The following is a 72,089-nucleotide window of genomic DNA, read 5'->3' on the forward strand; positions in this document are numbered from 1 at the left end:
ATTATTATTATTATTATTATTATTTATTTATTTATTTATTTATTTTTCTTTTTTGATATCTTTTCTAATTTGCCGTCGCATTGTTAACCTTTAGCAGCCACCTTGACAATTGTCGGTAGCCACTCTAATAACTGGCCTAATTCTGGTAGCTAAAGTTCCACAAAATCTCAAAATTTCTAGAATTTTAATCTTCATTTGGCTCTATAAATAAAGCCACAAAGTGAACAACAAAAAAGGGAAAAGCCATCCAAAAAAGACCTTAAAAAAATGAAACTTAAAAAGGAAGAAAGGCTTTGTTGAACAAAAAAAAAAAATCTTTTTGTCAAAACCAAAACAAAAAAAATCAAATACCACAAACACCTACGAATCCACAGCCCCTGGAACTGGGGACTAATAGTTCTAAAAACATAAACCATAAAATAAAAAAAAAAAAATTTTAGTCGAATCTTCCAAGCCTAATTTGCATTGTTTGGAGCCAATTTTTGCAAAATCAAGCTCAGATCTGTATTGAAGGGGTTAAAAGGAATCGATAGGAGTTTTTTAGAGGTTTTTTAACAATTGATAATGGTGGCCAACTATGGTGACCGACGAATGACACGGCATATTGACACCGGATTTTAGGAGTAATGGCAGTTGGCTAGGGTTTAGAGGGAGAGTTTGAGAAAGAAAGAAGTTAGAAAGAGAGGGAATGACCTGACCTGGGGTTTGTGCATCCAACTCGCTCCCATGATAACTTTGATTAGTCCATTTGAACTGGTGTTGGGCTACCACAAACTGCAAACCACTTGTTGAATCGCCATTAAATCGCTGTTTTGATCAGTATTGACTAAGGGTATTTTAGGTATTTTTATCATAATTTTTTTATTTTCATTTTTTCTACTCAATTTTTATATTTTTCTATTATTTAATTATTTATATTTTTGTTATTTTTTTATAAACTTTTGATGGAAAAATAAAATAAATGGTAGAAAATATATAATAGTTTTAATTGACATTAATTTAAAATAATTGCTAAAGAATAAATTTAGGAAAATTTAAATTCTTAATTTTCTCTTAAATAATTTTAAAATAATAAATTGAAATAATGAAAATATAAAAAATAATGAAAAATAACTAAAATATGGTAAAAAAAAATAAAATTACAAGTGGTGATTTTTTTAAAAATATTTACGCAAAAGAATTTTCTAAAATATTCTAAATGTGTTAGAAATATTTTATAAATTTTCAAGCATAAAAAGAAATAAAAAAACATTATTAATAGAAATGAAATTATAAGTGGTAATTTTTTCATACAAAGAAAATTTCTAAAATATTTTAAAAGTGTTGAAAATATTTTAGAATTTTTATAAAAATAATAAGACTAACAATAATATTCATTTTGAATAAATAGAAAGAATTAAATAAATACGAAATAATAATAATAATAATAATAATAATAATAATAATAATAATAATAATAATAATAATAAGTGGTGATTCTTAAAAAAATATTTTTTCAAGAATTTTGTCAAAAATGTTGATAAGATTATTTGAAAATATTTTAAATAAAAATTAATAAATAGAAAATACTTAAATTGTCAAAATAAATAAAATTTTACAAGACGAAAAGTCACAAGTAGTGACTTTATCAAAATTTCTTAGGCAAAGTATTTTTCTCAAAATAGTTCGAAACTGTTAGAAATATTTTGAGAGTTTAACCAATAAAACTTTTATCTCAATCATAAAATAAACAATAAATAAATATTACAAGGTAAATTAAAATTTTCATTGATAAAAAAATTAAGAGGAAATCGCAAGTGATGATCTTTCTCAAAATTTTTAAAATCATACCATAAGTGTCAATATAAGGAAATCATAATTTACTAAAAAAAATTAAAATAAATCCAATGATGGAGTCTCTTCAACGAAATAAGTGATTTTTTTTAATACTCTTGAGGTAAGAAAATTTCTTAAGTTATGCCGAAAGTATAAAAAATAACTTAGAAAATTTTTAATATGCAAATAATAAAAATAAAAAATAAAAATGATAAAGTAATAAGTAAAAGACTATTTGAACAAGACTAATTTAGGACCATATAAGATTAATTGGTACTTTCTTTGAACGGCCGTTATAGGGGTGCTATAACCTTTCCCACACATAACTATACTCCTGAACACAACCTTAAATTCACAGATCAAAAGATAGGATTGGTGGTCAATCGCATCTCAACAAAAAAAATTGGTGATGACTTTTGACTTTTTTACGTCTGGTGATCGATCCCTAAACCGAAACGTTATAATAGTTTAGTGACTCCATTGAAGATTTAAAGAGTCAAACCAAAAATTGATTTTAAAATGATCCTAGGTCTTGGTTGAATAGTATAGTTTTCTTTATTCATTCATTTTATTGATTCATTTGACTGACTTCTCATTTATTTGTTTATTTATTTCTCTAAAAAGAATTTAAAAATATATTATGTTACACATTGCACATGCATATTATAACTTGAGCTCTAGACCCAGGCTTTGTCCTTCTTAGAAAGGGGTAGAATACCTATGCTCTCATGAGGTGTTAACTTTCGCAATGGCTAGTGAAATACTTTTATATAAATTGAATGCTTTTCGTTTATAGCTTGTCATGGGTGAGGATCGAAATGCCTTACTACTCTAGCATGGATGACAGTGAGGAACAATTTGGAAACCTTTAGCATGTTATCCTGCCTTAGCATATACATGACCTAGGAAGCCTACCTTAAGATAGAGCCATGATCACCAATAATTTAGAATTATCCTAAACACATAGAGACACATGAAGGAACAAGCCGTGATTGTTTAAACGTCTTATTATTTATCTCATGCATCATTACATTTTTATAACAGGGAGTTGTTTGCCACATATCAGTTTTGACAAAATGAATCTTGGTTACATCCATGAAAAGCTTAGAGTAGTTTTAATTCACATCGGCCTAACATGGTGCTTTAAAAATCATATAAGAATATATACAAAGTAAAGAAAAAGATTGTTTATTGATAGATTATGTGTCCATTTTTCACAAAAAGGTTCATCTTAATTTGAAGAAAAATGACCTTTCCAATTTAGCTTTGATTTGGGAATAATGGAACAGCATTATACGAGAAAAATTTTAGGAGAGATATGAAGCCTTAGCATTACTTCTCTTGGTAAAGGTGGATGAATAGCTTATTAGAGCCATGACGTGGTTTTGGGATCCTTCATATAAATGCTTCATGTTCAATGAAGTGGATATAGTACCCATAATTAAAGAGTATTTCACATTGCTTCACCTATACCCTTCATGTCATGATAAAGTTTATCTATGAAACAAAAGAATAGGCTATTGTAAAAAGCTTGCTATGATGATGAAAATCAATGTGGAAGAGGTGGACAAACATGTTAAAGGAAAATGAGAGAATGTATATATTCCTTAGGATTTCTTACAAAGTCACATCATCAAAACTATAGATGATAAGTGACGTATAACTTTATTTGCTTTAGCTTTTATAGGCTAGTGGTGTTCCCAAAAGGACTTGGATATATAGACATTGTAGTGGTGGATTTCTTAGAGCAAATAGAGAACAATGTTAATTTGACACCACTTATACTGGTAAAAACCATCAGATCCTTGAATTTTTTTCAACAAAAAAGAAATGGCCATTTTATAAGGTGCATACAACTCTTATATGCGTGGATGAAGAGTCACTTTGAAGCCAAAGAAGATAAATTCCATAAATCTTATATCGCCTCTAGCATTCTTTTGATGGAATTTTGTGAAATCAAATGGCCGAAATTGAACTTTGAGAAATAGTGGATATCCTATTTATGAATTTTGAGAAGCCAACAAGTGGTGTGAAGGGTGCCCTGGATGCCATATGATTCAGGACTTCATAGCTGTAGAGACAAACCTTAGGTTCCACTTTTAAGCTTCTAGGGTGTTGCCAGTTATGCTCCACTAATGGTACTGAGACAGTTTAAATATCAACAGTTTGTTCAATGATACATGGACTTAATTAGTGAGGCTTTACATACGATGAATCATATTCCATAAAGATGGTAAGTGAGATTGTCCAGGCATGGAAACAAGCAAAAAGAATGATTGAGGTAGGCATACCAACAAGATCATCCTAAAATATTCTGTATGGCGCACTAGGTGGGCTAAAGATGTTGTGATTTTAGATGAAGCTAATTCAAGTAGCTTATCTAGTCCAGTTTCTCCAAAGCCTCGAGATTTATTGCTAGAAGTAGAAATTGGAAAGTGAAAATTGGAAGAAGAAAAAGAACAATTGAAACATAAAAACAAAAAGCTTAAAAAAAAAATGGAGAAAAGTATGCAGTAGTAAGAAAAAAAAATTCAACAGATTAATTAGGATAGAGATGGATGGAAGAATTTATTTGTTGATTTAAATAAAGCACATTCATCTACCACTTCTGAACTAGCTCGACTTTTAAAAAAGAATGAATAGTTGCAAGCAAAAATACAAGAAAAGGAATATGTATTCTAAAAAATTCAAACATATAAATTGATGCTTCAGAAGGTTGGTAATGAGGTTAGAGCTCAAGTTTCCATTCTAGAAGAAGAATGCCAAGAATACCTTCATAGAGGAGAATAGTGGAAGAACGTATACATGGCAAAACAAGAACATTTGAAGCACTTGTTTGAACAGATTGGTATGGCTTCACATAAGGCTATAGAAATGGAGTACAAGGTTAAAGAATTAAAGATAAGAGTACAACCAATTGGGACACACGGCCTGAATCTGCTAAACTTTTTTGATGAGGCACATGATCAATATCAGCAGATAAAGAAGTTCCTTTGATAGGTAGCAGACTTTGAGCTTTTATAGATATAACTTTGGATAAGTAATAAGAACTATTTGTTATTAATTAATGTGTGACAAATTCTCCTTAATGCATCATTTTATTTATTTTTGTCTATTTTCTATTCATGCATTCATTCATACACTTATTTGAATAAACATCAAAATATAATATCTTAATTCACAATAATAGTGATAATAGAGGATCAAGAATAGCTCATCCACCAAAAATTTTAATTTAACCTACTCATCATTCATACAATACCAAGGCTTAAACAAGAATCATGGAACAAGAACAAGTTAATCGGATGGATAAGATTGAAAAAGCATAAGATAAGATAAAAAAGCAATTTAATATGGTGATGGAAATGATGAGAAAGATGGATAAAGAAAATGAAGTGGTTAGAGAAGAAGTTGATTAAGAAGCTCACCAATAAAAGATGATAAAGATCTTTCATATCCGTCGAGTTTTACTCCACATCGAGCTCAGACCTTTCAAAGAGCACAACCATAAGCAACACTATTTATTAGAGGGTACCTTTATGTCTATCCTAGTATATCTATAACAATTGGACCTACCCAATTTTAGGGGCAAGCTGTTCCTACTTCAAGAATGAAATCTTCATATTCGATTCAAGTACTAGATTTGGATGATCCTAATGAGATAGAAAGGCTAGGACTGCTAGCATATAAGATAATGAAAGACTTAAGTTCCCAGCAAAAGATAAAATTGTTAGAAAAAAAACTTAAAGTTACAAAAAGAATGGATTTTTATGACTCTATAGAAGCGGTTGAGCTTTGTTTGGTTCTAGATATGGTCATCCCACCTAAATTCAAAGTCCTGAAGTTTAAAAAGTATGTTGAGACTAAATGTCTTTTGACCCATGTGACCATGTATTGCCAAAAAATGGCTTTGTATGCTTACTATAAAAAATTACTGATGCACATATTATAGGATAGCCTTACAAGTTTTACAGTTAAATGGTATGTTTAATTAGATAAAACTCATATTCATTCTTGAAAATAGCTTATGAAAGAATTTTTTTACTCAATACTGGTATGTTATAGATATAACTCTAGATCGTTTATCTCTAAAAAACATGAAAAAGAAAGCAACTGAGAGCTTTAAAGAATATACGTAAAGGTGAAGAGATGTGGTTGCATAGGTACAGCTTCTCTTTACTAAAAAGGAACAATTGTCCTGTTTATCAATACCCTGAAAAGCACTATGTTATGAAAGATTGATAAAAATGCAACCAATAATTTTACAGACATGGTGATCTTAGGCAAGATTATTAAGAATGTCATAAAAAATGGCAAACTTGATGCAGGAGAAGCAAGTGGTGCAAAGAGAGGGGGAGCACTAAAAAAAAAAAAGAAAATGAAGCTTTAGTAGTGACCTATATGGGACAACAAATAAGAGGTTTCACTCTTACCCCATACCAATGTACCAAACCCATTACTTTTACATAAATAATGTGACATCATCCCTTATCTTTATTAGCCAGTCTAACAATTAGCTTATCCACCTCTTTTTCAGTCATATTTTCAAACACCATTTATATGTACAACTATCCAACTAAACCATTATACCAGAATAGAGACCCAACCAAGGTGTGGTCCAAAATCCTTTAGAAATATTCAAGAAAAAGTTATTGTTAACCCTATCCCATGACATACACCAACCTATTCCCTCAGCTTATGAAGAATCATTTATTAGTATCTGTTCTTTAAGAACCATTGAAAGATCCATATCCCAAATGGTGAGAACCAAATGCACATTATGATTATCATTATGGAAATACAAGCCATTTTATAGAGAACTACATGCTTTAAAGCGTAAGATGCAAGAGCTAATCAAGGAATGAGTGTTAAACTTTGATACCAACCAACGATAGGCCTTATATATTAATGAAAATCTTTTACCAAATCATACTAGACCAACAATAGATGCTTTGACTAATGGTCAAGAATGCTATGTTAAAAAGAGGATAAATGAAGTCAAAACTCTGATGGCTAAAGTTTTTAAAGTTTCAATCAAGGCTGATATGCTAAAACCAATAGAGCCTTAAAATTGCCATGAGATGATAGGCCATAGTATCGAGGCAATTTTAATATCTCTTGATAGATATTATTATCTCATCATAGTTAGATTAAATTTCAATTACTTAAATAATGTGGCTGAATACAAAGCTTGTCTTATGGGTTTGCAAGCATTAATTGAAAAGAATATTAAAGTGTTAGATGTATTTGGAGATTTAGCTATGGTTATATATAAGTTACAAGAAGAGTGGGAAATAAGAGACTCGAAGTTGATTCCATACCATGAACATATCTTTAAACTGGTTAACAATTTGAAAAAATTCAATTTGAGCATCTACTTAGAGAAGAGAACCAAATTGCTGATGCATGGCTACTTTGGCTACAATGATCAAAATAGATGTGAATATTGAGATCCAAACCATTAAGTTAGAGGTGAAAAAACCAACACATTACTCAAAAATTGAAGAAAAAGTTGATAGGAAGCTATGATATCGTGATATTCTTCAATACATCAAAAGTCAGTAATACATGCATCATGTAATAGAAAATGATAAAAAGATCTTAAAAGGTTGGCTATAAGTTTTTTCATTGATGGGGATATCCTTTATAAACAAAGTCGAGATCAAGTACTTTTAAGATGTGTAGATGCAGTTAAAGCAAAGATGATTCTTGAAAAAGTACATGATAAGATTTGTAAGGTACATACAAATGGTCAAATGATGGCTAGACAAATTATGAGGGCTGGCTATTATTGGTTGACAATGAAAAATGACTGTATTGATTATGCTAAAAGATGTCATAAGTGTCAAATTTATGCTGATAAGATTCACACTTTTCCATTAGCTTTACATGTTTTAGCACCTTCATGGCCATTCTTTATGTGGGGCATGGATATCATTGGTCTTATCACCCCGAAAGTTTCAAATGGATATAGATTCATTTTTGTGATAATTGATTATTTTATGAAATAGGTAAAAGCTACATCGTATGCTAGCGTAACTTGATCGGTGATATATAAGTTCATAAAAAGGGAAATAATATACAGATATGGACTTATAAAGAGGATTATTTTTTACAATGCCAAAAACTTGAATAGCAAAATGATGAAAGAAGTGTACACTTAGTTCAAGATCCATCATCATAATTTGACACCATATCGTCCGAAGATGAATAGGGCGGTAGAGGCTACAAATAAAAAGATCAAGAGAATCTTGAAAAAATGAATGATACTTATAAAGATTGACAGAAAAAGTTACCTTTTGTCTTGTATGCTTACAGAACATCAATCAGAACCCCTATTAGGGCCACCCTATTTTCATTGGTCTGTGGATGGAAACTATGCTAGTAGTTGAAGTGAAAATTCTCTCATTAAGAGTTCTAATGGAAGTTAGATTAAAAATAGCTGAATGGGGTTGAAAATCACTACAAATAGCTAAACCTTATTGAATAGAAAAAACTAATAGCACTTTGCCATTGACAACTATATCAAAAGAGACTGATGAGAGCAAATGATAAGAAAATTCACCAATGTTGCTTTCGAGAAGAAGATTTAGTGTTGAAAAGGATCTTTCCAAATGAACATGACATTGAGAAAAATGGACACCAAATTGGAAATGTCCATATGTGGTAAAGATAGCTTTTTCTAGTAGGGCATTGATTTTGGCAAAAATAGACAATAATGATTTACCTAATTTGATAAACTCGGATACTATAAAACAATACTTTGCTTGAAAAAAAAAGAAAGAGAGAAAAATAGACATATCTAAGTTGAAAACTTAAAAAGGTGGCTTGGATATAAAGGAGAGACAGCATCATGAGATGATATCACAACACAGGGGCAAATGTGGTTTGCCGAGCTCTAAAAGATCAAGGATGTCATCTAATTGTGTTTTGAAAAAAGAATCTAGGAACAACTTGTTCATGATTATCTTGTAATCATTCTTTGGGATGCTTTTGTTCCCTCATAAACTCTTTTATTAATACACTTTGATGAAATGTGTTCCCTCTTCTTTGAAAAATAAAATATATCCATTCTTTTATCTCATTTACTATCCTTGTCCACCCTACAAATAAATAAGAGAAATGTGTGATGCATTTTATTTGACTTAAGTTTAAAATGACAAAAAAATTAACCAATAATATGGAAGATCCCAATATTACTTTTTAAAAGTTAATAAAAGGAGGTAAAAAATGACAAGAAATGCATGACAAGACATTGATTTATAAAAAGAAGAAAAAGTATTGTTGAAAAAAATGTGATAATTAGATGTCAAGGATAAGTTGGTTTAATGGCAATTGTTGAAAATTTTGGTGACCAAAGTAGAAAAGGTAAGAGATTCTAAGAACCTTATACCACAATTTGAAGTGAACAATTTGTTTGCATTACATGCATTTCATTTAAAACATTTGGTACATGCATCCATGAAAGGTTAAGATCATAAGTTATAGTAAGAACAAAGATTTTTCTTTCCCTAAATAGATTTTTGGCCTTTGAAAAAGGAGAATGATCCAATAAAAGGCTTTAATCCTTAAAAGAGAGGAATTACCTTTTTCAAAGATGATATTTCAGTTTCAAGAATATTTTAAATTTTTGATAGTTGTGGAGCCTCTTTTTAAGGAGCTTTTTAAAGTTATTGAGCCTATGCTTAGAGAATTATTCATTATCAAGATTTATAAGTCCTCGGGGTAGAATATTTCAAATTTTCAAAAGTCATTAACCTTTTACTTAAATGAGCATTTTAAATTTTTAAAAATTGTCAAGCCTCTCCTTATATGAGCTTTTTAAATTTTTAAAAGTCATTAAGCCTCTACTTAGAAGAGTCTTTTAAACTTTCAAAAGTTGTTGAGCCTCTACTTAGATGAGCCTTTTAAATTTTCAAAATTGATGAGCCTTTACTTAGAGAAGTCTTTTAAACTTTTAAAAGTTATTGAGCCTCTACTTAGAGGAGCCTTTTAAATCTTCAAAAGTTATCAAGCTTTACTTAGATGAGCCTTTTAAATTTTCAAAAGTCATGGAGCTGTTCTTAGAAGAGCTTTTTAAATTATGAAAAGTCACTAAGCATTTATTTACAGGAGCCTTTTAAATTTTTAAAATTGTTGAGCCTCTACTTAGGTGAATCTTTTAAACTTTCAAAAGTTATCAAGCCTTTACTCAAAAATACCTTTTAAATTTTCAAATTTGTTGAGCCTTTACTCAAAGGAACCTTTTAAATTTACAAAATTGTTGAACCTCTATTTAGAGAAGTATTTTAAATTTTCAAAAGTTATTGAATCTCTAGTCAGATGAGCCTTTTAAATTTACAAAATTGTTAAAAATCTACTTAGAGCAGTTCTTTAAATTTTCAAAAGTTATAAAGCCTCTGCTTAGATGAACCATTCAAATTTTTAAAATAAAAAATAAAAAAAAATTTAATGAACTTTTGCTCGAAGGAGTAAAAAAAAACACAAAAAAAGAGAAAAATATTATGTTTAATGTTTTATCTTTTATATGTGTTTGCTTGAACAAATTGGTTATTTTTTTATCTTTGCTTTATTTTTGATTCTCATAAATAGGCAAAGAGGGACAGTTGTAGATACCTATTTTTTCAAGTATCTGCTAATCTAAATGTTATTGTTGTTGTTGTTGTTATTATTATTATTATTTTTTGGTATCTTTTTCTATTTGTCACCTCACTGCTAGCCGTCGGCAACCACTTTGACAATGGCCGATAACCATTCTGATAGTTGGTCTAATTTTAGGTAACCAAAGTTTCACAAAATCCTTGATTTTTTGATATTTAAATCTTCATTTGGCTCTATAAATAGGCCACAAAATGAACAAAAAAGAAGGGAAAAGCTAAAAAAACCCTAAAATAACCTAGAAAAGGAGAAACCTTGCAAAAAAAAAATGCACTACCCAACAAAAAACCAAAAAAAAATCTTTTTGTCAAAATCGAAACAAAAAAAAAGCAAACACCACAAACACCTAAGAATCCATAGCCCATGAAAATGGAGACCAATAGCTCCAAAAACATAAACCACAATGTTTAAAAAAAAATCATTTTGACTGAATCTTCCAGGCCTGATTTGTGTTGTTTGGAGCCATTTCTCACAAAACTAGGCTTAGAATTGTGTTAAGGGGGTTGAAAAATTGATAGGAGTTTTTTAGAGATTTTTCAGCAACTAACAACTGTGACCAACAATGGCAACCAATAAACATCACAATGCATCGATGTTGGATTCTAGGAGTAATGACGTTCAGTTGTGGTTTAAAGAGAAAGAGTCTGAGAAAGAGAAAAAAGTTAGAGCAAAGAATAAGAAGAAAGAAAATGAAATAAAAAAAAGGGTTTTTATAGCAAAAAAAAAAAAAAAAACAAAAAGCAAAACAATGCCGTTTAAAGGAGAAAGAAAGAAAAAAAAAATCAAATGATGTCATTTTGCTAAAAAGATCTGTATGCTAACCGGTGACCAAACTCGAGGTTTGTGCATCTAACCCGTTCTCCTACTGACTTTGATAGGTCCATTTGAATTGGTGTTGGACTACCACAAATCGGGAACCATCTGTTGAACCACCACTGAATCGTTAGTTTGACCAATATTGACTAGGGTATTTTAGGTATTTTTATCATAATTTTTTTTATTTTTTATTTTTTTGCTTATTTATTATATATTTTTATTATTTTATTATTTATTATTTTTTTTTATTTTTGCATAAACTTTTGATAAAAAAACAAAATAAATGGTAGAAAATATATAATAGTTTTACTTGAAATTAATTTAAAATAATTACTAAAGAATAAATTTTGAAAAATTCAAAATTTTAATTTTCTCTTAAATAATTTTAAAATAATAAAATGAAATAATTAAAATTAAAATTTTAATAAACATAATAAAGAAAAATATAAATAAAACAATATTGAAAAATAAATAAAATATGAGAAAATAAAAAATAAAATTACAAGTGGTAATTTTGTTAAAAATATTTACACAAAGGAATTTTCTAAAATATTCTAAAAATATTAGAAGTATTTTAAAAATTTTCGAGCATAAAAAAAAACATTATTAATAAAAATGAAATTATAAGTGGCAATTTTTTCAAACAAAGAAAATTTCTAAAATATTTCAAAAGTATTAAAAGTATTTTAGAATTTTTTATAAAAAAATAATAATAACAATAATATTCATTTCGAATAAATAGCAAGAATTAAATAAATACAAAATAATAATAATAATAATAATAATAATAATAATAATAATAATAATAATAATAATAATAATATCATAAGTGGTGATTCTTAAAAAAAAAATTTCAAAATTTAACCAAAAGTGTTGGTAAGATTATTTGAAAATCTTTGTAATAAAAATTAATAAAATATAAAATACTTAAATTGTAAAATAAATATAATTTTATAAGAATAAAAGTCATGAGTAGTGACTTTATTAAAATTTCTTAGGCAAAGTATTTTTCTCAAAATAGTCCAAAAGTGTTGAAAACATTTTGAGAGTTTAACCAATAAAACTTTTATCTTAATCATAAAATAAATAATAAATAAATATTACAAAGTAAATTAAAATTTTTATCGATAATAAAATTAAGAAGGAATCACAAGTGGTGATTTTCCTTCAAATTTTAAAATCATACTATAAGTGTCGGTAAAAAAGAAATCATAATCTACTTAAAAAATATTAAAATAAATCCAACGACGAAGTTTCTTCAACAAAATAAATGATTTTTTTGAATACTCTTGATGTGAGAAAATTTTTTAAGTTATACCGAAAGTATTAGAAATAACTTAGAAAATTTTCAATATTCAAATAATAAAAATAAAAAATAAAAATGATAAAGTAATAAGCAAAAGACTATTTGAACAAGACCAATTTAGGATCATATAAGATTAATCGGTATCGTCTTCTGATGGCCGTTGTAGGGGTGTTATAAACTTCCCTACATGTAATCGTACTCTTGAACATAACCTCAAATTCGTAGACTAAAAGATAGGATTGGTAACTAATTGCACCTCAACAAAAAAGATTGGTGATGACTCTTGACTTTTTTACATTTAGTGATTGAGTTCCTGAACTGATACGTTATGATAATTTGCACTATAGGATTGTAGATCCAAATTTTCATTTTGAATTTGTTGCATTTCTAGATTTTGAAATTAGTTTCAATTTTTCATGATTCCAACCTTTCCTTGTGATTTTTCTTGTGTAAGGTCACTTCAATTGTGTTTTGATTTATGTTCCACTATTGTTTTTACATTCAAGATTCTATTTAGATTAATTTCATGAAGGATTAGATGTGCATTTCATTTGGAAGTTAAGAGTTCGTTAGGTTTTAGTTAAGAGGTAGTTTTGATTATGTGCAAGTTTCTTGTTTTGAACTCTTACCTACTTTTTGGTTGTTGTTTATCTTCCTAATTTATGTTCAATAGTTTAGATTTACTTTTCAATGATGTTAGAATTAATTCAATGTAATTTAACTACTATTTTTCTTAAGTTTTCAAGTATGCGTTCCTTGTATTTGTTAATCTTGTTTTTGATTACGTGCCCTTCTATTCTTTGTTTTTACTACCTTATTGAAGCTAGCTTAGTAATGTTTCTTATAATAGAATGAATTAACTTTTGATAGAGTGTGGCAATAATAGCTACTTACCTGGACTTCTTAGCTAATTTTCATTGGAACGATATCTTGACTTTGGTCACTATTTTTATTTGAATGACAAAAATCACCAATCAACATTATCATTTATTTATTCATTATCATTTCCATTCATGACAAATATAATGCAATTATACATTTCCTCAATTTATTCTAGAAGATGCAAGAATGAGAGAGAAAAAGGCATATTGAAAGAAAGGGATACTTAATACAAGAAAGAGTCTAGTAAAGAATAAATAGGCAAAGGAACAAATTCAAAGCATATCACTAGGATAAGTGTTTGAATGATATAACCATGTCCAAATAATGAGTATTTAGATAATTTTTAACATTTATCCAGAATTTTTAAAAAACTCATTCCATTGAATTTTCAAATCATTTTGAGCTCATTGAATCTTACCCTAGTTTAGCAAGACTTTCTACCAAACTACTTTTTTTGTTTTCAATTCAAAATTTTTTTACCCAAATTGCCCTTTCAAGTTTTTAGTTTGTGTTTTCCTTTTTTCTTTTTTCTTTTTTTTTTTTTTTTCATTTTTCACATTTTTTTATTTTTTTTCTTTTCTTCTTCTTATTTATTTTCACTTAATCCATTATTGATATCTCTCATACATTTTAAATCAAACTCTAGAATATGAGAACAAATTAAAATCTCATTATTCCTTACTAGCATGCTTTAGCTCAGTATATGATTATTCAATTCAAGTATTCACATTTAATCAAAATGGACTTCTAAGGCATATAACGTAGGCTATGGTGAGGGGTCATGAAAAAATGGATAAAATAAGCTCAAAACATATGTTAGGTTCAAACAAAAGGATTATTTCTCATCATGCAAAGTGACTTGGCACTTTGCCTTAATCTTTGTTATTTCATTTTTCATTTGCACGTTCCATCTTTTCTTATTCAATATTCACTTACAAAATGAATTTTTTTGTACCTTGCCCCTCATGTCATTTTGGCATTTGCTTTTCTTTTCATATAAGGGTTTTTTTTGTTTTTTACTTATTATATTTGAGACCTTTTATGACTTTTTGCTTTTTTTTTTCAAAATAGGTCATTTCCTAAAATTTGCCCCCTAACATAGTTAGTGATATTTGGTTGAGGTTCTTTTAAAAAGACATAAAAAGCTTAAAAGGGGTAGCAATAAATGATTTCATATTTATGAATAGTAAAAGAAAAATTTTCATTTTTCACATCAAATATGAATTATTTCTTTAAAAACCATCTCTTGAATGAAAATAGATTGGTGGATGCTTTCAAGATAGGTCTATTTTCTTTTTTCATGAATGATATCTACTTTTTTTTACACAACTTGCTTTTTTTGCTTAAATAATCTCCACGAATCAAGCTCATCAATATTAATGAGTTTCCTAAATTAAATTTCAAAATTATTGTTATCATTATTTAAACATTCATCATTTAGAATTTGAGAATGGGAATAAAAAAGGATATGGGAAATATTAAAGCATAGAATATAGTTTGAATGGAAGAGAAAATATAATGAGATGCATAATACTTGCCTTTTTTATTAAAATGATAAAAAATAAAATCTTATTATATAAAAGAAATTCTAACATTACTCTACAAGAAATTCTAAAATGACAAATAGCTTCCAACCAACCTTAACTTTCTTACCAAAATTATGCCCTTTTTTTGTGATCGGACAAAGGACTAACATTCAACCCCTCTAATTCATCGAAGCTTACCAAGCCTGCATAGATCAAATTTTGCACCTTATGCTTGAAAGCAGGATAATTTTCTATAAAATGACCCACGTTCCCTTTATAATAATCACACATGGCATTAGCGTCATACATTTGGGATAGAGTGGTTTCAATGGTTCCAAATATATTAGAGATACACTACAATAGTTAAGGGTTTTAGTGACAAATTTTTTGTGACCATAAGCAATTTCGTAACAAATATTAGGTTTATTGTGACAAAATTTTTGTGTGACATTATTGTCATAAGTAATTGTGACGCATTGTTATTTGGTCACTATTATAATAGTAATTGTGATAGTTTAAGTTTCTTTACAATTAAATCATCACTATAATAATATTTTTTGACTTAAAATAAATTGTCACTAATAAGATATAAAAATTGGTGCCACTTGATTTTTGGAAGGAAATAATACACTAATGACAACATGTAAAGTGGTAACTATTTTTTAACATTACTGTGACAACAAAATTTATTTGTCATTTCATAATTTACTATTTGTTATAACAAATTTTGTCACAATTAATTATAACAAATTAATATAAACTACATCTCATCACAATAATTCATTTACTATTGTGACAATTGAAATTGTCATTATTGTGAAAATTATAATGACTACAAACTAATTTGTCACTATTTATATTGACCAAATTAAAAAATTAATTTTTATTGCAATAATAATTTGTATATGAACAAATGTATTTTTTATTACAATAACAATTATAGTGACTAGAAACTAGTTGTTGCCTAATTGATTTTTTAAAATATTTTATATAAAATTTTTGTCATATTCATAATTCCTTTTCACAATCATTGCCTAATTAATTGTTTTAAATTTTTATGCAATGATAAAAAAATTGTTATGAAATCTTTAAAATTTTCATTATAAGTATGATGTGACCATATACATTATCACTAAAATTTCATTGTCATTATAAGTTTTACTGACTAAATTGTAAGCTTTTAGTGACCATTTTCATTATCGCTAAAATTTCATTTTCTTTTAGTGATACGAGGTTATTCTTAACTAGTTTCGAGAATAGCTTAGTATATGTTATGGAGATAAGATAAATGTGAACTTTCCCTTGGTTATTCTTAAATTTTCTCAAACCACTTACTTGATTGTCAAGCCTTGAAATTGGTATAGTGATAGAACTAGGCCCATATGCAAGTGTTTGAAAGATTCGTTGGTAAGTGAGTGCCTGAGCTAGTTGTGGAACAGGTTGGTAAAGGGCTTGTGCAATACCATTAATTGTAGGGTAGTAAGTAGGATAAATCGATTGTGGAAACAGAGCAAAACTTTTGAGCTATTGCCTTTCTAAACTCACAACTTGGGCTTCAATTTTTTTCCTTTTGGGCATCCCACCTTTTTTTGTATTGTGATCTCTCTTTCCTTAAGCTTGCCATTCTTGATGGCATTTTCAATAATCTCCCATGAGATCCTCATGTCAAAAAAATGCTTTGTTGCATTCTCTATCATTTTATCATAGTAAGGTGCCTTTAGAGTATTGATAAATAGTATCATGATCTCTTTCTTAATTAGAAGTGGTTGAACTTAAGCAATCATGCCCTCTATCTTTAGGCATATTTTTTAAATGATTTTGTCATCTTCTTCTTTATGCTCTATAAAGAAAGGCGATCAGGAGTCAAGTTTATGATTTGGCACTATTGTGCAATGAATGCTCGAACAAGTTCTTTCCATAAAGTAATGCAAGTTTTGTCTAGCTGGATATACCACCTAGCAATAGAGCTAGTAAGGTTATCTTGAAAAATATAGATCAACAACTGTTCATCAGTAGTATAAGCGACCATATTTTGAAATTACATAGTGACATGAGTCACTAAAAACTTAGTACTATCACATTTCTCAAACTCCGAGACTTTGAATTTTGATGGGATAACTACATAAAAAACCCAGCATAGTTTGACCGTATTCACAGAGCCATAAAAATCTATCCCTTCGATAACTCCCAACATCTCTTCCAATAGGTTTATCTTTTATTCAGGTTTTGAGTCTTTTAATGTCTCGACTTCCTTTAGCTTTAGCTTTTTTTTCTTCTTTGGATCATCTAGGCTAGGGAATTGAACTGATTCAACTATTTTTTCTATGAAGATAGGATTAATGAAGCTTTGAAACTACCCATGAGTTGATACAGACAACATCTTAAGATAAATATATCTTGCAAGACACGTAAATTGTTGTGAAAAAATTTCTTGAAAGAATTAGGCCTAGTATGGGCCATGCTTAAGAGATTGTAAAATGTCAATGACGTCTTATGATGGATGATCTTGGGGACTAGCATTTTATTCCATAGTTTTCCCTTGTTCAAGTTGTTTAAAGCTTTTAGAATTTTTATTTAACTTTCCCTTAAGCTGTTCTTGGGCCCTTTTTATTTTTTTAAAGTGGTTTATGTTCTCTTACTCCATGCGTCTAACTTAGGCCCTGATATTACACTAATGGTGAGTGGGTTGAATAGAATTCTTGGATGGTTGATCTATTTTTGAACCCTATGTACCACAAGCAGCATGTTTATGTTACCAAGTGCTTATGCAAAAAAGTTTTCAAGATTATCCTAACTTGCTTAAGATTCCTATATGCAATGAATGAATGCATGCCTTGAATGCCTGAAACATAACAAATTATGGTGCATAAACAAATGAATGTATGCATACTAATGTATAAAGGGATAAATGAATGCATATACTAATATTTGCCACAATATGATGCATGGGTGAATGCATATGTTAATGATGTTGTATTAAAGTTTGACATATAACAACTTAACAATAAATAAGTGATCAAATAAAATTTCTCAATATTTCATAAGGTTGATACAAATGAAGCTAAAAAAGTTCGTTCATACGTCCTAACTAGGGTTACATTCTAATAATGGATAAACATGGCTCTAACTTAAGGTTGGCTTATTATGTTTTATTACATGTGGTTTGGGTTCACAATCTAATAGTTCTCAACTTATTTCTCACATCCTTGTCCATCATAAACTAGTATGACACTCTAATCTTCACCTATAATAAGGTACAAACGAAAATAGTTTTATTTGAATGAGAGTATTTTGCTAAATTATTCGAAGACATAAAATCTCACAAAAAAGTATGTACTTTACTCTTTCTTAAGGAATATAGCTCGGGTGTAAAGCTCATGTTATGAAATGCAAATAAATGACGGACTATTACATGTTGACAATAAATAAAATATAAGAGAAAAAAAACTTTTAAAGAAAATAAAACTTATTAAGTTAAGCTTGGATAATATGAATTCATTTACTTGTCTAACTCTTAGCTATCCCTAATAAAATCACTAAATTGTTATAATGTATAGGTCTATAAATCTATTGCTAGATATAAACTTAGAAGTCGCTATCAATCTTTTTTATTTAAGTGTGATTGGTCACTTAATTAAATCTATCTCATTTTAAAGAGATGTTTCAATATTAACTTATGGATTTTTAAAAGGTTAATTATAGTCTACAAAATCAAAATTAGGTTTGAGAGTACAATTATGTGTAAAAAAAATTATAACACCCTTACAACCATCTAAAAGATGATACCAATTGATTTCATATTATCCAAAGCCTTAAAAGATTTTACCAAATAATTTAATATTAGAAAGTGTCCTTAAATTATTCTAATATATTGTTAATAATTTTAGGTCATTCTCTCATCTCAAAAGTATTCAAGGAGACTATTTATCACGCTTAATGAAGCTTCATCGTTTGGATTCATTTAATTTTTATACAAAAACCTTTATTTGTGACAAATAGGATTTTTGAAAATTTTGATGTTGAAATTTTTTTATAAATTTTCTAATATATTGGTAAAATTTAAAAAAAATTTCTCACTTAAGAATTTACAAAAAAAAAAAGTTATTTGCAACGTTTTTAGTAATTCTATTATTAAATATTCAAAATTGATTTTCATTATCAAAAAATTTTGTCTACAATAAAATATCCTACCTTATGTTGGTAGGATTTTATTTCTCAAAACTCATTTTTAAAAATTCAATCTTTCAATATGTCAGAAGATTTTATTTTTATTTTCTTTAAATTTTATTTTTTAAAAATTATTTTTTTTAAATTTTGAAACCTCCTAATATCTTAGTAAGATTTTATTTTGTCTTTATTTTTTTATTTAAATAAAACCTTTTTATTTAAATAAATATAAAAAATACAAAAATTAAAAAAAAAATTTAAATTTACTTTCGGCTCGACTCAATGGCTCGGTGCGGCTTGAAGACGGTTTCACTTGTAGCTTGGCTTGGAGTCAGCACAACTTGGTTCACTATTCTTTAGGCAAAACGAAGTAGTTTTGCTCAAGCTATAAACTGCCCAAAAAAATCAAAATGCGTTCATTCCCTCTTCTTCACTCTCTCTCTCTTCAAAAGTCTCTCTAAACTTTCTCTCCCTGCGATTTTCGACCACCACTGTCAGTTATGGTGACACCGCCGGCTGTCGTCGGTCGACCATCGTTGAAGCCCAAAATTCACCACGAACCCCCTTTCGGCCTCTTCGTCTCGGATATAGGGTCAGATTCTTGAAAATCGTCCCCTAATGTCTCAGATCTGCCACCAAAGCCGCGACCTAAAACCCTCTAGAACGTTGGCCTCCACCACTCGAATTGATTAGGTATTTCAGTATGTTCTTCACCTTTTCGTGCTTTTCTCGTTCATGGGTCTCGATCTGTGAAAGTTCACCTGTTGTCGTTGGCCACCTTAGTTGCTGCTGTTTAAAACTCCGTAAAACACCAGTTCGGCCTTCTTAACAACTTGGTGAACTTGGACTTTAAATAATCTTCTCTAATATTCCGTGATTTGTTTTCCTGCTATGAGTTTATTACGGTCTTGTCTTTTTTAATTGCTTCTCTCTATATGAACTGGTTTTCGGCTTAATTGTGTCTGGGTTTTTCATTTTTTGTGTAATGGCTTGGTTATGCTTATTGCTAGGTTTGGTAGTACACTAGTTGTTAGGTTTCTGTGGCAAGAGTGGTGATGGAATTGATGTTGACAAGGGTTTGAGAATATTGGTCTTGGCTAGCTGTTTGGGAAGATAATTTTGGGTTTTAGACTTCAATGGCAGGTGATAATCGCGGGATGGTGTGCGACAGTCGAGGGATGGTGGCAACAGTATAGTCGAATGTGGGGTGATGAGATGAAAACAGATATGACTGTCGATGGTTTTTTGGCAAAGAATCAACTTCTAATTGCAATGAGAATTGAAGCTGTTATCTTCTCTAATGGATTCTTCCACCCCCCTTTAATGTGCTTTACTGTGCTGATTAAATAAGCCTCCAAGTCTCAATCGAATTCAAGATAAAAAAATGGATTCCATCCCAAGGGACTTTCCTACGTTATCTCTTATAATTTCAAATTTCATCCCAAAAACTTTATTTTTAGAGCAATTTTGATCCAAATTCAAACACCGTAACTTATCATTTCAATTTTTTTATCATTTTCGAAAAAGTGATAATAGCAGCAAAATAAAACAATTACAAAATAGCGAATGGGCTTAGTTTGAGTTCAAAATCCAAGCTAAGCTCAAACTTCCAATGGTAAATTTAAAGCCAAACAGGTTAGTTTAAAGCTTAATCAAAATCTTAAAGTTTAAGCTATTGTGAATGAATATCTCGACACTAACTTGAGATTCAGGAACATTTCAAATGACTCCTATTAAAAATATATATATATATATATTTATATGGTGTTTACAATGCTTGAATATCACGCTATTCAAAATTTAAGCTCAATTAAAAAAAAAAAGAATTCATGATCACTACTCAAGGTCACTTAATTTTAATTGTATAGGTACATATAAACCAACCTGATGTTTTAATTGCTTGATAGTTAATATACATCAGCTTAAGTTCATCTCTTCATCATAACTTGAAATCCTTCATTAATTCATTAATTCATTAATTCCACCGTAATTTAAAAAAAAAAAAAATCCTGTGAGCTGCGAAACCTTTTGCAGTAAGTAAGTCCTATTTTTGTCTCTTCCTGCTTGTTGGATTTGCAGGGATTGGGGGCTGGATCTGGCAATCTGTTCCGAAAAACATAAATAATTGGTGTTGGTTTTTTATTTTTGTCACAATGTTGAAAAAAGGCCCACTTGGGAATTTTCTATATTCTAGTTTAGTATTATAAACTAAGCAATACAATGTTGGTGTTAACTGCATGGTGTGGTATGGCGTGAAACTTCACTCATCATATGACTGCATGTGTATCTCTGTCTTGTCTTAACTTCCAATTTTAAGATTTTGCACTCTTCTCTTCTCTATGCATTATCACTCCAAGCGTGCAATTTTTCCCCTCTGATCACCCTCCTGCAATTCTCATCCTTTTCTACAATTCTCCACTTCAAACACATCCACCCCCACCCCAAAGTTTTTTTTTTTTTTAACAAATGAATAATTATAGTCAATAAATTAATGTGGAAAGAGAGAGGAAAAAGCAAAAGGGCATTGGTCTTCCAATGAGTGGAAATGGGATTCTTGGGTCTTTATTTAGGCTTTCTCTTGCACCGAGAAATGGGAATCCATTCTAATCGTCAAAGATGACAACCAACAAGAAAAGAAAAAGAAGGAAGGAAAAAAAAAGGTGTAAATATATGAATAAAGGGGATGGAGCAACCTTGAAGCAACCCCCAAAAAAATGGAACGTTCTTCAAAGGCATTTCGAAGTTATGGCTTCTTTCTGATATCTCTAGCTTTTTGTCTCCCGGTTTGCTTCTATCTATTTTAAAAGGCAAAACCCTGCATTCATTCACCCAAATCGGATTATTTTAACATCTAGGATTAAGAGAGTGACCCATTTGATTAGCAACAAAAGAAAAAAAAATTAAAAAGAAAGACGCTATTTTTAAGAAGAATCCTATGGTGTGTAGGATGAATTCCAGCGAGAAAGGATAAGAAAACTAGGGAATATTAGCAGAAGATGCGACAAAGTAATTATTTCATGCTAGCTACCGTTTTAAAAGTTAGTATAAATTTAGTTAATTTGGGCATTAATTCAAGAAATCGATCGCCCATTTGCTTATTGAAGGACCGCTGCTTCGGATTCCATTAAGATTTCGGAATTCATAATTAAGTATTGAGCTTCTTTGAAGTTAATGCCCAAAGGAATATGGGGTAAAAAATTTCAGTGCATGAACAAGTAGTTTAATTTACCGTCTATGTGTGGAGTTTACAATAAGATAACACTATATATACGTCTCAAATTTTATGATATTTATTCATATTTGTACCTTCTTTAATTCTTTAAAGTAATTGTTTCAAAAGATAGTTGTACATATATAAAGTTCATTTGGATGAACGGTAATGTTAATTTTGATAAGATTAAAACAAAAATAATAAAAAAATTAAATATTATGTCAATAAAATTAAAATTAATGATGAAATAAATATTTTAATACAATCATAATAATATTGATTGTTAACACAAAATCTATTAGAAAAAAATGAGCAGGAGTAGTTCTATTTTTTTTTTTTAACATAATTGAAACTTTGTAATTGTAATTTTAGTTTAGAGAGTTGTATCATCTTCATTTGGATGCACGATAATATTGATTTCGACAAGATTAAAATAAAAATAATAAGAAAACTGAGTTTTCTGTCAGTGAAATTAAAATTAATAATAAAAAATATATTTTAATACAATCATAATAATATCAATTGTTAACACAAAATCTATTAGAAAATAACGAGCAGGAGTAGTTCTATTCTTTTTTTAATATAATTGAAACTATGTAATTGTATTTTTTTGTTTAGAGAGTTCTGTCATCATCATTTAATTTAAAAGGCAAAATTTTCTGATAGTTGCATTAAGAACTTGAAATTGAAAGAGTTAAAACTTGTGGTAACTTCATAGTCAAACAATAAATTAGGGAAAAGCTGCGTTTGGAGAAATTTGATGATTACTTCGTAAATGAGAGATTTTAATATTACAAACATACATTTCTAAAATAATTTGAAAATTTTAAGGGTAAATTTCATTTAGGCTTTCTTTTGGCTGTCCAAACATTCTCCTCTCTTTGCAGCTGTTGGAGTTTCATCTACCACTGGGCGCATTTCTTCTGAACAGAAGTTCAACCAAGTAAGCCCAAAGGAGGAACCCTCATCGAGTTCTTCATGGACGACTGAGAGACAACCTAGTAATTTTAATGGAGTTATGTCAGATGGTCAATCTCAGTCATTAGATTCAACAAATCAGAATGAGAAATGTAGGGAGAGCTCTGTTAATCGGCCAAGTATCCCATAAGTAAAATGCAAAGAAATGGGTCATGCAGCTGAATATCGCTCAGTCTCTCAGGCTTCTTATGCTGGTCTGTCTGCTCCAAGAACTTCTAGGATGGAGATAAATAAATAAAGGCAATAAGTTGAAAGCTGCAAATGCGGCAGCTATCCATTTGAGGCCTGGAATATATGAAAGAACATCTCAATATCCATCGTCAGTTTCCAATAACGCAAAGAATATGATTTCTGTTGAAGGTACGCATGAAGCCAAACAAATCTTTGTAATTAGGCTTCCATTGGTAATATGAAGCTTCTTAATTCACATTCCACTGATGCAGTCTCTTTAGTTTCTTTTGTTGGCAGTCTTTCAATTTTTTAGCTTCAGCATGATATTGAAGGGCCGGTGAAATGCTTTCAAAATAAGGCTGTTAACAAAATATCAAATAGATGACAAACTGAAGTACTTCTTGTCCTATGAAATTGAAAAGTTTGAGATAAATTATCTATTCTTCCTACTAATAAATTTTTGCTGAATTCTGCTCAAAATCGAAGGATCTTGATGAAATTTACTCAAATTTTAATTATATTACTAGACTGAAGGAATATAATCCTTTACCAGAAAAAAAAAAGGTACATAGCCTATGAATTTATGAAAATGACCATAGAATTTGAAGGCGAACTATATATCTATAATCAGAATAGAATGACCGTAAAATGATTGAACTAAATTATTAGATTTCATTATTACAACCGTATAACCAACGTGCTTAATTGATAATAACTCCAAAATATGGATATATTCGAAAAGGCTATAAACATAATGGGGCGTTTAAACAGTCTTAATAATTGGATTGTCACCCAATTATTGAGATTTTGCAGCCTAATTATCAATACAATTTGGGGACCACTTATCAAATAATTAGCACTCATCAATTTACACATATAATTGGTTTATATCCTCTATAAACCCCCTCCCCCCCCCCCCCCCCCCCCAAAAAAAAAAAAAAAAAAAAAAACTTTTTGCACTCTTGGACCAGGTCTTGCCCCAAATTCACCCGAAGCTAGGATCCCAACCATCAGTTGCATTAAAAAAAAAAAATTCTAAGAGCAATTGAGATCTGGCCCCCGGTATAGCTCCCTTTGCATTGCAGTAGCAGTTGTGAATGCAACATCAATATTATCTATTCTAATAGTAGCTCCTTGAAAAGTGGAAAAAAAGAAACTAGCTCCATGTGGGTTCCAAGCACTAAAAGCATTGGTCAAAGCAGTTAATGAACTGGTATCTAAAATTTCAAAAGTAAGTGCATTTGAGAGTCTTGTTGGAATCCTTTATCTCACTTAAAAATGACCATACATTTGATGGTTTGGTCTTTAGAGTTAGACCATTTGTCTTGTGTTCCCATTTACTTTGGGTTGAGACATTTAGATTGAAACAGGGCAAAGGGACCAACATTTTTGTATTATATTAAGGAACAAAACAGGTTTAAGAAGCTTTTTATGACTTTTCTCTCTCTCTCTTTCTCTTAAAGATGTACAATTAGATCTTTTAAATGATCGCTTTAGAACTAAGCACTAAGCAAGCCATAACATTTGTGCATACTGCAAAAGCAGCAGAAAATGAAATGCATGTTCAGATGTGTATGGCTTATTCCATGGACTGTGTTATAAAAGTTCTTAAAAAAAAATGGTCCCACTACACGAGTCAATGGCATGGACATTAGAGACAATTTTAGTTATAGGCCCACAACACCAACGAAACATGATTTAATGAATTTTAGTAACCATTGGTCCTTAAAACACATTTTCTTAAATCCTTATCTGGTTTGGATTTTTGTGAGCCTCAAAGTTTCTTAATTGAAGACCATGGATACTTTACCTGCAGCTGGTCTACTCTGTAACCACCCACCTTTTGTCTTGTTTGCATGAGAAATTAAGAAATTAAGACCCATCAGATGAGTTCACTTTAGCCAAAATTCAACACATACCATCTTCCTCATTTGACTTCCATCAATTCTAATCAATTAAAAAACCCTTTAAAAATTACAACTCTCCAGACTTTGGAGTACTCTAATTCATACAATTTTTACTGTCTTACTGATAGTCTCTTACCCCTTTCTACTTGCAAACAGAAAATTAACCCAAAGCTGTCCAGGAGTTACGAACTCGCCTGCCATGAGATAAAAGTTGCTTCCATGGTAGATTACCAGAAGATATTATTGCAGGGTTGGTTCTGGAGCCTTTTTAGTTGTATATAGGAATGGTGGGAAGTGAAATATTTTAAGATTTTCACATGGAGTTGTTACTGGTTTGGTGCAAATAGGAAAACACAATTCAAAACTTGCCATTGTCCTTGTAATTTTTGTCGATTATAAATATTGCCTGGGTGGGTGGAGGATTGGAGAGGTCGAACTGGTTGCCGATGCTTGATATTTCATATTTGTGGAAAGGATTGAGCAATGCAAAATATATCTAGAAACCATGTATTTTTTTTTCTTGTCCTGGCAAATTAAAAATGCCATTGGTTAAATATCTATTTCAATTATCAGGAAATGCATATCAACTTTCTCCTTGAATCTTTTTGAACTACTCCCTGCTTGACATTCAATTATAAGTAGGTGATTTCTATCTTCTGCAATTGGCATAGCTGACCGCATTTTCGTTTATTTTCTTTTTTTGGTAACCTCTACCTAATTAGGTGAAAAATTTTAAACAGAAAAATGGAGCAGTTGCACCAATATTAATTTGAGCAAAATACCAGGGAAAGCACAGTACCATTATTTTAGAAAGTGGGCATGAATCTCACGTCCACCGTGCATTCTAATTCAATTTTGGATATAAATATTCACAATAATTTTAATTTATGAGGTGGGGTAAAATTATGAGGTATAATAGATCAAAGTTCATAATAACTATCAAATTGATATAAATTATGATATTTAGTATTAGAGTTGGCTTTAAAATACTATAAATGTTTCATCCAAGATAATATATTTTTATTGGAGTAGAAGAAGATGTCATAACTTTAAAAAGGAGCCATGGCATGGACTATATATTAAAATTTGATTTGGGATATAATTTATCATACCATTTTTAATTTATAAGAAATTTTTTGTAAAACAAAATTGTAAAATTTAATAAATTAAAACGAACAATACTTAATAAATTAGTGTAAATTATGACACACAACTAATAACTTTGAAGCAAAATTTGTAAATATCTTTAATTTTGATGGTTTATGTGGAATAATACACCATAGCTCCTAAGATCTTCAAACCTTTATTTCGAATCCTTAAACCATATGTTTTCAAAAACCCAACATAAATTAAACCAATAATCACTGACTATTCTTGTGCATAGAAAAAACTAGCATCTTTTGAAACGTATCAGCTTCTCAAAACAAGTGTTGTGAAAATGGTTTAGATTTATCCATATCTTGTAACAGAGATGACTTTTCCGCAAGTTTGTTGAGCACTTACAAAATAGTTTATTCCATTGCTACTGAAACCCTAATTGCAGGTAACACTAACATAATCTAAGTCTAACCGTCATCCATAAATAACTTAAATGACTAGCAATGAATTGAAAATATAGTGATTGATTGCCCTGAGCTCCTCCCTCCTGGAAGGTCAAAAGCCAAAACAGTTGAGACTTGAGAATGAGTGAATGACGAATTTGGACCTGCCACTTGTTGATTCACCAAATGATCTTCTCCTGACGTCTACCCTCAAACCTTGCACTAAGAGCCTAGGACTATCCGATCACTTCCACATTTTTCTGTTCGGAACCTCAACTGCATTACGGGAGCCAAAATCTCCACAACTCCTCCAATTGAAAATCAAGGTGAAGGGTCCAATGATTAAATAAGAGGTGAAAATTTCTGGATTCTATAACAGACAACTGCTTAAATAAAGAATTCAAAAATATATAATAATAATTAAGATAGTTGGTCTGGTTGTCTTTGGTGAAGCAATAAATTATCATATCTAATTTTATTATCGATGTTATTTTTGTTTTTAAATATATATTTTTGTTATTAATTTTAATTTTATCATTATTATATTTAATTTTACTAACAATACATTTTCAATTTCATCCTGGTCATTATCAAATAGAGTCTTAAAAATTGTTGCTTTTCTCACATAGAGAGAGAATCACTACTCCCGTAGTGGTTTTTTTAGGAAAAGAGAAAAAAAATATAGGAAAAGCGAAATAACGAAAAATAAAGATAATTATCGATAGAGATAGAAGTTGATACAAATAATTAAAATTTAAAATTTAGATACAAAGTATTTAGATTTAAATTCGTATAATTTTCTGTTAATAAATAATTTATAAGTTTAAAAATTTTCAAAAAATTCATAAATTTCTTTGTAAATCGAGGATTTCTTTTGTAACCTTGGAGACGGCTAACCTACTCTAAACGTTTTATCCACCAAAGAGAAAGAAAAATAAGGATAACTCTTTTGACTTTTGAAACTCAAAACGGACGAAGAAAATATAAAATATAGTGAATTTCCAAAATAAAGCAGCAAAATTAAGTGGTGAATTACCGAAGACTCCAGTCCACAGTCCCCATCTTTTGAGAAAGAGAAAAAGAACAAATAACTGTCCCTCCTCTTTTCCCACTCTCTCCCTCCATGCTTGTTGTATTCTCATTATTGCACTTCTCTTTATACACAATGTACATAGAGATAGTGGTGCTCTCTCTTCAACGCCACTGAGCTGACCTTTAACGGACTATAATCAATTTATGGAGTTCGATCTTGAAAACCCACTAACAAACTTCAATGACTTCTGCCCTGCTTCTATCCCTTCCCTCTTCCTGGTTGAATCTGATTACATGCCCTCAGAGAACTACTTAAACACTCTCAAAGCTAGAGATCTTGATATTTCTGTCAGACGAGAAGCTATCTCTTCAATCTCACAGGCAAGTAAATAACCAACTTAATTTCTGAGAAGAAAGAGTTAACCGTGTGTTAATTTCATTTATGCTTATGGAAATGATGAATTTGACTCGTTTCAGTTTTCTTGCAAATTCGGTCCCTTTTTATCATATCTTGCTGTCAATTATCTCGATCGTTTCTTATCAAGCCAAGGAATACCGGTAAAGAATCCTTAGACCCGTTAGTATTAAGTAGCAGCGTTTATTTCAGTTTATAGAGCCGCAAAACTAACGACTGAACCTTGATGCTAGTTGCAGCAACCTAAGACATGGGTTCTAAGACTTCTTGCAATTTCTTGCGTCTCTTTGGCTGCCAAGCTGAAGAAAACAGAGTTCTCTCTCACCGATTTTCAGGTAAAATTCTTATACTTAGATGTAGTAGGCAATTCATGTATTGTATCCATTTATTTTGTGTTTAACATATGTAGAATATTAAAATTATTGTGTTACAGTTTGTATGGATACATTAGGCACAAAATGTATTTGTTTTGTTTTTATTAAATTTATATATAATTTTTGTTAAAATTTTAAGCCTTTTTGTAGATATATATATTGGATTAAATTACTGTATCCTGATTAAAATTCCCATGTTGGCATTGACAACCGTAACATTAGTAAGGAGAACTTTTATATGGTAGAGGTGTCCTTATGTAATCTTTTGCTGTGGAAAATATACAGGGTGATGGAGGTTTCATGTTTGATGCACAAACAATAAAGCGAATGGAATACCTAATCTTGGGAGCACTAAAATGGCGAATGCGTTCAATTACTCCTTTCTCTTTCGTCTCTTTTTTCATTTCATTCTTCAAGCTCAAAGACCATCCATTAAGGCAAGCCCTTAAAGCTCGAGCTGTTGAAATAATCTTTAAAGCTCAAATCGGTAGGTCTTCTTCCCTAATATACCAAGAATGCAGGCAACTACCACCACTTTAATTTCCTTCCCTCAAAACTCACAAAATACTTTCCATTTTTTTTTTGTGTGTAACAGATATAAAGCTTTTAGAGTTCAAGCCATCAATAATTGCTGCATCGGCACTTATCTCTGCTTCCCATGAACTTTTTCCCTTGCAATTCCCCTGCTTTATAAAAGCAATTTCTAGCTGTTCATATGTAAATAAGGTAAACCGAAGCCATCTAGGCATATATACTTTTAATAGTATACCATTTGACATTTCCCACGCATTGAAATACAAAAACCAACCAACAGATTCTTTTATTTTATTTTATTTAGTAAATGCACTTTACAATTTACTCTGAAAATGATAATTAAACATCCAATTTATTAACGTTTCCTATATACGTGCTAATTTGGCTGCAGGAAAACCTGTTAAAATGCTACAATTCGACGCAAGAGATAGTGAAGGAGGGATATGAATCAGTGCTTGATATGGTTTCGAGCTCCAACACGCCTGTCAATGTGCTTGACCAGCCTTTTTCAATAAGTTCAGAAAGTGAAACAATCAATGGCATCGTTACAACAACCACCAATGCCACCGTTACTCTTGAGAACAGAGAGGGACATAAAGAGAAGGAAAATTAATGATTACTGGAACAATGAAACGGTCCACCTCTCCCACGTCCAATACTGTTGAAGTTGATCGTCAAACTGTATCAAAAGTTTTAATCAATGATGCACCCAAAAAAACAGCTTTAATCAATGACCCATTTTGAGAGTGACCCTAGCAAGCTAGCTCTCCTTCAAATAAGAAACGAAAATGAGAAATGGATGCCAGAGATGAATATGAGAAGTTGATGTTTCGTTCATAGCAACCCCAATCACTGCTAGGCTATGCACTTGTTATGGCCACCAATCCACTCTCTTTCTTAGCTAGAATTGAGGGGTGAAAAACAGAAGATAATTTTGTTTTGTTTTTTTTTCTTTTAGGCACCAAACAATGACAAAAAATAACTTTGAATTGTAGGCTTGGAGTTTTGTTTGTCGGTTTGGCGTTATTTTGGTTGTGTCTCTTACTTTCTGACAGAAGAATAATAGTGACAGCACTCCTAATACAACAAAATTAATATATTCTTGGTAAATTAAAATGGAATATTGTTTGCCTTCTTTTTTGTTTTAAATCTGATATAAATACAACACAATGAAATTTTTATATTTTAAAATATGAAGGAAATAAAGCGAAGAAGAGGTTTAAAATGTGAAATTTAAATTGTGAAATGCAGAACCGCTCTATAAATAATTTGATGAAATCGAAACATTTTGAGGGCAAATTATTATTAAGAAGGAATTATATAGGAGTGTAGTGATTCAGCAGTAATTAATATATGATAAGTGAAGTTTTAGACGGAAGTATTTCATATATATAATTTCATAATTGTTTTTTTTTTTATCAAAGAATTTTATATATTTTTTATTGTAATTATTTAATCATAATAAAAATTTATTTAAAGATCTATTACTTAAAAATATGATTTTCATATAAAATTTTGCTAAATTTTATATAATTTTAAATTATAATTAATTAATTAATTATAATACAATTATTATAAATAATGTACTTCCTTACCAAACAAACTTCTTTGTATCTACCAAATAACATCCCAACGTCTATTTTGAAAAATCGATGTTCCTGTGGCGATAGTAACAATACACAAAGGAAAGTTGGACCACTGCAAATATAAGTCAAAAAATAAAAAGCTATCCATTGACATAAATATAAATATAAATCAATTTTAATACACCACTATATATTTAGGAAAAAAAAGTTATATATACTCACTTAATATATATATATATATATATATTTCACATAAAATTTTGACCTTATAAGTTTTTTAAATTCTATTATAACAAAAGTTTTAATATTTTCTCTTAAATTTTTATAATAAAAAATAAATATGCTAAGTGTATCATTTGAACATAATACTTTAATGCATGTAGAAATATCCATTTAGTTATTGATTGTGCCGAGCTAAACTAGAAAGGTAAGATCCTAGAATCACAAGAGAGAAAAAGAGATTGATTAAGGACAAAAGTTTAAGTCCGAGATCAACTAGAGGGGAAAATAAAAAGAATAATAAGGGAAATGGAGAGTGTCAAATGTTTAGATGGCATCTAGATGGCTCTATTTATAGCTAGGAGATGAGAGGTTTTGGGAAGCCTAAGCTGCTCAAAGTCAGCCCTATGTTAAGGGATGACCTGGTAGGCCGAGCTGATTTAAACGTTAACCATCCATTCAGAGGATGACAAATTAACATTAAGAAGGGCTCGTTGGGCAAATTGATAAGGTGGTTGAGCTAATGTGGCACTATGACCTTATATTGGTTTGACATTCAGGTCGGTCCAAAAGTCTAAAATATCTTTAATTGTTTGCTAGCAGTCTTTAATGAGAGAAGATGATTAAAATACCCTTTGAACCTAAAAATGTCTCTAATATTCTATCCCCAATCGAGAAGTTTGAGTATCAGACTGACAAGTGTTGAGTGAGTCGATTTGATGTGTATTTAGTGATATCGAGCTTAACTTTGTTAAGCGTGGGCTTTGGAAATTTATCTAGTTAATCTGACCTTAAGTCATCGAGGTGGGTGACTGTAGGTGCCAATGTGAAGGAAGATTGGATTGAGTAGTTCTACAGTTAGTTGTCAACATGCTTTATGTGCCCAACGTTGCATCTGATCGTAATTCACTAATATGCTATTGTAGTAACCGATGTTAGATGTTTTTCTTGGTTTATAAACTTGCCTTTTGCATTAATGCATGATCGACCTAGTCAATGTGACTAGCTTTATTAAGGTGATTAACATCCCCTTTTACAGATTGATTTGTTATTAGAAAGTGAAAATGCATTTAATAAAGAGAGAGAACAATTGGCAATTAAATGAATTTGGGTTGAAAATGTGAAAAGTCATCATCGGTAACCATTTTTACCATGTGGCACAATCTGGAACGTTTATCTGATCTTTGCATTAGCTATATAAAAGGTATCCTTAGAGCTTTCATCTCACTTTACAACTTTCTTACTCTCATGTTGACCTAATTTGATTGACCTTCTATCCTTTTCTTGCTTTCTTACTTTTAATCTCATTGTACATTTCTTTACCCTTTATAATTATGTCTTCTGATTCTAGTATGTTTGGGAGTTTTAGAGTGGAACCAAAGAAAAGTTAGCTCAATCGTTAGTGTTCTACAAATGATGAAGTCTTTTCTGTCTTTGAAGGAAAAGATTATAGCTGAGTAGCTTTTTGATTGAACTCAATGTTTGTTGAAAGTCAGAAACAACTTGAAGAGAATACTCATGCCAAAACAGAGCAAGTCTATCATGGTGTGGATGAGCTTTTTGCCGTAATAGACTTTGCCCTTGAAAATCCACCAGCTTTGATGTTTGGGGTCAATTCGACCTTTCCTATTAACCTTTCTTCCTCTTCTTCTGCTCCACCTCTTTCTTGACCTTAAACTTTTAGTTCTACTTTTCCCAACATCCTTCTAACCAACCTTAAGCTTCACTTCAAGTCTGTATTATGAGTTTGAGAAGTTTCTTGCTTTTTTTTTCTTTTTTTTCTTATTCTTTTTCTTCCAACATGGTGGAGATCCTAACTCTTATTCGAGTGTAAGCCCTTGTTGCCTCCTTAGAAGATGAGTCATTTGATGATGAAACTTTAAAGGGTGAATGAGTTGTGGACGAGCAAGTAGAGGGGTTTAACCAAGCTGAGGAAAAAGAAGAAGGAGAAGGTTGCCTCAAGTAGTGATGCATATAACCTCATCCTTTTTTATACCTCTAGTGATTTAGGCATAATCACAAAAAATGTGATGCAGAGCTTAAAGGGTAGATGAATACTGAAGACTATTTTAACATGTTCTCAGTGCATTGCTCTTATGTTTTGAAGGTCAAGTTTAACTTTTTTGAGAAGCGATATAACATAATAGTGCTGACTACCGACGATCGAGTTATTACTCTTTTGGATACTGATAAGATTTAGGTGTACTGGGAGTCTATGTGGTCAATCTGATGTTTCTTTTACAATTTTTAATTGTTACTCTTTTTTTTTCTCATGATTTAACTACTACTTAGGTCACTCTTATTTATTTTTGGTACATAATAGGATTAATTATTCTTTGTAGGAAATTGAGCTTAGACCCCACAGTTTCTTTATTTAGAGAATTTTTTATAATAAAAAGTATCCCGTTGATAAGAGCTTCTTTTATATCACAGCTCGTCTTATGAAAAAAAATTTTACAAATTGTCTGAGTTCAATAAAAAGTTGAAAGTTGTTCTTCCTTTACATTTAGAAAGATAATAACAAGGAATGAGAGGTGAATAATGGATCGGGCACATTTAAAGACATCCAAGTCAATCCTCTCACCATTAACAAACTTGAAGCTTAGGAGAAAATAATAAACTTCATCAAGAAAGGGAGTTAGTTGTGGATGCTTATGAGCTAACCTTCATTTCTATTGTAAATGAGGTTAAGTATTGGAGTAGATCCAAAATAACTTCACATTATGTTTATTTAACAAGAATTTTTTCTAACACTTAGCTCACCTCTTTATATAGATATATCACTACAGATGGCAGATTTTGAGTTCCTTCATTTTCTCCGAGCTCTTAAACTGAAAAAAAAAAAAAGGTAAAGCTTCAAGTTAGCTCGGTACTCCTTTAATGAAAGTAAAAATAATCAGCCTTTCTTCTCTTCCTTATTTTCCTTCTAATTCAACTATGCCTTAAAAGAGGCAAAAGCAAACAACTTAAAGGGAAAAAAGCCTTGAAGAAACAAAAGACGGAGGCCTGTCCTGCCAGACTAAACACCAAGTTACAGCCTACATTGTAGGGAATGGCAATAAATAAAGAGTTTGACTTCACAGAAAATGTGTTTGAAGACTCTAAGGTGGTACAAAGATCACAAAGATGACATTTTCTAAAAAAAGGTCAACACCTTTTAGCTTAATTTATTTTTCTTTTTTAACTTTTCTTATTTTTCTTAAGATTAAGCTCAATTTTTATTTCATGTAATCTCTAAATAGCTCTTGACCTTTATCTCCCAAACTGTAAAGCAAGTTGAGTTAAATGCTTACTGGGCTTTTATGAACTATCATAAGACCAAATAGGACCTGAAAGATTATACTTAGGATCTTTATAAAGCCATCGAGGCTAATAAAAAGATGAAGGCCTTTTCAATCGAGGCAAAGAAAGACAAGAAAGAGCTCAATAAAAAGATGGATGACTTAGCTACTTAGCTTAAAGACATGTTGATGCAAAAAGCTACAACTGAGTCTCTCCAACAACAAGCTAACCTTAAGCTCAATAAGGCTTTGGCTGAGGTGGCTAGGTTAAAGTTAGAGTTAAAGGCTAAGAAGAAAGTAAGACAACAGGTAATAAATGATTTCCTAACATACAGATAGAGTTTACTCAAACAAGGTTTTCAATGTCTTCAACTTGGTAAAATAAGAGGTACAATTCCATTTTATTGACTTGAAACTCGACTTGTCTAACATCAGCCTTGACAATATTAAGTCTCGGGCAGCTCCTGTTCCTACTAAAGCTGTTGAGGATGAAGAGGACATTGATCTTGAAGCTAAGGTTAATGCTACCTTTGAAGCTAAAGTTGGAGTTGAGCTTGAAACTGGTGAGCCATAAATGCCATCCAAAGAGCAAAGATGAGAGGCTAAGGAAGAAATGAATGCTTAGAGTCGCTCTTTTTTTTTTAATCTTTTTGTTGATTTTTTTGTAAACTTTCAAATCATATTTTGTAAAGAATACTTTTAACTCAAATTCTATCAATTGAAATGGAAATGGAATGGAAATGAATATACATTTTTGCCCAGGTTTTAGCTTTACTTATGCTTTCTTTATTTTGTAGCTCGGTTATTTCGAAGTTAACAATTTAAATAACGATGTCTTAGCTTGGTATTCCATAAATGGAACTAATAAAATAAACCATAAATTAACTTGAGAATCCATATAAAATGTTAGCTCAGTGTAGTGCTATGATCGAGGTCTCTATTTTAATTATGAATTTGCTTCTCGAAGTCAATTTCATAATCCTAGTAGACCCTGTACAACAAGTGTTAGGTGAACTTAATTATTTTATCAAGCTAGGTGGAAAATGTTGGATATTAGACTTTATTCCTCACTTAATTGATTATGATACTATAATTTAACAAATATGAGCTTGGTTATTAATGAGCTTAAGATTTTGGATGACATTTACCTAGCATGAATTTTGAACAATCTTGAAGTTTTTATTAGCTTAATTATTCACAATTATAAATGTGAGCTTGGCCTCATAACCTTCATTGGTAATAGACCTTAAAGTTATTCACATTTTATGTCATTGAAATAGGATTTCTATTCATATCTTGTAGGTTATAGTTTTATTGTGGATGTCCTTTTTAATGATGTAGGGGCCCTCCTAATTTAGGGCTAACTTTTCACCCCAGTCGTTGACTCGTAAGGCTTTCACCTTCTTAGGTATTGGTCACCTTTTTATGTTTTTTAATCGGACCCTCTTGTTGTATAAATTGGACACTTTTTGTTGATATGCTACTATTATTGTTAAAGCTATGTCTATTTACTCTTTTGCCAAATCCAGATTGGCCCTAAGAGCCTCATTGTTCTTTTCTTCGATTTTGAGGTTAACTCAAAGGCTAGGGAGGTTGATCTGAATAGACTTTTACTCCAAAAGCCATATTGAAGAAGTTTTCTCTTATAGGTACTTTTATGGTCATCTTAAAGGCCCATAATACACCAGATAGCTTGTCAGCCCACTTGTCCTTAGCTTAATCAAACTTTTTCTTAAAGGCTTCCAATAAGGTCTTGTTAACTACCTCGGCTTGGCCATTAGATTGAGGGTGTGGAACCGAGGTAAATCTCAAATTAATGCTAAGATTAAAGCACCATTCTTTGAACCTAGGATTATCAAATTGTTTCCTATTGTTTGTTGTTATGGATTGACATAGGCCAAATTTACAAACTATAGTTTTCTAAACAAACTTTTTGACCTAAGCTTCAACTATAGTAGCTAAAGCATCAGCTTCAAGCCATTTATTGAAGTAGTCAACTGCTACCAACACAAATCTCCTTTGTCCTATGGCGAGGTGAAAGGATTAAGGACATCTATCCTCCCACTATATAAAAGGCCAAGGGCCAACTATAGGAACAAGTTCGGTTAATGGAAGATGTTGTACATGTGTGAATATTTGGCATTTATCACATTTCTTCACTAGATTGATTGCATTTTTTTAACTGGTTAGTAGTATCCCTATCTTAATACATTGTAAATGAGTGGTTGAGATCAGAGGTGATTACTACATATTCCTTCATAAATTTCTCTGAGCACATAGATTATTTCCTTCTCGTCTATAAATCTGAGGTAAGGCAAACTGAAAGACCTTTTATATAATTTCTCATTGATCATGGTGTACTGAAGAGCTTTTCTTATTAGGGTTTTAACTCAAACTTTACTATCAAGTAGTTCACCAGTCGTCAGGTAAGTTCTGATTAAGGCTATCCATAACTTTTTGTCTTCAATTTGGCTTACCAATTTTTCATCAATACTTTTTTTTCTAGCTCCTCCACTAGGACATGAGCTAAGACATTGGTCATTATCCCTGATATTAGTTTAGATAGTGAATCAACCAATGTATTTTTTGACTTTAGTAATTTTTTTTATTTACCTTAGCCTTAGAGAATGTGGCCAAATGTGCTAATGCTTTATCTAAGTACTTCTTTATTTTTTTTTCATGAGCTTTAAATTCTCGATTTATTTGATTGATGACCAATTGGGAGTCACCATACACAACAATGTTCTTTACATTTAGCTCGGCTGTTAGTCTCAGGCTGGTAATTAGGGTATCATATTTGACCATATTATTCAAGGCTTTGAATTTGAACTTCAAAACATATTGGAGCTATAGATTTTTTAAGTTGATCAAAATAGGCTAACCCCATTTTTCTGATTAATAACAGATCTATTAACAAAAAACTTTCACATTTCTTCTTTTTTTACTTTCTCAACCTTTTCGACCACTTCATCGATCTAAGTCGAGATGCATTTAGCAAACGAAGTCTATTAGGACCTATGATTTTAGAGGTGACCTAGTAAGTATACGTAGGTTGTATTTATTGAGTTCTACTATCCATTTGATCAACTTACTTGATAATTTTAATTTTTGTAGAATATGTTTAAGTGGTTAATCGGTTAAAATGTTGATTGTGTAAGTTTAAAAGTATTGCTTGAGCTTTCTGATGTCACAACAATATAAAAGCCATTAAAGTTCCAATCGTAAGTGTGGGAAAAAAAAATCGTTTGGGGCTCAAGAACAACAAGCCATGAAAGCCCAATCCAAACTTGAGCTTTATTTATTGGTTTATAGATGGTTTTATGAATTTGAGCTTTATTTATTGGATTAATAATTTACATACCGATAATATATACTATATATTACTCATTAATATACATAGACACAAATACATGAATATGAGAGTCGTTCTAAAAAAATCTTATTTTTGAATTTAAAAAAAAGCTCAATAGTAAAAATTAAAAATGTTGAGTAATTTTGTATTGTTTTAGTGCATGATCATGTGCCTTTTATGTGGATATGTTTTTCTAAATATGTACTATTATAATTAATATACATTTAAATTATATATAATTATAAAATATAAATAGTAAGTCTTTTAAATATAATTATACATTTAAATATAATAATAATTATTAAAAAAGCTTTACATTTTTTAATATTATAAAAATCCAATTATAATGAAATTGAAAAATCTGATATTAAAAAAAAATGTTAATTATACATTCAATATTCCATTAAAATATATTAAAATATAAAAACGGTGTAACTAATCTTAAATATATTAATAAAAAAACATTTTGTTAATTAAAGTACATACAAAATTCCAAACCAATTAGAAAGATTAATTTTGCAAACTCAAATTTTACTTTTAACTTCAAAACCAATAAATCATGATTATATAAAAAAAATTAGAACATGTATATGCAATATTCATCGAAATAAATTTAAAAACTTTTTTGAAAGATTATTAGATCCTATTGAATAAATGATTTGAAGAACTTTTACATGTCACATAAAAAAAATAAAAACATATATTGTAAGGTGACCCAAACTTATTATTGAAATAAAATTTTAAAAAATTACACCAACATAAGAAAAAGTTTTCCACAAACATATATTCCAAAAAATAGGATCGTGTTGATTAGTGGCTTGATTAATCCAAGCCACAATTTTGGACTTATGCTAAGTAATTAAAAGTAAGGGAGAAGATGCAAGAAAAGGCAAGTTACACCGGAAGGAAGGCTTGGACTTTGGCTAGCTTGCACCAAACAGATAGAACATTTTGGGAAGGAGGACCAATTGACACTACACTGGTTCTATATAACCATATGGTGGTGAAGCCAGAATAGAGCAGAGAGTATCAATCGATAGTTGATTCAAGTTACAAAAAAATATATTTTTAATTATTTTAATTAAATTCGACATAAATAGTTTTATTTGAATTGATATGAAAAAGGGATTTATTAGACATAATCTAAAAATTCTTTTTTACTAAATAAAAAAAAAAGAGCATAGAGAAGAGTGTAGAGAAAAAAAATTAAAAAAATGGGTGAGTTGAAACAAAAAAATTAGGATAAAATTATTGTTTTTAACTTCGTTATATTTTTTATTCTCAATAATATACAAAAAGAGATAATTATAAATACCTAATTTTATCAAGACAATTTTTCATATGCAAATCTTGGTTTCATCCATAATTTGGGATTCATCCAATTTGGATCGGTTTTAAAAATTCAATTAAATTGTCTGAGGGCCAATTGCATCAAGCTATTTAGGCTTAAAAAAACTTAAAATTTAGTTTATTTGGGCCTGAAATCCCAAAACCCAAGGCTATGGCCCAAAGTCATTTAAGGGCCTAAGCTTTCTTATTAAGTTTTATTTTATTTTATTAAAAAAAGAGAAAAGAGAAAAAAAAAAGGTTAGTAGACAATGGGTGCCATGCATGGCACTAATATCCCACGAGCTTACCCTGCCTGCGATTCCATCCCCTCAGATACATCACATGACCCACCATTCCCCATTCGATCATAGTAGACAATCCCACCCTTACAAGTGACCTAACTTAAGCCAAAACTAGGAGAGCCTACACAGTTGCCTTTATAGTGCGAAAATTAACGATCAACTATTTTTTGGGTTTATGGCTCATTAGCAAGGATCAAAAAGTTTTTTTAAAGTTTTTTTTTTCTAAGAAAATGATGAAACGAATTAAAAAATGTTGGGTTTTATAGTTGAAAAAACAATGCATTTTGAAAAAGACCCAAGTGTTAAACCAACTCGGCCAACAACCCGTGCATGCAACCCGTGACCCAGATCTCTTTCAGCCATTGGACTAGTCCAATCGAATTACTGCTGAACTGACTGGTTCTCATCTTTTAATGTTTGAACTGTTACCGAATCGAGCTCAATCACCATTGAACTATCTTAAACCACCAGCGAATCGGCTAAATCCAATCGAACCATTGACCAAGTCATTGATCGACAGGTTCAGATTTTTTTTTTACTTTTTTATTATAATTTTATTATTTTTTAATTTTGTTTAAGTTATTTATTTTTTTATTTATGCATGTTTAAAATCCAAAATCTCTAAAATAAATATTTAATATTTTTATAGTAAAATAATACTAATAAAAATAAAATTTCAATTTCAAAAAATGAATAACAAAGTTTAATGTATTTATTCTTAAAAAAATGTTACTAATAAATAAAAAAAGAGGAAAAGAAAATTTTTATCTGATGATGAGATTTTAAGAAAATTCACATAATGATTTTTATAAAATCTTTAAATGAGAAGGTTTTTTTTTAAATAATACCAGCGTATTAAAGAGTTTATAAAAAATTTTCAATACAAAAAATATTTTTTTCTCTTCTATTCACCAAACAAAATTACAAAAATATAAAAAAATTAATAAATTAATAATAAATCTTTATTCTAAAAAATGATTAAATGATGACAAATAATTGTTTTTAAAAGAAATGAAAAGAAATAAAATAAAATATAAAAGGGTGCGTACTTATGCATGAATATTATGTTTAATTATTTTTATTGCTGTATATAATTTAAATCATAGAAAAATATATGCGAATCTTCGAGAATGAGATTCTAAAAAAATTTAAGTAGTGATTCATTAAAAATCTTTAAGTGAGGAAAATTCTTTTAATATTACTAACATACAAAAATATTTTAAGAGCTTTTCAATAAAAATGTGCTAATTTATTTTTCCAAATAAAAGGGGAATGATAATTTTTAAAAAATATATAAAATAATAAAATAATAAAAAAGAGAAAATTTTGTAAACAAATGAAATAATAAAAATGAAAATAAAAACAAAAAAGCCAAAATTATAACAAAAAAGGAAGTTAAGGAAATTATTTTTAAATATCAAAATTAAGATCTTTTTGTCAAGATTAAAAAAATAAGACATAATTAACTTGTATTATTTTTTAAAACTAGAGTTGTGAGAGTGCTAATTTTTTTTCCACGTGTAATCATCTTGAATCTGAATTGGTTTTGTAAACTTAAAAGTTATCTTTTTAATAAAATTTAATTATTTTTAAAATTTTATTAAAAGAGTAAAACTTTTTAGAAAGCTAATCATATTTAATAAAAATATAATATATTTTTTTTATATTTTTTAAATTTGTTTTACGATTCCAAAATCATTATAATACCGGAAGTAATAAGCTAATATTTGATTTGACGCACTTAAACACATTACTATTAATACATAAGTCAAATTATGAAAGGTTTTAATTATGAAAGGATTGGGCTAATCTATCAAAACGCGATGACCCATCCAATATTTAGAAGATCTTTATAAAAAAATATGAAGCTTATTAAATGGGTTTTAGTACAAAATGAGAACCATTAAAAAAATGAACAAAGCCTTGTGTCCAATGTTCAAGATCCAATCCATATGGGCTTTGCTTAAATTATACAAATATATTTTATTTTTATATTTATGTATATATATATTATATATTTTGTTATATAAAATATGTAATATTTTTATACTATCAAGGAAATTTTTTAATATTTTTCCTATAAATATTTTTTACATTATAAATTTTAATGTCAAAATATAAAAATATTTATAAATTTTTTTAAAATATAAAATATTAAAAAGAATTAGTGGTGTTATTGGTATTTTTTTTTTAAAGAATCTAATTATTTCTATTTTATTTCATTATTGGTATTGTTTTCAGTAGAAATTTGAAATAAAGTATTTTTAGTTTTTCACATTAGATGAAATATTCAGTTTGTATTCATAGATGATTAAAATTGCATAAAAAATATAATAGAGTGATAAAATTGCAATAAAAAAAAAAGTAAAATGATAAATATCAATCTTATATAAAATGATAAATTTGATATTTTTCCTTAAAAAACAGTCTTAATCATAAACTATAAGGATTTTATCACTCTTTTAATGGCAGTGATGAGGTGTTCGGATAGATCCACCATTTATCTATAACTATTAATAAAAATTATCCCTTTTTTATATTGAAGGCATAGCTCCACAATGTAAAAGAAAAAAAATTAAAGGGTAATTATTGGAAAAAGCTCTCTTTGAAAACTTATTTGTTTGTGTCAAGCTCTACTTAAGAGCAGTCTTGTAAATACAGAAGAAAGGAATGATTAGAGGCAAAGGCAGGGGGTGTTTCTTGCATTTGTACTTCGATGTGTAAGTCAATAAGAGTCAGGTTGAAAATGAGGTGAGAAAGTAAGAATGAGAGAAAGGTATAAGTTAGATGAACCTGACTTCTTGGTGCTTGAGTCGTCATATTTATTAGTAAGCTGAGGGGGACCATAAGGGAACAATTAGGACAAAGCTAAGCTGAGGTGACATTGACCATATCAAGCTGACCTAACATGTCAAGTAGGCACAAATGACAAAGATACCTTTAGTTGTCTGCTGAAGGCATTGAAAGGGAAAAAAACCACTATATCCTTTTGACTATCAAATGTCCCTAACACTTTGTCCTCCTATCAAGCAGTTTGAGTATCAAATCACTAAATTATTATCGACATCCTCAATGTGAGACAGATTAGCTAAAAGAATAGATTGGCAGATTAGTTCGTCGAAGGTCGATGTTGTAAGAGGAGGTTGGTTTTGAATGATGACTAGCTTTGAGTCACGGTCTGACCTGGCGATTATTTGATCTCGTGCGTGTGTTCTGGATTGAGTGCATAATTAGTTTAAAGGTTACTGAGATGAGCTCTTTTGGTCAAGCTAGACTTTTTTTGTCATGCTAAGCTTTTTCTATCGAGCTGAGCTCTTTTGGCCAAGGTGGTCCAACTAAGCCTTTGTGAAGGTAATTCACCAAGATAAGCTCTTTGGTTGAGGTGGCCAAGTTGAGCTCTTTCAACTGAATTGAGTTTTTTTAGTCAATCTAAGCTCTTTTAATTGAGGTTGCTGAGATAAGCTTTTATGAAGGTAATTTACTAAGATGAGCTCATTGGTTAAGGTGGCCAATATGAGTTCTTTTGACTAAGGTGGCCAAGATGAACTATTTTAATCGAAGTGTTTTAGGTAAGATTAACGTAATTATGAATCCTAAGTCAAAATTCTTCAAATGACTTCAAACTATTTGTAGATAAGCTTACTGAAGACAATTCATGTGTAAGCTTGGTTAGAGCCGATTTAATGATAATAGGTCTTTAATTGTAGCTCATATCCTTAGGATTAAATAACACAAGTACGAGCTTAGTTTACTTCAATCTACTAGTAACCAAGTTGATTCGTATTTCACATTTTGGGCGGTAGTGCCATTCACAAAAACATATAAGTGTGAGCTCAATTTATAACGAGCTACTGATAATAGACCTTTAAGTTGTTTGCATTCCACGTTCTTGGGACAACATCACCGTTGAGGTTTTGTAATTTGTAGGTTACATTGTGGACAACCCCTTTCATAGTATACGATCCTTCCCACTTTGAGGCCAACTTGCCACTTTGATCATCTACCCCTGAAGCTTCTACTTTTTTAAGTACCAGGTCGTCATTCCTGATGTGTTTTCATTAGACCCTCTTATTATAATAATTGGCTACCTTTTGCTAGTAGACTACAATTCAGGTCAAGGCTATGTCCTTTTTTTCTTTGGTGAAGTCTAGGTCGACCTTAAGCATCTCTTGGTTTTTCTCATTTAATGCCAATTTAACTCTTAAGCTTGGCAAGTTGATTTTAACCGGCACTATGGCCTTTATTCCAAAAGCCAAGTGAAAAGGGGTTTCACCCATAGAGACCTTCGTGGTTGTCTTCAGGACCCACAGAACTCTTGGCAGCTTATCAGCCTATTTCCCTTTCACTACGTCGAGCCTCTTTTTTCAGATCTTCTAGTATTATCTTATTTGTGACTTCAACTAACCATTGGGTTAAAAGTGGGTAACCAATGTGAACCTGAGGTCGATGTGAAGATGTAAGCACCATTCTTTAAACCTCAAATTATCAAATTGTTTGTTATTATCTACTACTATGGACTGAGGTAGTCTGAATCTACGGACTATGTTTTTTCACACAAACTTTTCAACTTGCCCTTCCATGGTAGTGGCTAAGGCTTTAGCTTCCAACCATTTTATGAAGTAATCTACTATCATTAAGACAAATATCATTTGACCTATGGCCAGGGTGAATGGTCCGAAGATGTCAATCCCCCATTGTATGAATGACCACGAGTTAATGATAGGAGTGAGCTCAGTTGAAGGGAAATGTTGCACATATGCAAACCTTTGACATTTGTCACATTTTTTCACTAGTTCAATTGCATCTTTCTTAATGGTAGGCCAGTAATAGCCCTACCTCATCACTTTATAGGTCAAAGGTCGAAGTCTGAGGTGATTTTCACATATTTCTTTATAGATCTCTCTTAAGATATATTCTACCTCATTCCCATCAACATATTTTAAGTAGGATAGACTAAAGGACCTCCTATATAGTTTTTCTTTGATCATTGTATACTGGGGTGTCTTTCTCACTAGTGCCTTAGCTCGTCATTAGGAAGCATTCTTATGGTTAGGTATGTCTTGATTGGTGTCATCTAGGCTTCTTTCTCTGTGATCTATACCACGAGCTTGTCCTCAATGCTTTTATACACTAGTTCCTATACTAAAACTTAGTTTGAGCTTTCCATTATTGCTCTTGAAGCTAACTTAGACAGAGAGTTTGCGATTAAGTTTTTTGACTTCGGTATCGTTTTGACTTTGGCTTTCTTGAAGAAAGCTACCAAGGCTAGTACTTTGTCGAGGTACTTTTAAATTTCATCTTTTTGAGTTTTGAACTCCCTATTTACCTGACCGACCACCAGCTGAGAGTCATTATAAGTGGTTATGTATTAATCATTCAGTCAGTTGCCAACTTTAGGCCAGCTATCAATGCCTCATATTCTGTTTCTTTGTTGGATGCCTTAAACTTGAATATCAAGGCACATAGGTACTACAATCATTTTAGACTAATCAAAATGAGGCCAGTTTCTCTCTCTGGTTTGTAGCAGATTCGTCGACAAATAGTTTTCAATCGTCATTATTTGGGGTTTTCTATTTTTTCTCTAACTATCTTTTGGGTTGTGCTAAAGTGCATTCTATTATGAAGTCAGCTAGCACATGTGATTTTAATGTCAATCTAGGTAAAAAATATATATCAAATTTGCTAAGCTCTACTGTCTATTTGATTAGTTTTTCTGACATTTTAGGTTTTTGCAAGACTTGCCTCAATAGTTGATCCATCAAGATGTAGATAGTATGGGCCTGGAAATATGGCTTGAGTTTCATAACCAAGGAAACCAAGGCATATGCCAATTTCTCAATATTGCTATAGTTAACTTCAAGCTCTATCAATACTTTACTGATAAAATAGATTAGTCGTTATTTTTTTTTCCAAACTAAGATTGAGCTGATAGCCTGATTTGTGCCAACCAAGTACAAGTACAATTATAACATTTTATCAATTTTTGATTTTGACAGGACAAGCAAGGAAGATAAGAACTCTTTAAGTTCATTGAAAGCTTTTTGGTATTAAGGAGTCCACCTGAAGTTAGAGACATTTTTAAAAGTTTTAAAGAACGATAGGCATAATTTTGCCAATCTAGACATGAATCAGCTGAGCATGGCTATTCAGCCTATTAGCCTTTGCACCTCTTTTACCAAGGTCAGCTTTTTCATTTTTAGGATTGCCTAAACTTTATCAGGGTTCACTTCTACCTCCTTTGGTTGATCATGTAGCCAAGAAACTTGCTTAATGTAACCCCAAAAATACATTTGCTCGGGTTGAGTGTCATATTATACTTTTTCAATGTGTTAAAGGTTTTTTTTAGGTCTTCCAGATCCTCAGTCAAACTATTGCTCTTAACTATCATGTTATCTATATACACCTCCATATTGCTACTAATTTCATCTTTGAATACTTTGTTGACCAGCCTTTGGTAGGTTGCCTTTGTATTTTTTAGTCCGAAGGCATGACCTTTTAATAGTAAAGGTATTTTTTGGTAATAAAAACTATTTTATCCTTATATTTTTTCAACATTTTAATCTGATTGTAGTGGAGTAAGCATCCATAAAGCTGAGGAGGCCATGTTTGGCACTTTTATCCACTTGTTGATTTATGTTATAAAGGCAGAAGCTGTACTTTTGACAAGCTTTATTCAAGTCAGTAAATTTACAAACATTTTTCATTTTTTTCTATGCTTTTTTACCATAACTACATTGGCAATCCATTTAAGGTAGTAGACCTCATTGATAAATTTAGCTCATAATAATTTATTAACCTTTTCCTCAATGGCATGTTGCCTTTCTAGGGAAAAGTTATTTTCTTTTACCAAACTGGTTTGACCTTGATATTAGTATGTAGCCTATGGACTGTTACTATGGTATCAATCTCGGGCATATTGAATGGTGTCTAAGCAAACAGGTCAGTGTTATCTTTTATAAATTGAATAAATTAGTCCTTATGTTAGAGTTTGGCTTTGATTTGCATGTATATTTTAGAAATATTGTTTTAGAATAAAAGTACTAAGAAGTTCTCAACCGACTCGGGTTGGTTTTTGTTTGAGTCTAGTATTTGATCGATTATCTCTTTTTGTTCCGTTAGATCAAGATTATTTTCTGAAAAAATAGGTCCCGATGTGATGATTAGTATATTAAGCAACTTGTTAAATGTATTAGTATAAGTGAAGTATATTTTTTATTTAAAGTTATGTTTTGGCTGGCGTGTTAGCTTAGTTCAAGTAACATTAATTTATATGTTGGTTTAAGAGCTCAGTAACTTTTATTATTGTTTTAAAAAATTTTAAAAATAGAATGAAATTAAGCTTCTGCAAAGCTTAAGAGCTTAAAGTGGTTTAATAACATATTTTTGTCAGGTTAACCTTATGTTCTACACTCTTATTGTCGATTTTCTCCTCTTTGTCACCTTTCTTTGTTGATTCTTCTTTATCTTCCACTTTGGTATTGGCTGAGCTATTTATCCATTTTCTAGTCCTACCTTTAATAGTTATAACATAATATTATCATGCTGAAGACTGGTTCTCTTAAACTTTTCCAACTCTTATAAGTATAAAAAATTTCACTTTTAAGTGAGGAGTTGAGCCTATGAGCCGTATAACAAACTAATTAGGTCAGTCTAATATCATGTTATAGGCAGAAAAGATATCTACTACCATGAACTCCACGACCAAAGTGATTGTCTTTGGCTCTGTTATCAAAGAGATCAAGAGTTTGATAGTTTTTTTTTATTGGCACTTGTTCATTTTTTAACCCAGCTAGTGTTGTGGTGATCAGCTTCAACTGATCTTTACTGATCCCTATTTTCTTGAAACAATCATAGTACATAACGTTAGTCAAACTCTTATTATCAAATAAAATTCTTTTGACCATATAGTTGTATACCAGGGCTGTGATCACTATAGCATCATCATGTTAGTGTTGGATCTCTTCCAAATCTTTCAAGCTAAATGAGATTAGCTCATCTCTCCAGTCTTTTTCTTTTTTAACTGAAGTATTTATTGCCATTATGGAGTTCAGGTTGAGCTTTTTTTTTCAAGGTGGAGCTGCCTCTCGTGATCATGTTAATCACCTCGATAATTGGCCTACTATTATTAGTTCGACTTCTTCCTAATTTAATTTTTCCTCTTGAGCATCCCTTCTTCCCTAATCTAATATTCTCTCTTTATCCTCAGTGGACATTCTATGGCCATTTCGTAATCCTTTTTAAATTAGTCTTGTCTTCTCAGTCAACAAACATTTTTAGTTGAGCTTACCTAATCATAGCTTCAATATCATTTTTTAGGTCGACATAATCTTTTGTATTATGATGATGTCCTGGTGAAAGGTGCATATTTTAGTCAGATTTCATCTTGTATTATTCTCAGTGGTTTAGGCTATCTGAGGTTGAAATTTCTTTTAATTTGCACCAAAATCCTCTCACAAAAAGTATTTAGTGCAGTGTAGCTCTATCTCTTTTGAAGCTTCTAGCCTTTTGTTGTCTCTTTCTTGAGGGAGGATCATATAATTCTTTACTTTTTTTACGATTGAAAAGAGGGGATAAGCCTTTCTAACTTCAGCTACTGAGAAAATGGGATAAGCCTCTCTCACCTTAGTTTGTTTTCATTGTAGCTTCAGTATTGATATATTTTTCTAATATTAGTAGGACGTCAGCCAAAGTTTTGGGTGATTTTAGTGACAATGTCAACTTCAAATGGTACTATTTATCATTGAATCCATTGGTCAATGTAGCAACAACAATCGTCTATTTTAGGTCTTTGACCTATAAGGCTTCTTCATTAAAATGCGTAACATAACTTTTAAAAGTTTTATTTCTCCATTGATGTATTGACATCAGGCTTAGGGTTGTTTTCTTAGCTCTTTGACTACTTATGAATTGAGATAAGAATGAATGGCTGAGCTCCTTGAAAGTGGTGATTGACTTTAGCTCTAGACTACTATACCAAGATTAAACTGTGCCTTTCAAAGTGGAGGCCAGACCTTTGCACATTAGAGCTTCATCTGCCCCTTGTATATTATGTTAGTTTTATAAAGGTTTAAATGATTAAAAGGGTTAAAAGTACTGTCATATGTCTTCAAGGTCGGCATTTTGAATCCCTTGGAAGGTATAACTTTGTCAATATCTTTAGTAAAGGGTGAAGTCTCTAAAAATTTAAGCTCATCCTCAAATGTTGTTAGTTTCATTTTTAGTTATATCTTTATGGCCTGCATTCGAGCTTCCAAATCTTTGTTCGGTTGGGGTTCATAGTTCATTTGTTTGGACTTTTGGGTTATAACATAATTAAAAGTTTAGTTGGGGCGGTAAAGGGTTAGATTGGTGTACTTTTCTTCCCTAAAGGCCAATGAGGCTTTTTTCTCTTCATAGCTCAGCTACCTGACAACCTCTTCTTAGCTTGATGTGACTAAGTCTAGAACTTTAGAGACATGCAATAGGGTTATAGTTTGGAGCATTTATTTGAGGGTTTGTATTCGTTCAATTAAGACATTGCTCCATGGTTGACCCAGCTTGTGGTTGAGCTGCATGGACATAACGCTAGCTTTAGTGAGTTTCTATTCTGGCCAGAGCAGCTGTCTCTCCTTTTTCTTAGGTTTTTTTTTTTAGTGGCATTATTTTGTGCTCAGTTGTTATAAAAATGCTTTCCCTACCTGACGCGTTGAATGTTTGTACTGAGCTTCAACCTGAAAGTAGTCCTATAAATATAGAAGAAACGAATGGTTAGAAGTAAAGATAAGGAGTATTCCCTGCATTTGCACTTTGATGTGCAAGTCAGTAAGGGTCAAGCCAGAAAAGAGGTGAGAAAGTAGGAAGCAAATAAAGGTATATGTTAGATGAACCTAGCTTTTTGGTGCCTGAGTCTTTATATTTATTGGTAAGCTGACAGAGATCATAAGAAGACAATTAAGACAGGGCTGAGCTAAGGTGGCACTGACCATGTCAGGCTGACCTAACATGTCAGATCGACACAAATAATAAAGATACCCCTGGTTATCTGTTGAAAGCTTTAAGAGGAAAAAATACCACTATACTCTTTTGACCATCAAATGCCCCTAACATTCTTCACTAAAGGTTAAAGCTTTTTCTTTGGATTTCATCCTCATAGCCTCCCATGGTGCTTCAACTGTAAATCTTTTTTTTTCTTTCTTTTTTTTGCTTCCATTTTATAGTAATTGGTATTGATTCTTTCTTTTTAAAAAAAATTTTTTGTATTTAATTTTGAAAGAAATAAAGAGTTGGGGATGAAACGAAGAATAATTTGGAAAAGATCAAATAGCAGCTAGCCTCTGGCTTTGGTAATAACTTGCTTCAAGGTCCATTTTTCAAGCAATTTGAGACCGTGCGAACTCTTAAATCTACCATACTAATTTCAACTAATTTTTTTTATTTGTTATAGCTTTCATCAATTTGTAAATTTTTTCATAAATTTTCAAAAAATTTGATAATTTAGTATATTTGTTGTGCATTGGTTTAGCAATTAAGAAAATGGAATGAGCGGTGGGTGATATTGGATCCCATAATGGGGAAAATGGAGTACTTCTCCCCTCTCTTTCTTTTATACATTTTTAAAATTTTGATTATTTTCTTTGTTTTCTTTGCTCAGGTGAGTTTCTTATTTTATTTTCATGTTTTATTTCTTTTTTTTTTTTTTTGCTCTTTTTTTATGGATAGTTTGTTTTTTGTTGGTGTCTTTCTCTTAGGTATGTTATCTTTTAAAAGGATTTTGTGTTTGGAAACACTTGTATGTTTATTCTAATATTTTCTTTTACATGCTATGGTTTTAGATGGGGTGGTTGCATTTTTAACTAGCGTCTTACTTACTTTTGCATTATCTTTTAGGTACTAGAAGCTATAGGTTCTAAAGCTCAATTAAATAAAAACATAAGTGTTGACAATCATCTCGATAAGAACTATGAGAGTCTAAATTTATAATTCTGTATTTAAGTATTTTCATGGGTATGAAGAGAGAAATGTGTTTATACTTTTGTTTTTGCTTGGATGGCAAAGCCATGAAATAACATATGCTTATTTACATGTAAAGATTGTTACTTAATTCATGGTCTTATGCAAAATGTGTTAGTAGATTGGATTAGCTTGAGCTAACATCTCAGCCAAAGATAAGTTCTGTTGAGTCTAATAGTTTCCAAGACGGTAAGATCAATGAAAATTATGATAGGACAAAAATTGTTTTTTGATTTAAAGCTGTGTCTTACTATTTATCCCATTAAAAATCTAGGGGATAGTGCTCCAACTGAGAGATAGATTTCTCATGAGAAACTCTACAAGGCTGCTTTATTGAAGAATCAATTTGTTGATACCATTCTAAAAGCTTAGGAAAAGACACTTACATAGATTAGTCATAAACTTGGGTTCTTAAAGCTAACTATATACCTATAGCTTTTTTGAGCATTTTGACTCAAGATTAGGGTGACAAAAAGGACTTTGAGAAATTGCACCGAGACAAAAAGGAACTTGAACAACAAAGGAAGAAAGGTTTGAACTTTAATATAATGTTTTTGTGTTTTCAACATGTAGTTTTACACAAGTTAATGTTTATTTTGTTGGGAATTCAAGAAATAAGAATTCTAGTTGAAAAATTATCTTTATACATAGCACTTGGAGAGATTCATCCTTCTGTAGTAAGCATTTCCAATATGGCATTTTTCTTGAATTTTTTTTGTTATTGTGCTTGAGATCTACATTTGTAGTTCTTACACTACAATTTGACATAATTAAAGGAGTGGAACTAAAATTTGAATATAAATAGCAATTGTAATCATGCCACTATAGTTCTGAGCCTCTGACTCTTATAGTGATTGATTATACTTTATGGTGTTTGCCTGTGACCATCAATGTGGGCACAAAATAATGAGTCATTATTGAACGATGAGTTCTACATTAAACTTAGACAAAGAAGGGCAATTGGGCAAGTATGTGGATTTTAGTAGCATAATCATTATGAATATAACTTATAATATATAGAGGTTATTTGTTTTCTTTTTATAGACTGTAACTTGCTACACGAGTAGTTGAAATCATTATAAGTGTTGTTACACAATAGTTGAAATTGCAACATTATGGTCTTATAAGTCTTGACAGTAGTCATGAACTTGCATGGCAAGTTAGCATAATAATCATTATAACAATCATACTAACAAACTGTTATTTTTTTTATAGTAAATGAAGATATAAATAAAGTTCTTTAAACTTGTTAATATCACCTAGCTTTCAACACCAACAAATGCAGAATGTGGAGTTGTTAAGCCTACATTGTAGTTTAAAAAATTGATTGTATTTACTTAGAAAAAATTTACTTGACTATAAAAAATACCTACACTCAACAATAATAGCTATAATGTTTAAGCAATTATGTTAGAAAAATAATATTGATTTTTCAGTTTGTGTTGTTGAAAAAGGAGCTAGAGTTGGGAAGATTTTGTTATTTTCTAGGAAAATTTTTCATTGAGGTGTTGTTTTTCTTTAACTTCAGTGGTTACCTAATATACTTTGGTTAATTATCTTGAGTTTAGTTATAGATACAAAACTATAAGATGGGTTGCCTATGTAGTTTGAGTTGTGAAGTGCATGTTAAATAATTTGGTTTGTCGACTCTATTATTCTCTTTTTTATTTTTTTTGCTATGTGATTCTAGGTGCTCACATCCTATTAGAGAATTTTTTGAACCTTGGGCATTGAATGAACTTCTCTCACAGAGGAAACATGAAGATGTGCCTTTTCTTTTATTGTTTTCATTTTAGATTATGTTGATTTTTTTATCATATGTGAAAGACTGGTATACTGCAACCCAACAAAACCTTATAGTTGGTATTTTGATTTGTGATAATCCTTATAGCTTATGACAAAAGCTAATGGGTTATTAAAATTGAAATCTAATGTTGATTTTTAGCATGTAGTTGAATAAGATATGTTATGATTGTCCTTGATAGCCTTATCATATGCATTTCATTATATCTTTTTTTTTTCTCAATTAAAGATGGTATTTAATAGATTCGGATCCAAAAGGGAGTGTCAGCATTAAACATAAACACCAATGAATACAAAAGAATACCTAAGCATTTAGAAATATCTACAACTTTATACTTCTCATAAGAAACAAACTGTTAGGAATAATGACTCAAATCCCATAAAAAATTTGTTTGGGATTTATTAGATATTACTTGATAGACAAGAAGACTTATAAAAGAAGAATTCTAAAAGTGACTAAAATCCTATAAGAGATTTTATTTGAAATTTGTTAGATATTGCTTGATGGACAAGAAGACTTACAGAACAAGAATTCTAAGAGAAAATGAATTATTTATAGGAAAGTTTGACTTGTAGAAGAAAAATTTTAAGAAGAAAAAGATTCTTAATAAGCAAGTTTGTATACCTATAAAAGGTGACGTCTCTATGGGGTTATGTATGAGAAAAAAACATTAAAAAGTTGTACAATATTATGGGATGACACCCCCATAAGACTACTAGAGATTTACGTCTTATGGGTGTATATGTTTGAATGTTTGTGAGTAGACAAGAGGAGACTGAGAGGGTCCACATAGGTATGGTGCATGTGAGTGGACTAAAATAGATTGAGAGGGCTCACATAGGTATGATGAATGGGTACATATGGATATGTGTTTGTTTATGTTGAAAGGGTGCTATGGGTATGTATTTGTTTGGGTTAAAAATACTTCATAGGACTAAAAGAGATTAAGAGAGTCTATATGTATTAATTACGAGTGCTTGATATAGATATATGTTTGTAATTCTATACAACTAATGGATTTTTTTTCTCATCTGTAGATGTAGGTCGATTAGATCGAACCACGTTAAACTATTGTTTCTTGTATGATTGATTGATTGATTATTTGATTTCACTTCCACAAGCTTGATTGAATTAAGGCCTTTTTGTCTAACAAATGGTATCAGAGTTGTGGTGATCCCTAACAAATGTTATCAGAGCATGATTTGAGGCACAAAAAGAGGCAAACCCAAAAGAGCTCGATTCAAAATAAGAGTTCAAATTCATATTTTAAGGATTAAGGATCGGTTTGCGTGAAGCATGAAGATACATAATAGAAGATGATTATGAGACTTTCATTACAAGTGGAGCAAAATATGTCTAGCATGAAGATAGATGAATTGATGGAATTTGAGTCAAGGTGGAGATTGTTAGGAATAGTGACTCAAATCCCATTAGAGATTTATTTGGGATTTGTTAAATATTACTTGATGGACAAGATGACTTGTAGAAAAAAAATTCTAAGACAAAATGAATTTTTAATAGGCAAGTTTGACCTGTAGAAAAAGAATTCTAAGAGGAAAGGGATTTTTAATATGTAAGTTTGTATGCTTATAAATAGGTTAAATTCTTATAGGATTAAGTATGAGAAAAAGATGTAAGAGAGTTGTAAGGTTTTATGAGATAGATATTTTCATAAGACTACTGGATATTTACGTCTTATGAGTGTGTATATTTGAATGTTATGAGTGGACTAGAGGAGACTCAGAGGGTCTATATAGGTATAGTGCATGTGAGTGGACTAGAAGAGATTGAGAGAATCCACATAGGTATGATGAATGAGTACATATGGGTATATATTTATTTGTGTTGAAAGGATGTACATGGGTATGTATTTGTTTGGGTTAAGAATCCTCCATAGGATTAGAGGAGATCGAGAGAGTTTATGTGTATTAATTGTGAGTACTTGTTATGGATGTATGTTTGTAATTTTCTATAACTAATGGATCATTTTTTCCATCCGTAGACGTAGGTCAATTGAACCAAACTATGTTAAATTGTTATCTCTTGTGTGATTGATTGATTATTTGATTTTTTTTCTGTTAGTATAATTGGATTAAGATGTTTTTGCCTAATACAAAGGACTGTTTCAATCCACCGCCATCTAAGAACAACACCATATCTAGCCTTTCCATGTTTTCCTTCTGGTAATCCATCAACCTTAAACAACAATTCATTCCCAGTTTCATTATATCCTTTTTTTTTTTTTAATTTGACATTAAAAATATTCAACCCAACTTTGTTTCTGCAAGATAAAGACGGATGTATGTGAACTAGAAGTTCGATTACATGTTCCCAAGCACTGAAGTTTTCTTCTGACAAAAATTTCTTCTTTTCTTCCCATTTACTAGATTATCTCATCATTGTTAAGTAACGAGTCTGTTCTTTGGATTTTAATTCAAGAGCTAATTAAGCAAATGTATTGCAGATGAGCAGAAAGGACTACTGCAAGACATTAGGGTTGTACTCGGTAGCGGCGAAATATTGAGGGGAAGAGACATTTTGATGAGCACAGTTCAAGTGAAGAAGATTTAAAAACAAAGGTTATATTAGTTTTTTTTTTTTTTTCAACATCTCCTTTAATCTCTTAGGCCTAGATGTCATATTAGTTACTTTAATCCATCTTAGAGAGTATGTGCAGCTTCTTTTGTTTGAAAGGTAGTAACTAAGAGTCGTAGAAACAAAGTTAACTCAAAGAAACGTGATTTTACTGTTTCTTTGTAATTAGAATTGCAGGATAACAACTCTTTTATTTTATTATATTTTTTTTAATATTTAAATAAATACATAATTATATTTTACTCCCGAAATGGTTTATGTTTTCTTATGGTATAGATACGATAGCATTGATAATGAAAAAAAAAGGAGAAAAAATTTCTTTTAATTGATGTCTTTATGTGTTTATTTATTATTGATTATAGTATTTATTAATTTTTATTTATAAATTATAATTCTATGAGACTGACTATAATTTACAAAAAAAAATATGTATGGCAAGCTATTCATTAATCTATAAAATTAACTATGACTGTGATGATTATTGTTATGATAATATATTACTCCAGTAAAACAAAAATAATACAAGCCCACGGAATAGTGCGGGCAACCCTCTAGTATTCTATAAAAACTAATCCAACAACTAAAGGGGAAATATATCACATACAAAATTATTGAAATACAATAAAATGGATAATCTGACAATTCAGTGGTGGCCATAAATGAATGTTGATCTATCTGCCTCCCATATGGAGTGTCATACACTAAGCATGCACAACAACCAAAAAGCCACAAAAAAATGGATTAATGAGGACTTAGAGATAGTACGAGTAAATGTAACATAAACGATTTTAAGTGGGGGGGCTGAGGAAAAGTAAAACGGATCCTTACAATTTTTTAAAGCTTTCCATATTTGCAAGTGGCCTTTTGTTCCCAATAAAAGTGCAAGAAAATCTAATTTTTGGTAGGATTCCACACGATTAAAGGTTTTGATTACTTGTTTTTTCAATTAAATACTTAAAATTTTATAAGTATTTATTGTTAAAAGCTTTTAAAATTTATTCATTTTTAAATTGATATCATATTATTAATTGATAACTAATTAAGTGATATCATATTGATAATTGATAATTTAAATACTTAAAATTTTATAATATTTATTGTTAAAAGCTCTGATAATTTTAAATTTATTCAATGTGAGATCATTTTTTAAAAGTGGTATCCTATTATTAATTAAAAATAGGATTGTGTTGATTAGTGGCTTGATAAATCCAAGCCGCAATTTTGGACTTATGCCGAGTAATTAGAAGAAAGGGAGAAGATGTAAGAAAAGGCAAGTTGCACCGGAAGGAAAGCTTGGGCTTTGGCTAGCTTGCACCAAACAGATTGAACATTTTGGAAAGGAAGACCAATTAGAACAACACTGGTTCTATATAACCATGTGGTGGTGAAGCAAGAGTAGAGCAGAGAATGGCAACGGATAGTTGATATAAAAAAATATTTTTTTTATTATTTGAATTCAAATGATTAAATTTGACGTAAATAATTTTATTTGAATTGGCTTAAAAAAATTTATTAGACATAGTCTAAAACTTCTTTTTTACTAAATAAAAAAAAAATGGAGCTTGCAGCGAAAAAAAAAAAAAGGAGAATCAGTGAGTTGAAATAAAAGAAGTCACTGCAAAGTTTTAGTTAGAGAGCCGAATTTCAAATTTCGAGTGTTCCTATGTAAATTTCCTTATTTTTATAATTTTTTTAAATTTATCTTACCCATGTACGTAGTTTTTAAGCATGAATACATACACCTTGTGTGCATTATTTTTTCTTGTTGCTATTTTATTTTCACTTATCAAATAATTTATTTTGGTTGTAAATCTAGATTAAATTTCACAAAATATTGGTATCAAACTTCTGCTTTTCGCAACAAACTAGAATCGAACTGCCGGTGAAACTGATAATCGGGGACATAGGTGATTTTCCGATCAGATTTTTTAATCATTCCTTATATACATGATACTAATGTTCCCCAATCAAAAAAAAAAAAAACCTATAAAACATGATATATACTAATTTAGCATGTAAGAGTTAGTGAACATTTTTCAATTATAGAAAAAAAAAAGTGATAAGTTCTGTAATGCTGCTGGGCGTTGTGTGCGTGTGTTTTCATTAGAAAAATGTTAATTATTAGGCTGATTAAGGTAATATGTTATAAAAATTACTATAATTATTGTATTGTGTTTTCTTGAATTTGACATATTTTTATATTATATTGATCTCTATTATTTATAATTCAATTATTTTGGCCCAGAGTGAAAGTGTTCATCACTTGAAGATGGATGTGGACAAATGAAAACATAAATTGCGACTTTTTAAGTAGCATTTAAGAAAGGGACCTTCATGTTTTTTAGCTTATCGGAGCCAGGATGGGATGGATGGGTTTTTCTCCTTTTTTTTGAATTTTTGAATTTCTATTTTCTACGTGGCTGATGGTTCCACTAGGTGAGCGGTCATTTATGACTGATTCGATTGGCGATTCCTCCTTCCTCCTAAATTCATCCTCAGACGTTCGATGAGACTCTTGAATGTCAATGGAAAAAATAAAAAGACAATCTTAATTAGATTAATATTAATATATACAATTAAAAGGTTTATGAGGTGCGTGAATCACACGGAAATTACACCAAAATTATAGTACTAATCCAATTATTTAACAAACCACGACGGCCTCGTGGACGGACTTAGTAGTCAATTTCCATTGTTTTGCTGACTTACGGAAATGCCGAACAAACACATGCACATGTCCCCTACTTTGTGTGGCATAATCTATCTCCTTTATTTGTTGTGTTTCGCTGCCAGTGTCTTTGCTTTGCAACCCTTTTCACTTGGAATCTTCCTTGGCATTACGGCGAAGGCTCCATGCAAACACTTATCACCACTCGTTACTGAGGAACTGAACTCAACGTTATGCACGTATCTTTTTAATGAGCTATTACTCGGATAAAGTTTATATGGCCAAAAAAAAAAAATGAAAATCATGTTAAGATCAAGTATAATTCTAAAAACAAAAACTTTTGACTAGTTTGTTTGTTACTTTGTTTAGATAATGGACCTTGCAAACACGCATGACACGAGCACTCACAAACTACTATACATACAAGACCAAAAAAATTTGTACATTAATTTGGTTTGTAATTTAATGACAAAATTGTGTGCCACTATTGCTCTCATATTTTATACTTGGGAATGAAGGCGCGCGTTGATTATTTGGTTCTGTTTAGTTAATTCACTATTTTACTGAAAAACAAATTGAAAACAGGAAATATATAATAACAAATAAAAATGAAATTTCAATCAGCAAAAATATATTAGTTATTGAGAAAATATACTATAGTTATTGAAAGATAAGCAAGATGAGAATTTCAAACTTATCTCAATTGGTTAATATAATTATTATTAGGAGGTGACATTTAATAAATTTGAATTTAAATTTTAAATTTTCAAATTTTTTTTCTTTATTCTCATATTATGATCTCCTTTATAAAAAAAAAAAAATAATAAGCAAGATGAAAATTTTCAGATAAAATTATAACTTTATACAAGTATAGGGCAAAATGGTAATTGACCGTTAATTTCTATAAGTAATTGTTGCTTTATTTGATGTTATCAATTAAAAAATTTTATATTTGATGTATTATTAGCATACAAATATATACATTATATATATTATTAATTAATTAAATAATATCATCTTATTAATGAATAATTTTTTTAAATTAAGTTTTTATCTATTTATTTTAAAAATTTATAAAAATTTATATTTATTTATTAATAAAATATTATTATTTTATTTATTGATAATATATAAAATTTATACACTCATCAAATATAAACTTTTGAAAATTTTCTCTTGATTTTGGCCTATTTATGTGTACAGATTTTTATTTTGTTTATTTAATTTTTTGAGTTGGTGTTATATGGCGTACACCAGTATGCACTACGATTAAATCTATTAGTAAAGAACAATTCTTTCGTTTTAATTAGTACGAATGCCGGGTCATTACCTTTGTATTTTGCCCGTTCATGAATCAAGACAGCCAAACCATCAGTGATCAGGCTGAAAGAACCATCAGTGATCAGGCTACGACCATTTCTTTTTGTTTTTTTGAATAGTCAAAACTAGCGTTGCAGTACTGCAGTTCTACGGATATATCGACAAAAGCAGAAAAGCAGAAACCTTTTTTTTTTTTTAACTTGTCTGTTAAAAAAGAAAGTAAACTCTTTACAACCCCACAAATACTTCAGACAAAAACAACGTCTAATATGTATATATATATATATATATATATATATAGGACTAATGCCCAAAAAACCCATGAGAAGAAGTAACATAGGGAAAATAAAACCAACAAAGCTGGTTTTACTGTTTTAATTAGTAGTTAAAGCCTTCAAGCTGGTCGTCGAAACCAAACGGGCATAAGATTTCTCCATCAAGAAATGGAAACTCAGCTTCACAGCCTGCAGGATCCATCTGCATATCACTTGACATATAACAACTGTCTGAGAAAAATGGTTCTGTCCAGAAATTTCCACTATTTGCCTCGTAGGCTTCAAACAAATTAGCCTTGTTGTTGTTATAATTATTATTATCTGAAACTGAGTCTTTGCTGGATACAACTGTGTTATCTGCGGTGATGGAGGAGTTTTGATCGCTTGAGGCTGGTTGCGGGGACGACATTGAGCTTTCAAGAATTAATGGGGAACTTGTGGGATTAATCAGGGGATCATGATTGTTTAGCTTTGTTTCTTTTTCCTCTGCACTTGTTCCACGCTTGACTACTGGATCTTGACTGTTTTCTTTCCCATCTTTTGTTACTGGTGGCTTATGTTTAAAGCGCTTCTTGAGAGTTGTATGCCAGTGGTTCTTTACCTCATTGTCCGTTCTTCCAGGTAACTCGGCAGCAATGATAGACCACCTGAATATTGTGAAAGAGCTTAATTTAATTTGACCAGCCTCTTCCAAAATCTTTGGGGTGGATTAATATATAGTATGACAAAGGATAATTCAAGAATGTTGGGCAAATCACTGTTTTCCTAGTTAAACCAAAACGTTTTTCTCGCTGTATTGAGTCGTAAAACGACTAAATAAAAGATTGATGCCATTAGGGGACTTGTGATTCTTGAGTTCCCCTACTTAAACGACACTGCATTTTCAACGATGGGGAGTTTTCTACTGTACTAGAAATTATGAAAATGCGTTTCACCATTCCGAACTTCCCGCTCAAGAACATGGGATTAGGTGGTAATTGGGGTAACAAAGTTTGGGTATAAAATGTCAGTGCACTCAACAAAGACTTGTTTATGTAACCATAATGTTTTGAAAGAAATCTATTCAATTTGTGATCAAGTACCTGTTTCCCAGCGACTCATGTAATCTGATGATAGTCTCTTCTTCTTCCTCGGTGTAGTTTCCTCTTTTGATGTTTGGCCTTAGATAATTCATCCATCTCAGCCGGCAACTCTTGCCACACCTTGCCAGACCTGAAACAGGAGAACCGATATATCTAATCGATAATATTGAAGAGAAATGCCAAATTGAACAATGACCTTTATAGTTTATATAACCATTTCAATCATCATCCTTTTATGAAACTTTGCTGCTATATATATATATATATATTTTATCGTTACGGAAAATAATAGGTGTTTTACCTGCATACTTGGGGAGTTGGCGCCAATTCCAGCAGCCATATCTGGTGACATAAGCCTTTAGTTTCCTATCTTCCTCAGGAGTCCAGGTTCCTTTCCTCAGTCCGCTCTTATCACAGCAAGGTGTTCTAACCATGTTTCCTTTCCCCCTTTCACTCACTCTCCTCTATTTTGCTCCCTCTTAGTTTTCAGCCCCCCTGACACCAATCATCACTTCAAAGTTGCAGCTATTTATACTCTACCATGGCCTTTGACCAAAACGTGTTACACGTTTTACTTGTATTATTTAATAATACGACATTGTTTTTTCAGATTTTTTTTCCTGTTTTTATAGATACCTATATGCATTTAATAAATAAAAAAGCCCTTTATTCTTATACGGTGGTCCAAATCGTCGAAAATTCGCAAGATGTCGCTTTCCTCCCCATGTATAGGACTCCATCATATTGAAACACTAAGCAAGACATAATATATATATATATATATATATATATATTCATCTGTGGCTCACCTTCGAGGAAACATGATATGATAAAGCATACCCACCATAAAACGTGATATACGCGCTCGATCAAGTAAAACTTCAATGAAGGTCAGTTGAATTTAATTATCGGCACGTTTTTTTGGCAAATCTAGTAGATGTTAGAATAGGAAGGCAATGACAGATTTAGAAACCAGTAGACCAATTACTGATTTGATTCAATTTTTATATATATAAATAGGTCCTTCTACTTAATGAACTATTAGTTTATTTCAATGGTAGCTTATCTTGTCATTAATGGAATCTATTGGTAAATTATTTGATTTTTAATCTTGATGATTAAATTTTAAAATTTAATAACATTAAATATGAAAGAATTGATAATTTATCTTTATTACTACTCACAATATTTAATTCAATTGATTAAAAAAAATTTTTTTGTCCAAGAATTCAATCTATAAGAAAAGTTATTTTAAAAGTATGCAAAGAAAAATTCAGTATATTTTTAAAATTATTCAAACAAATTAAATCTAAAAATATTTCTAACTGCAATTAAATACAGTATTGTTGTTCTGTCCTACAAGGTATGACAATAAGTCCAATCTGCAACATCTGTGGAAGTTTTGTGACCAAAAGAAAAAAAACAGTTTGTCCAAAAGAAAGAATAAAATATTTTTTTTGTGGTCTAGATGCTGCCTCCAAAAAGTAAGACATTATAGGCATAGATACATGACCACAATATTTTATTATCACTAAAAAGAACTTACATCGTTCATATGGACTAGGGATTCAATTAAATCTTAATAACAATAATAATAATAATAATAATAAAGAAATAAGTGAATGTCCGGTGTTAGGGAAGTGTACTGATCCCGGTAGGGGAATTTACGTTTACATGTTAAAACTTCGCCTGCTGTCTGTTAACATTTCATGCTCTTTCTTTTATAGGATTTTCTTCTTTGAAGGAGAAATTATTTTTGTTGTGTAGTTATAACATGCAATTAATCAGGACTACATCATGAACCTGCTGAAGGGATCATTAATTAGAGTTATCTTGAGGGTTTGCTTAACTCCATTTGTTTCGTCTCTCTGAGAGGCCTAATTGACTTCAATTATTTGATTACTTTCAATGAAGCCGGCCTCTATTAAAGGAACGAATTTACCTAAAATAATATTGTCTTACAAGTTGCAGAGTGGGTCACTGATTTTTTTACAACACAAGTGACAATCGGAAGAGGTTCCCACATGACGTGTGGACTTGACGATTCCCCATAGATTTTTGAGTTCCGTGTAGCACCAGTCAACGGAAAATCTTGTAAGACTCGACCCGGAAATAAGAAGGAACCAGCCACAAAAGCAGGTAAAAAAAACAAAGGAAAAAGAAAGAAAAGGGCTCCACAGTCCCCACTCCCCAGTGTTCGATTCATGTTTATTGACGCTTGCATTTTTTTTTCAATTTTGGCTTTATTTTAATTTAGCAATAAGTGGCCACAAACTCACAGCAATGCTCCTCAAGTGAAAACGGAAGGTGTACTTATTGGCCGGAGGAGACCCAAATGGATCTCCAGCGAGGTGAGAGGTAATCTGAGACCGATGCCGATTGGTTGTAGGAGTTTTTTGGTTCAGTGATTTGTTCAACCACAGGTTTCCTTTTTTTTTTTTTTAATTTAATGTTAAGCCAAAAATATTTTAATTTTGATTTTATTATTATGTAATAAATTAATGCATAAATGTTATTATTATATAATAAATTCATAAATAAATAAATTTATTTGAATTTTTAATTATTTATTAACAAAATTATTATTAAGATAATATTTTTAATTTTATAAATGCTAAATCATTAAAAATATTTATTACATATAATTTTTATTATGTTATAATGATTTTGGAGACTGTTTACGAATTAAAAAAAATAGTTACCACTAATATTTTTTGGTTAGTTATGATTAGTTACCTAATAAAACATACATTTTTAATAAAATTTTAAAATTAATTAAAAATATAATTTTTAGGTTTAAAAAAATAATTTAGGTTCGGAAATGATTACACGTGAGGAAGAATTGACATTCTCATAGTATCCGTTTAAAAAAAGATAATTCTTAATCATATGTTATTTTTTAATTTTGACAAAAATATATTAATTTTGATATTTAATATTAATTTCTTTGATTCCCTTTATTTATCACAATTTTGATTTTTTTAATTTTCTTTACAAATTTTTTAATTTTCTTTAAATAAAAATATTATTTCATTTTCATTTGAAAAATAAATTGAAACTTTATTATTGAAAAATTTTCAAAATGTTCTAGTACATTGATAACATTAAAAGAAATTTCTCACCTAAGTATTTTTTAAAATTTATTATCCAGATTTCTTTAAAGTTTCACATTAGGGACTATATTTTTTTAAAAAAATTTAATTAATTAATACAAATAATATTCATACATTACTATAATGAAGTTTATTCTTAAGCAAAACTTTTTTCTTTTATTTTTTTCCTTATTTTTAATAATTAAAAAATTAAAACCTTTATGTATTGAATATTTTCTTAAATGCTTCAATATTTTGGTAACATTTAAAAAAATATATTCTCACTTAAATATTTTTAACAAATCATTGTTTGGATTTTCTTAATATCTTATTATTAGAGGAGGTCTCTATTATTATTTATTAGATTATTTTACTTTTTTGAAAGAATATATATTTATTTTAAAATTTTAAAATTTAAACATGCAAAGGTAAACAAATAAATAACTCATCAAAAATATAAAAAAAAAGGCCAAAAAATGGTCAGTCAACGATTCAAAGTGGTTCATTGCCGATTTGTTCCAATTCTTTGTGCTTTGGTCAATTTTATGACAGTTTAATCCTTTTTTTTTATTCAAAGAGGTTCGACCTGAACCGATCTTGGGCTAGTCCACAAGAAAGTCGGGTGTGTGAACCTTAGGTCAGATATGGGTCATGTGCAAATCCTAGCCTTTATTTTTTTGGCACTATAAAAGCTACCATTTTTTATTTCATTTTCACCTTTTCTTTAAAAAAAAAAAATTTCTCTTTCAAAATCACCAATAGGTTGGGCAATTCAAACCCAAAAACCAATGGCTTTATCGCCTTCGCGATTCATCGCCACTTATCAATGTCGATTGGTTCTCAACTAAACACCAAAACCTTCCTATCCTTTTCTTGATCTTTGTTTTGACTTTAGTTTTCCCAAAATCAACCTTATAAGCCCTAGATCTAAGCCAACCTTTTAAGCCCTAGATCTAAGCCAAAAAGCCAACAGCTTCAAGACCTAATATCTCCTTATCCATTGCTCAAAATACCATCGCCTCTCACTATGTTCATTTATGAGTCTCCTCACCAAAAATCAAGGCCTAAAACTTTTTGGAACCCCTAAAATTGAAAATCCTAGTTTGATGTTGAATTTTGCTCTTTGTGATTTTTTTTTATGTTTTATTGGCTATTCTTGATTGTGTATTGTGGCTTTGGTTGTTTTATATTTTTGGCTAATGGTAAGGTCTTGGGTAGGTTTTTTTGGGGTAATTGATAGTGGTAATTTTGGGACTATGTTAGGAGGAGTTCATAGTGGTGTTGGGAGGGTGTGATTGGCAATCGAGGGTTTTGGGTACCGATGGAGTTGGAGGGTCATGATGTTCGTTACTAGTGGTTTCAGGAGTGATCTATAGGAGATAATGGCTTTCTTTTTTGTTTTACCTCTTAGCAGTGTTTATTGGTGGGCTTGTATGATTGAGATTGGTTAACTTATGGTGGTTTTTGGTGAAGGCAGTATAGGCAGTGGAAGTTTTGGCAGAACTTTCTTGTTGGGATCCTTTCCATAAATTGGCTTCTTTTTTATCTGTAAGATTAGTCCATTTGAACAATAATTGTGGAATCAAATGCCAAATTTCCTAGGATTGAGATGTCTATTCGAATGAGGGATTATAGTTGATTTTTAGCTGCCATGGTGGCTAGCCTTGGGTTGGGGAAGGTAAGGTGGCTGTGGTCTGGAATTTAAAACCATTTTATGTCAAATTCCTAGTTATTTAAAGCCTTAGTGTTCCTAATTTTAGTCCAGGCAAGCTTTCTTAAGGGGTTGGGAATGGCTACATATCTAAAAGGGAGTAAGGCACGACTTTTGGGAGGAAAAAATTGTAGGACAGAGGTTGGTAGCAAGAAATTAGTTGCCTAGCCGCCTTCTTTAGTTGGTTGCCATGCATGATAATTGTAGACATCCATCTGTGTTCGGGGCAGATCAAGGTCGATTTTCTTTGTTATTATCATTTTTATAGTGTAATATGTTATAATGTGTTATAGTATAATATTATAGTATAATATTATTGTTGGTATTATGATAGTATAATATATACAGTATAGTACATATTATAGTATTGTTGTTATTATTATATACTATAGTATATTATATTAGTGTTACTACTGCTACTACTACTACTACTATTATTATTATTATTATTATGCTTTCCTTTCTTGTTCAATATGTGAGGATGATTTTGGAAACTGAAATTGAATCAATTGATCATGGTCAAAAAGGTTTATGATACAAATCATAAAGCCTTTTAACTCAGATTCTGGATGTTAGCAAGAATTCAGCCCTAAGATCACATTTGGACAAAACCATATCCTAGGATTTAAGCTTGGGATGATTCTGTTTGTTTCCTAAAAATGCTCCTTAGAGCTGTCTATAAATTGAACCAAAGAACAAAGGAACAGACAAGGTGGATTTTGAGGGAAACGATTGATTTTTTGGGAAAGTTGATATTCTGAAAAATTTTTGGCAGTAAAGTTTTTGAAAATTTTGATCTTGGATTTCGGGTTTGATCTAAAGTTTTTAGGGTTTGGTTTTAGGTTTCTGAAATATTATAGTGAAGTTTTGGAGAAGTTTTGAAGAAATCTGAAAATTTGGGTAAATTTCTAGTTTTTTCGAGGAAATCTGGGCTGGGATGAATTTTTTGATGAATTTTTTAATTTTTCAATGGGATTTTTTGGTGAAGGTTAAATTTTTTGATGGGTTTCCTATGAGTTTTTCAAAAATCAATGAGTTTTTTAGTTTTTGGTTGAATTTTTCGAAGACTTCTCAAAAAATTGGTAGACTTTTCAATTTTTGGTTAAAGCTTTCAACATTGTTCTTGGCTGTTCTAAAGAAAAGGCAGAGGATCCTAATGCTAGAGAGAGAGGGGACTAAGCATCTAAGGAAAATATGGAGCGCCTAACTTATATACCATCTTAGAACGGCATCGTTTCTACATACCCAGGATCTGTGCATGACTCGACTGACCCGCGCGTCGACCTGCGTGTCGATCCGATCCATTTCGTAAGGTTTTTTTTTCTATTTTCTCTGTATTTTTTTATTTTCATTATTTTTTATTTATTTTATTTTCAATTTTTATTTGTTTTGTTGATTTTTATTATTTGTTTATTTTAATGAATATTTTAAAATTCTATGGCTATTTTTTAAATAATAATAATAGTAATAATAATAATAATAATAATAATAACATTAAGAATAAAGAATAAAAATATAAAAAAATTGAAAAATCTTTTCAAATAAATTTATGGAATCCACCAAACTATTGAAAAATTTCATAAATCAAATTTCAAAAAATAAAAAATTATTATTTTTATTCTCTAAATTATTGGAGGATTGATTTAAACTAAGTTCTACGAAACTATTAGGAGACTTAATAAAATCCTCAAAAATTTTTGCAAATCCTTTTTGCAGTAAAATCTCACTAAACTATTGGAAAATCTGCTTCAAAGTAAGTCCTATTAAACTATTGGGAGACCTTACTAATTTTTTTGAAATAAAATGAATTAACAAATCTAACGACAGAGCCTTTTTAAAGCGGGATACTAGTCTCCATCAATACTCCTAAGGTGAGAAAATTATCTTAAATTGCTACCAAACTATTGAGACAATTTTAAGACTAATTTTCAATATTTAATATTTTGGTAAAGACATAAACAATTTTTTAAGACTTGGATAATTTAGAATCAGGCTGGTACCATTTTTTTATGGCCGTTGTGAGGCTGCTATAACCTTTCTCACACGTAATCGTACTTCTGAACCTAGAATCTGATTTTGTGGATCAGACTCGATCATGTGGCCAATCACGCCTAAACAAAAAAAGATTGGTGGCGACTCCTCTAAACCATGTCTAGCGGCAGATTCACAAATCTATACGTTATGATAGTTTGATAACTTTGCTAGGGACTCGAAAGTCAAACCAGTAAATGATTCCTTATTATCTAAGCATTGCTTAATAAATTTGAGATTATTTTTCATTACTTATATTTGCTTAATTATTTATTATTTATTCCTTCTCATTGTTTATGCCTGCTTAATTATTCATTTATTTTTTCTCTGCTTATTTCTTTTTATTGCTTATACATGCTTAATTAATTATTTATTATATATATGTCATTCATTTGCATATGCATAACATAAGCTCTCCACTCGAGCTTTACCTTTAGGAAGGAGTGAAGTACCTATGCCTTCGTGAGATTTTATGTCTTTGCATGGGCCTGGGAAACATTCCCACTCAAATTGAACCCTTTCCGCTTATAGCCTATGATGGGTGAGGATCAAAGTACCTTACTAGTCTGTGATGGATGGTGATGTAAGGAACAATTTGGGAACATTTTAGAATTAACCAAAACCGTATATAGTTAACCTTAAGAGCCTAACCATAGATAGAGCCTTATCCCTCCACCTTTCGTAGTTAACCTAAATCTAAGGTCATGCTGTTATCTTACTTGCTATATGGCGCTTATTTTATTATTTTTATTATTCAAATGACTAACTAATTTCTTTGTCTTCTCTTATTTATCTTCCTTTTATGCATATTCATAAACATATTAGCAGATTGCATAGTGTTCTAGCCCTAAAAGTCATTTTAACAAAAGCTCTCATGGACCCCACAGAACGTTAGGTTTGTGCCTTATTTATGCTTTTCAAATGTGATTCACCTACTGATGTAAAGCTAGAGTAAGAAATGAGACAACAAAAAGAAAGAGATTGTTTACCACTAGGTCATATCTCTACCACTGTCAAAGAAAGTTCGCTTGCTTCTCAATAGAATAATTTGAAAGGCCTATCAAATATATGGAACAACATGACTCTTTCAAGGTAGGAAGCTTTTTGTTTAAAGTTTAAGCATATTGCATATCTCTTATTAGTGGAGGTTGACAACTCACTTATCAAGGTGATGGTACAATTTTTGGATCCTTTCTACTATTGCTTCATCTTTAGTGAGGTTGATTTCGTGCCAACAATAAAGAGTATTCGACTTTAGTGGGCATGCAACTACTATATCCAGACAGAATATATGTGAAGAAACACAAATCATAAAATCATAAAAAGCTGGTTTAGATTCTATGAGTGAGAATAGAGATCATAGATTCATACATTCAAGAAAAAGGAGATCATAAAAGTATTCCATGAGGGATTTTCAAGAGTTCATTGTCAAAAATCCAAATGATGATTAGTCAATGAATGTGTTTGCTCTAGCCTTATATGTGTTGGTCATTTTCCCTAAGGTTTTAGGTTATATTGAAATAGAAGTGGTCAATCTATTTAAGTTTACTGAAAAGAGGTGTAATCTTTTACCAGCTATCTTGGCAGAAACTATCAGATCTTTGAACTTTTATAGGCTGAATGACAAAGCACGTTTCATAGGTTGCACACCATTACTATTTTTATGGATGAAAAGCCATTTTCAATACAAAAAGGGCACTTTCTCTAAACTTGTTTTTTGCAGTCGAATCCCAATCAAGGAATTCTATCATAGCACATGGCCAAAAGCAAGAACCTAAAAAGAGTGAAAATATCTATTACAAAAGCTCACAGTCGATCAGGTAAAATAGTTGGCTCCATAGTTGAACTGAGAACCTATGTTATATCAATGTGAAGATGAGATAGGGATTTCACTTTTAGGTTTATAAAAATCAACAAATTATGCACCATTGATGGTAAGGAGGTAGTATGAGGTAGAACAGTTTATTCCTATAACTTATAAGCTCAGCCAGTTTGACTATTCATATAGGGAGCCCAAAACTTTCTATAAGATTAATAGCATGATCAAGGCCTAAAAGAAGCCCAAGGGAGTATGCCTTGGACCATTTACTGATAGAATCATTAAGGAATATCTTATTTGGAGAACCAAAAAGGGCCAAGAGATTGCATCTATGCCTAAGGATCATTGTCAGTTTGTGAACCATGAGGCAAACTGTATGCCTTTAGAATCATAATATGAAATGGAGAAAGAGAAATAGAAACAAGAAATTATGAGGCTTCAGAAAAAAAGGAACAATGGCAGAACATAGTAGAAAAATTAAAAGTCTAAGACCACAGGATTTCCAAAGAATACAACAAGGTTCAAAAGGTTATCCGAGAATGAGATAATGCCTTTAAGGAATTGAGAGAGCTGCAACAAGAGTACAAGAGATTGCCCATACAAGTGCAGGCAAAAAAAATAAACAACACAGATCTGGCTTGTGAGAATGAAGAGTTGAAAAAAGAATGTCCATAAATAAAATATGATTATGTTAAAGTTCAGCAAGAAAATGAAATACTTTCAAATTACATTTTAACCCTGAAATTAAAGTTGGATGACCAAAGAAACCATGTTAGAACACTCACAGAAAAGCATAAGGAATTATCCTATCAGGTGTGGTTTGGCAAAAAAGAAGGGTTAGGAAGACAAAGATACATAAAACATCTCATAGCTTAGATAGGCAAAGCAATGATCAAGGCAGGTGAAATGGCAAAAGAGCTAAGGCGTTGAGAGCTTCGATCACACCAGTAGGAGAGCATGGATAGAGATTGCTAAACTTCATTAAGGAGGCCAAAGACCAGTATAAGCAAGTTAGGCATTTTTATAGAGGGACAATGTTAAATTTGATGTAAAACAGACTTTTGTGGAATAAATGAAAGTTTACTTTTGTTGAAATTATTAAAAAGGCAAATATTATTCTTTTGCTTTCATTTTTTTTCATGCATCACATCACATTCATTCATTGTCATGGCATGATCACTAACTTTAAATCATGGTACTAAGGTGCAAGAATAGCCACACATTTATATTATACCAGGCTAAAGCCAAGAAGATGAAGCAGGATAATGTAATCATTTTAAAATGATAGAAAGGCTTAGGAGATACTTGAAGAAAAATTGAGCAAAATCCTAGAAGCTCTGAAAAAAAGAAACCTAGAAAAGGCAATAAAGGAAGATACCTCACCTGAAGCTATTGAATTAACATATCCTCAAGGTTTCGATCCACATTAGACTTAAGCTGCCTCGATCTTTCAACCACAATAGGTAACTTTTTCAAATTACAACTACCCAAGAATGACTTATGCACCAGGTCATGAGAATGTCCAAAGCTATAACGATCCTGTTTTCATTGACAAGGCAGTTGAGGCTATTCAACTCTTTATTTTGGATAAAATAAAAAAAAATTATAACTGTACCTTTGAAAAATTCTAAAACTGATCAAGCCATGAACAAGCTCGAGAAAAGATTACGGGTTGTAGAAAGAATTGATTTTTATAGATCTATGGATGCAATAGGGCTTTGTTTAGTACCAGACGTGGTGATGCCACCCAAATTCAAAGTACCAAAATTTGAGAAGTATGATGATACTAAGTGTCCTATCACACATATCACAATGTATTATAGTAAGATGGTAGCACATACTAGCAGTAAAAAGCTACTCATGCATATTTTTCAAGGCAACTTGACTGGGTCTAATACAAGGTGGTATGTTCAGCTGGATGAAACCCGTATAAAGTCATGAAAAGATCTAACTTGATCCTTTATCAATCAATACCACCACATCATTGATATGGCCTCTGATAGCCTTTCCTTATAAAGAATGAAAAAGAAAGCATTCGAATGTTTCAAGCAATAAGCTTAAAGGTGACGAGATGTAATTGCTCAAGTACAACCTCTCTTAACAGAAAAAAAAAGCTATAGTACTATTTGTGAGCACTTTAAAGTCATTATACTATAAAAGAATGATAAGAAACGTAACTAAAAACTTTGCTCATATGGTAATTTTGGGAGAGATCATCAAAAATACCATAAAAAATGATAAACTTGAAGGAAAAGAGCTTCTAAAAGAGCACTAACAAGAAAAAGAGTGAGACTCAAGCTATGAGTCTTGAAGGGTAGCAATTCAAAAGCTACTCTTGGCCAACCTATCCCACATACCACCATACTATGAACCATACTTCCTCTTACTAACCAACCACATAACCTTCCTATCCATCCTCACCATGATCACCTACTCACCCAACTGACACAATAAGTAGTGTCCGAGAACCACGAATAAGAGCAAGATCCACATTTGACCATATACCTATAAGTTACACTAAATTATATCAAAAGCTCTACAAAAACTACCTCATTGCCCTCGTTCTTGCAAAACAACTTGAACTTTCATATTCCAAATGGTATAATACCACCGTCCATTATGATTACCATTATGGAGTAATGGGCCATTTTATTAAAAATTACCTTTTTTTGAAGTAAAAAGTGCAACATCTAATTAAAAAAAGGTTTTTTAGACAAGGACAAAAGAAATATAAAAAGAAAGGTGAAGGTGCTTAAGATGTCATTTAACCAGTTGTATGATGCCCTATATGAGGCTGGGTTGATATAATTAGTAGCTTTATGTACCTATATGGGAAGATGTGTCCCTAATCAAAGATGTAAGTATCACAATTGAGTTTCGGAGCACTTTATTGACCTTTATAAGCAATTTCATGATGAGGTGCAGAAACTAATGGACTCATACCGGATAGAATTATATGAGAAGTCAAAAGCCTTAAAAGATATTAAGGTGACTATGATAGATAGATAAGTGCCAAAACCTATCACTATACATTGTAATAAGAAGTCATAATTAGTTGGGAATAAGTTTGTTCCCAAAGTAATAGCTTCCAAAGTCTCACACCCATTCTCTTACAAAAATGAGAAGATTGTATCATAGAGATATGATTACGAGGTGACAACTCAAGGGTAATAAAAAGTTATGCCAAAGTTTGAATCTACCAACATAACAAGAGTAAGAGGCATAACTAAAAGTGAGAGATGTTATACTTTGAAAACCTTTGAGAAAACAAGAAAAAAAGAAAAAAAAGCAAATTGAACCA

The 72,089-nt window shown here is 30.7% G+C and overlaps 1 protein-coding gene, 1 long non-coding RNA gene and 1 pseudogene across 3 annotated transcripts; 2 read left to right on the forward strand and 1 right to left on the reverse strand.

The window, feature by feature from the left end:
* The first annotated feature begins 19,499 nt into the window (after positions 1 to 19,499).
* Positions 19,500 to 20,471, forward strand: LOC149514401 (uncharacterized). The gene is made up of 2 exons (XR_016328486.1): positions 19,500 to 19,863; positions 20,301 to 20,471. It is a non-coding gene; the product is annotated as an uncharacterized LOC149514401 (long non-coding RNA).
* Positions 20,472 to 28,099: 7,628 nt separating this feature from the next.
* On the forward strand, positions 28,100 to 30,440 carry LOC111298318 (putative cyclin-D6-1; annotated as a pseudogene). Its single transcript, XR_016328487.1, has 6 exons — positions 28,100 to 28,391; positions 28,488 to 28,568; positions 28,665 to 28,760; positions 29,085 to 29,286; positions 29,395 to 29,525; positions 29,725 to 30,440. The product of XR_016328487.1 is annotated as a putative cyclin-D6-1 (transcript).
* Positions 30,441 to 59,032: 28,592 nt separating this feature from the next.
* On the reverse strand, positions 59,033 to 60,637 carry LOC111298615 (transcription factor MYB39-like). The gene is made up of 3 exons (XM_022893342.2): positions 60,437 to 60,637; positions 60,136 to 60,265; positions 59,033 to 59,700 (listed from the first exon to the last, which is right to left on the reverse strand). The coding sequence occupies exons 1-3, from the start codon at positions 60,567 to 60,569 to the stop codon at positions 59,157 to 59,159; spliced, it is 807 nt and encodes a 268-aa protein (XP_022749077.2). The 5' UTR covers positions 60,570 to 60,637; the 3' UTR covers positions 59,033 to 59,156.
* Between the last annotated feature and the right edge of the window lie 11,452 nt (positions 60,638 to 72,089).

This window comes from Durio zibethinus, chromosome 16 (assembly GCF_047325235.1).
Source record: "Durio zibethinus cultivar Kanyao isolate XHJ-2024 chromosome 16, ASM4732523v1, whole genome shotgun sequence".
NCBI classification, from domain to species: domain Eukaryota; kingdom Viridiplantae; phylum Streptophyta; class Magnoliopsida; order Malvales; family Malvaceae; genus Durio; species Durio zibethinus.

What these genes read in the sequence shown, in the direction of transcription:
- LOC111298615 (XM_022893342.2), bottom strand. Translation starts at nt 60,569, where the DNA reads ATGGTTAGAACACCTTGCTGTGATAAGAGCGGACTGAGGAAAGGAACC. An exon ending in CCAACTCCCCAAGTATGCAG is followed by an intron (nt 60,266 to 60,436) that starts GTAAAACACCTA and finishes CTCCTGTTTCAG; the next exon opens with GTCTGGCAAGGTGTGGCAAG. An exon ending in CATGAGTCGCTGGGAAACAG is followed by an intron (nt 59,701 to 60,135) that starts GTACTTGATCAC and finishes CACAATATTCAG; the next exon opens with GTGGTCTATCATTGCTGCCG.